Source organism: Lepidochelys kempii, chromosome 2 (assembly GCF_965140285.1).
Source record: "Lepidochelys kempii isolate rLepKem1 chromosome 2, rLepKem1.hap1, whole genome shotgun sequence".
Taxonomy (NCBI): Eukaryota; Metazoa; Chordata; order Testudines; family Cheloniidae; genus Lepidochelys; species Lepidochelys kempii.
In genome coordinates, this window is record NC_136381.1 from 200,371,670 (window position 1) to 200,432,617 (window position 60,948).

General features: G+C 46.4%; 1 protein-coding gene across 1 annotated transcript; it reads right to left on the reverse strand.

The window, feature by feature from the left end:
- Positions 1 to 18,384: 18,384 nt before the first annotated feature.
- Positions 18,385 to 49,675, reverse strand: NR1D2 (nuclear receptor subfamily 1 group D member 2). The gene is made up of 8 exons (XM_073333494.2): positions 49,270 to 49,675; positions 43,828 to 44,088; positions 33,750 to 33,838; positions 32,767 to 32,911; positions 30,595 to 31,223; positions 28,585 to 28,770; positions 23,452 to 23,662; positions 18,385 to 21,365 (listed from the first exon to the last, which is right to left on the reverse strand). Exons 1-8 carry the CDS (start codon positions 49,652 to 49,654, stop codon positions 21,169 to 21,171), a joined length of 2,103 nt encoding a protein of 700 aa, XP_073189595.2. The 5' UTR covers positions 49,655 to 49,675; the 3' UTR covers positions 18,385 to 21,168.
- Between the last annotated feature and the right edge of the window lie 11,273 nt (positions 49,676 to 60,948).

The following is a 60,948-nucleotide window of genomic DNA, read 5'->3' on the forward strand; positions in this document are numbered from 1 at the left end:
CATGTAAGAAAGTCAGGGTTTGGGGCCTTGTGTGCACATGGACCTTTCCACGGGTTGAGTGTGCCACACAAAAGAGCACAAATACTGCTCCTAATTAGGGTACAGACACCCCAGGCAAACATGACTACTATGCAGGCTCTAACAATATGGAACACATACCATGTAGTCCACCAAAGTATGGTCTGTTGTCCTTGGAGGTGGAATGATTGTAGAAGCAGCTATTTAAGGAAGGAGAGGCCTAGTGTATAGTTATGGAAGCCTGTCCAAGGCTGAAGGGGTCGAGGCTGCATTCAAGATGGTAAAGTACTTTGAGTTCCCCAGCTGGAAGACACCTTTGCACCCTTATTATTCCCGACCTTGTGGAGATGGGCTATGTCTACACTAAAGAGAATAGCCTCCTAGTGTAGGCGCAGTGTATGTTGACAGAAGGGCTTTTTCTGCCAGTATAGGACCACCACCTCCCCAGATCAGTCTCTCACTGAAGGTTGTACATCAGTACCAGTAGATTGCGTGCCCATAGTTGGTGCTGCATAGTGGGTAGATATGAATGTATGTGCTTTCCTAATGTAATGTTTCTCCTTTTGTACATACAATGTAGCATCTAGTCTGCCTGGTAGAAGGTTTTAATTTGTGATTGCCAATGCATGCAGTACTAGCCTTTGAAATATTCTAGAAACTAGCTTTTTAATTCAATGACACTTATGCACAGGTCAGTATTAGTGTTAGAGATGACAATGCATAACTTCATATTATGAATAGCAAAAGCTCTGAAAGATGTGGCCTAACAAGAAGTAGTGAAGACAAAGTCCACAAACAAGTCCTTGCCCCTGCACTGAAGAGCATGTTGTAGCTCTTACCAACCATGTCATCAACAATATGACAAACCCATTTGACTCTGATCACATCACATCAATGTATCTATTGGACCATATGTAATATCAGATGTACAAGAGTCTGTGCGGAAAATAGCAGATTGTTGGAGAGATCTGTGAGAGGTGCATTTTATTGTGATGGGACATGTAGGTTCGTCAGCCCAGATAAGAAATCTGGCATCAAAACCTTTGCTGACATCAGCAAGAAACCAAACTTAAGTCTGGCAAGGGAAGGATCATCACAGCAGCTATCAATCTAGAAATTGTTTTCTGCAGAGCCCTGTCCTTAGCAAGATGCAGAGATGATGTTTCAATGTCAACTCTTCTTCGTCACCCAATAGGACCTGTGTCTATGTCCCTCTTCCATGCTGATGGAACAACAAGAAGAACAGACGAAGCTGAATTAGAGCATCAGCTGGAAACTCAATCTAAAAAAAATCCATGCGCTAAGAGCATGCAACAAAGAAACCATAGTGAAGATCAGAGATGCCATGGTTATCACACCAATGATGGCTTAATTTACACGTTGGATGAATTGTCTGCTGTGTATTTGAGGCAGGTCCTAAAGGGATTTGACAAGGCTAATTCTGTCATCAAAGTCTATGACAGGTACAACAACAGTAAACTATGATAACTTCAGAAAGACAGGGCTGGACAGGATCTAAGGTCAGATGCAAGAAATACCAGCTGATCTGTGGATGCCTTGTGCCTCCATGGAAAGTTTCTTAAACATGGCATCCAACCTGCAGTCACTTGTAAAATTCCTCTGTGAATGTATGGTTCAAAATGCACCTGGGAGTGTGCATTTTGTAAATTACACCTATACAAATTTATTACTAGATTTTTCTTTTACCCTTTAGATTGTTGTGATGCTTTGAGGTCACAAACCAATCCAGTTTTATGTCTTGAAATAATGCATAGAGTTGTTAAACTAACAGAAACAAATGCAAATATTTCAGAGTGGCCATTTTAATGTGCAAAAAGAAAAGGAGTACTAGTGGCAACTTAGAGACTAACCAATTTATTTGAGCATAAGCTTTCATGAGCTACAGCTGCAGATGCATCCGATGAAGTGAGCTGTAGCTCACGAAAGCTCATGCTCAAATAAATTGGTTAGTCTCTAAGGTGCCACTAGTCCTCCTGTTCTTTTTGCGAATACAGACTAACACGGCTGCTACTCTGAAACCTGACATTTTAATGTGTTGATTGTCATTGTGTGTCTCTGTTCCTATGGTAACAGCAGCACTTGAGAGCTCCACATCACACTTCATCTTAAAGTAGCCATAATAAGCTTTCAAATAAGGTTTGATGTCCGAGTGTTGAGAGAGAGTACACTGTTGACTAACTCAGTGCTGTCTGCCTGGCTCTTCCCTGAAGCACCTCCCATCAGCCACCCAAAGGCTCTGTGTTCACATGGAAGGGATTCTCAGTGGCATGGTAGGAATGGGTGGGGGGGTTTACATTGTAGACTCACTGCTCTCTACCTGAACTTCTTCCATCCATTTTCCCCTGCTCCTGTCCTCCCTTCCATGCCTCGGGACCAGCCCCCCCCCCCCAGGTATGCGGCATAAGACTGGTTGCCATCCCCTCCCCATACAAAAGCTTACAAGTGCAGCAAGAAATGGATGAGCAGCTGGAACCAATTATTCTGGGAATTTGGTATCTGAGCCGAACTCTAAGTGCATCTGGGTGGTTTGAATTATTTTGTTTGTATTGTTTTCATTGTGAGCAGAGCTCTTCCACTCCTGCTCTGTACCTCTCTCACGCGCTCGCTTTCTGCTATGCATTTTCTCTTCCTCCAGTCTGGGATAATTGCTGCTCTTTGTGATGTGCTTGTGATTTTAATTTTTTCTCATTGCTGCTGCTTTCCCCCTGCTCCCTGCTTTTGATTATTTGGTTATGTCATTCTCATTTGTCCTGACATTTCTATAAATGCATGCTTCATTATCTTTGTCCCCAGAGCTGCACTTTAATCCCTCTTGTCTAATGTCTCTGCCTCAAAGCCTGATAATCTGTTTATTTTTCCTAATAGCTTTCCTTTTGGGCTGCGATACAGACAGCAGAAAATGTCCTTGCCGCCATAAATTGGCCCAGTTGATGGCATTCCTTGTGGTAGAGTGCCCCCTTGTGGAGATAACTGGAAACATCATGCATCTGACAAAGTGGGTATTCACCCACGCAAGCTCATGCTCCAATACGTCTGTTAGTCTATAAGGTGCCACAGGACTCTTTGCCGCTTTTACAGATCCAGACTAACACTGCTACCCCTCTGATACTGGACACATCATGTCCCCTTTTTTTTCCAGCCATAAAGAAAGTTGTTAAAATAGGATGTTGGACGTGTATTAGTTCCCGTGCATAGAGGGTGAGGCTTTACAAGAGGACTGTATTTAAAGGTTAGTGGGGAACCAGTTATCAGAGTCAACATTTTAAGGTTTAGAACTCAAAGGGCTTCAATCTAACCCTTATCTTTGCACAAACAACTTTGCACACACACTTTGTCTGCCCGCACAGTGGCTAGATTCTAACACCGGCTCATGGGCAGTGGGCTGTATCTGTATATGTTCTGTCTGGGGAAAATGGGATCTGTGCCAGTGAATTCTAGTTAGTACTCAAAAAAATGTATGCAGCGCATTTGGCCCCAACTGTGGAAACAAGGTTTATCCTTTGCAATGGTTTATTAAAACCCCTAACATTGACATTTTCTAGGTACTTGGTCCAGACTGTGTTTACAATAGAATGCTAAAGCATAGATAGATTCCTGCACCATCAAACTGCCTGAGAATTTGAGTTATGGTGTGACCTATGACTTCAGTACAGGGACCCACCACGAACTGGTTCTTTATTTTGAGACATTTATCCCATGGAAACTAGAATGTGAGCTATATAGTTCTGAACTAGTCTTCAAGAGAAAGGACAATATAGAAGGACTGTGTTAAGGGTAATATAAATTGCCTGGGATCCTGAAACCATCTTTACATTGTTCCTTCCAATTCCAAGGCACTGTGGATAAGGTTTCAGAGTAACAGCCGTGTTAGTCTGTATTTGCAAAAAGAAAAGGAGTACTTGTGGCGCCTTAGAGACTAACCAATTTATTTGAGCATAAGCTTTCGTGAACTACATCCGATGAAGTGAGCTGTAGCTCACGAAAGCTTATGCTGAAATAAATTGGTTAGTCTCTAAGGTGCCACAAGTACTCCTTTTCTTTTTGTGGATAAGGTGAAGTTAGAAAATTACAGAACGTGTTGTGTTGTGTTTTTTTTAATGTTGTGCTTAATTATGACTTTCTTCATGTAAGAAAATAATATTATGTCTGTAGTACATTTTTATACAGTGTGTCACAGATTCTATTAGCATAATAAATAGATTGAACTGATGGACTCTCAATGCTCATTTCTGGTCCTTAGGAAAAAACATCTAGTAGCTAATCAGTTTGGTTACATTCCTTGTTTGTTCTAGCCCTGGTTTACACTAGGAGTTGCGGTCGAATTTAGCAGCGTTAAATCGATTTAACCCTGCACCCGTCCACATGACGAAGCCCTTTTTTTTTACTTAAAGGGCTCTTAAAATCGATTTCCTTACTTCACCCCCAACAAGGGGATTAGCGCTGAAATCGGCCTTGCCAGGTTGAATTTGGGGTACTGTGGATGCAATTAGATGGTATTGGCCTCCGGGAGCTATCCCAGAGTGCTCCATTGTGACCGCTCTAGACAGCACTCTCAACTCAGATGCACTGGCCAGGTAGACAGGAAAAGGCCCGTGAACTTTTGAATTTCAATTTCCTGTTTGGCCAGCGTGGCAAGCTGCAGGTGAATGCAGAGCGCATCAGCAGGGGTGACCATGATGGAGTCCCAGCATCGCAAAAGAGCTCCAGCCTGGACTGAATGGGAGGTATGGGATTTGATTGCCGTATGGGGAGAGGAATCCATGCTATCAGAACTACATTCCAGTTTTCGAAATGCCAAAACATTTGTCAAAATCTCCCAGGGCATGAAGGACAGAGGCCATAACAGGGACCCACAGCAGTGCCGTGTGAAACTTAAGGAGCTGAGGCAAGCCTAATAGAAAACCAGAGAGGCAAACGGCCACTCCGGGTCAGAGCCCAAAACATGCTGCTTCTATGATGAGCTGCATGCCATTTTAGGGGGTTCAGCCACCACTACCCCAGCCATGTTGTTTGACTCCTTCAATGGAGATGGAGGCAACAAGGAAGCAGGTTATGGGGACAAGGAAGATGATGATAAGGTAGATAGCTCACAGCAAGCAAGTGGAGAAACCGGTTTTCCCGACAGCCAGGAACAGTTTCTCACCCTGGACCTGGAGCCAGTATCCCCCGAACCCACCCAAGGCTGCCTCCTGGACTCGCCAGGCGGAGAAGGGACCTCTGGTGAGTGTACCTTTTAAAATAGTATACATGGTTTAAAAGCAAGTGTGTTTAATGATTAATTTGCCCTGGCATTTGCGGCTCTCCTGGATGTACTCCCAAAGCCTTTGCAAAAGGTTTCTGGGGAGGGCAGCCTTATTGCGTCTACCATGGTAGGACACTTTACCACTCCAGGCCAGTAGCATGAACTCGGGAATCATTGTAGAACAAAGCATTGCAGTGTATTTTTGCTGGCATTCAAACAACGTCCATTCTTTATCTCTCTGTGTTATCCTCAGGAGAGTGATATCATTCATGGTCACCTGGTTGAAATAGGGTGCTTTTCTTAAGGGGACATTCAGAGGTGCCCGTTCCTGCTGGTCTGGACTGTTTGACTGTGGCTGAACAGAAATGTTCCCCACTCTTAGCCACAGAGAGGGGGGAGGGGCTAGCCACGTGGTGTGGGGAGGCGAAATGCGACCTTGTAACGAAAGCACATGTGCTATGTATGTAATGTTAACAGCAAGGTTTACCCTGAAAGAGTGTACCCATTGTTCTATAAAATGTGTCTTTTTAAATACCACTGTCCCTTTTTTTTCTCCACCAGCTGCATGTGTTTCAAGGATCACAGGATCTTCTGAACCTGCTGGAGCGGCGGAGAACCAGCTGAGCAGCGGGGACAGCAGAGCAGCACACAGCAGGAGTTTGCCTGGGACTGGTAAGTATCCGAGTCTGTGTTTGTTTGCTTGCTGAGGAAGTATCCGAGCGTGTGTTTGCTGGGGGGGCAGTGTGAGAGCCTGAGTGAGTGTCTGATTGGCTGCTAGCCTGCAGGGGGCGGGCAGTAGGGTGTCTGTTTGTTTGCGACAGGGAAGCCTGGCTGTTTAAAAATAGCCAGAGCTTCGCGAACCAGCTGAGCAGCGGGGACAGCAGAGCAGCACACAGCAGGAGTTTGCCTGGGAGTTCGCCTGGAGTGAGCCCAGTGAGGCTTACGTCTTGCAAACTGCTCTGAGGAAGCTCATAGTAGGAAGGTGATATGGAAGGGGGGGGTTCAGCTGTTGTGACCTGCACTGGATGTGCCATGTTTGTCTTTCTTCCACAGGACAGAAGCGACTTTGTCTGTACAAAGTGCAAGCTGGTCTCCATATTGGAAGAGAAGATTGAAGGTCTGGAGCAACAGATAACAACCCTGCGTTGCATACGGGAAACTGAGGATTTCCTGGACGAAACTCAGGATAGGCTTCTAGGGGCACAAAGTTCTACAGATATAGAACAGGTTGCACAGAGGAGCCAAGAGGCTAGTGAAGAAGCTTGGCAACATGTGACCTCCAGAAGAGGTAAGCGGAATGTCCGGGTTCCAGTAACACAGACACAGGTAACTAACCGCTTTCATGTTCTCTCCACAGGTATCGTTGCGGAGAGTGGACCAGATGATATGTCTGGGGCGAGAAAGCAGAAGGAGACTCTGCTGGTTGGAAGGCATGAGATGCGCTGTCCTGAGGTTGGGGGTTCCACGACCACCACCCCCAAGAGGAGAAGGCGGGTGGTGGTGGTCGGGGACTCTCTCCTCCGGGGGACTGAGTCATCTATCTGCCGCCCTGACCGGGAAAACCGAGAAGTCTGCTGCTTGCCAGGGGCTAAGATTCGTGATGTGACGGAGAGACTGCCGAGACTCATCAAGCCCTCGGATCGCTACCCCTTCCTGCTTCTCCACGTGGGCACCAATGATACTGCCAAGAATGACCTTGAGCGGATCACTGAGGACTATGTGGCTCTAGGAAGAAGAATAAAGGAGTTGGAGGCGCAAGTGGTGTTCTCGTCCATCCTCCCCGTGGAAGGAAAAGGCCTAGGTAGGGAGCGTCGAATCGTGGAAGTCAACGAATGGCTACGCAGGTGGTGTCGGAGAGAAGGCTTTGGTTTCTTTGACCATGGGATGGTGTTCCATGAAGGAGGAGTGCTGGGTAGAGACGGGCTCCATCTTACGAAGAGAGGGAAGAGCATCTTTGCCAGCAGGCTGGCTAACCTAGTGAGGAGGGCTTTAAACTAGGTTCACCGGGGGAAGGAGACCAAAGCCCTGAGGTAAGTGGGAAAGCGGGATACCGGGAGGAAGCACAGGCAGGAATGTCTGTGAGGGGAGGGCTCCTGCCTCATACTGGCAATGAGGGGCGATCAACAGGTTATCTCAAGTGCTTATATACAAATGCACAAAGCCTTGGAAACAAGCAGGGAGAACTGGAGGTCCTGGTGATGTCAAGGAACTATGACGTGATCGGAATAACAGAGACTTGGTGGGATAACTCATATGACTGGAGTACTGTCATGGATGGTTATAAACTGTTCAGGAAGGACAGGCAGGGCAGAAAAGGTGGGGGAGTAGCACTGTATGTAAGGGAGCAGTATGACTGCTCAGAGCTCCGGTACGAAACTGCAGAAAAACCTGAGTGTCTCTGGATTAAGTTTAGAAGTGTGTGCAACAAGAGTGATGTAGTGGTGGGAGTCTGCTATAGACCACCGGACCAGGGGGATGAGGTGGATGAGGCTTTCTTCCAGCAGCTCACGGAAGCTACTAGATCGCATGCCCTGATTCTCATGGGTGACTTTAATTTTCCTGATATCTGCTGGGAGAGCAATACAGCGGTGCATAGACAATCCAGGAAGTTTTTGGAAAGCGTAGGGGACAATTTCCTGGCGCAAGTGCTAGAGGAGCCAACTAGGGGGGGTGCTTTTCTTGACCTGCTGCTCACAAACCGGGTAGAATTAGTGGGGGAAGCAAAAGTGGATGGGAATCTGGGAGGCAGTGACCATGAGTTGGTTGAGTTCAGGATCCTGACGCAGGGAACAAAGGTAAGCAGCAGGATACGGACCCTGGACTTCAGGAAAGCAGACTTCGACTCCCTCAGGGAACGGATGGCCAGGATCCCCTGGGGGACTAACTTGAAGGGGAAAGGAGTCCAGGAGAGCTGGCTGTATTTCAAGGAATCCCTGTTGAGGTTACAGGGACAAACCATCCCGATGATTCGAAAGAATAGTAAATATGGCAGGCGACCAACTTGGCTTAATGGTGAAATCCTAGCGGATCTTAAACATAAAAAAGAAGCTTACAAGAAGTGGAAGGTTGGACATATGACCAGGGAAGAGTATAAAAATATTGCTCGGGCATGTAGGAATGTTATCAGGAGGGCCAAATCACACCTGGAGCTGCAGCTAGCCAGAGATGTCAAGAGTAACAAGAAGGGTTTCTTCAGGTATGTTGGCAACAAGAAGAAAGCCAAGGAATGTGTGGGCCCCTTACTGAATGAGGGAGGCAACCTAGTGACAGAGGATGTGGAAAAAGCTAATGTACTCAATGCTTTTTTTGCCTCTGTTTTCACTAACAAGGTCAGCTCCCAGACTGCTGCGCTGGGCATCACAAAATGCGGAAGAGATGGCCAGCCCTCTGTGGAGATAGAGGCGGTTAGGGACTATTTAGAAAAGCTGGACGTGCACAAGTCCATGGGGCCGGACGAGTTGCATCCGAGAGTGCTGAAGGAATTGGCGGCTGTGATTGCAGAGCCACTGGCCATTATCTTTGAAAACTCGTGGCGAACCGGGGAAGTCCCGGATGACTGGAAAAAGGCTAATGTAGTGCCAATCTTTAAAAAAGGGAAGAAGGAAGATCCTGGGAACTACAGGCCAGTCAGCCTCACCTCAGTCCCTGGAAAAATCATGGAGCAGGTCCTCAAAGAATCAATCCTGAAGCACTTGCATGAGAGGAAAGTGATCAGGAACAGCCAGCATGGATTCACCAAGGGAAGGTCATGCCTGACTAATCTAATCGCCTTTTATGATGAGATTACTGGTTCTGTGGATGAAGGGAAAGCAGTGGATGTATTGTTTCTTGACTTTAGCAAAGCTTTTGACACGGTCTCCCATAGTATTCTTGTCAGCAAGTTAAGGAAGTATGGGCTGGATGAATGCACCATAAGGTGGGTAGAAAGCTGGCTAAATTGTCGGGCTCAACGGGTAGTGATCAATGGCTCCATGTCTAGTTGGCAGCCGGTATCAAGTGGAGTGCCCCAGGGGTCGGTCCTGGGGCCGGTTTTATTCAATATCTTCATAAATGATCTGGAGGATGGTGTGGATTGCACCCTCAGCAAATTTGCGGATGATACTAAACTGGGAGGAGTGGTAGATACGCTGGAGGGGAGGGATAGGATACAGAAGGACCTAGACCAATTGGAAGATTGGGCCAAAAGGAATCTGATGAGGTTCAATAAGGATAAGTGCAGGGTCCTGCACTTAGGACGGAAGAACCCAATGCATAGCTACAGACTAGGGACCGAATGGCTAGGCAGCGGTTCTGCAGAAAAGGACCTAGGGGTGACAGTGGACGAGAAGCTGGATATGAGTCAGCAGTGTGCCCTTGTTGCCAAGAAGGCCAATGGCATTTTGGGATGTATAAGTAGGGGCATAGCGAGCAGATCGAGGGACGTGATCGTTCCCCTCTATTCGACATTGGTGAGGCCTCATCTGGAGTACTGTGTCCAGTTTTGGGCCCCACACTTCAAGAAGGATGTGGATAAATTGGAGAGAGTCCAGCGAAGGGCAACAAAAATGATTAGGGGACTGGAACACATGAGTTATGAGGAGAGGCTGAGGGAGCTGGGATTGTTTAGCCTGCAGAAGAGAAGAATGAGGGGGGATTTGATAGCTGCTTTCAACTACCTGAAAGGGGGTTCCAAAGAGGATGGCTCTAGACTGTTCTCAATGGTAGCAGATGACAGAACGAGGAGTAATGGTCTCAAGTTGCAGTGGGGGAGGTTTAGATTGGATATTAGGAAAAACTTTTTCACTAAGAGGGTGGTGAAACACTGGAATGCGTTACCTAGGGAGGTGGTAGAATCTCCTTCCTTAGAGGTTTTTAAGGTCAGGCTTGACAAAGCCCTGGCTGGGATGATTTAACTGGGAATTGGTCCTGCTTTGAGCAGGGGGTTGGACTAGATGACCTTCTGGGGTCCCTTCCAACCCTGATATTCTATGATTCTATGATTCTATGATTCTCCTTCCCAGAGGCTAGTGAAGATTAGAAGGCGAAAAAAACGCACTCGCGATGAAATGTTCTCTGAGCTCATTCTGTACTCCCACACTGACAGAACACAGACGAATGCGTGGAGGCAGACAATGTCAGAGTGCAGGAAAGCACAAAATGACCTGGAGGAGAGGTGGCATGCTGAAGAGAATAAGTGGTGGGCTGAAGAGAGTAAGTGGAGGGCTGAAGAGAGGGCTGAAGCTGAAAGGTGGCGACAGTGTGATGAGAGGAGGCAGGATTCAATGCTGAGGCTGCTGGAGGATCAAATATGGTTGAGCTGCAGGAAAGGCGCTGGAGCACAGACCGCCACTACAGCCCCTGAGTAACCAACCTCCCTCCTCCCCAAATTCCATTGCCTCCTCACCCAGACACCCACGAGCGCGGTTCAGGGGCCTCCGGCCACCCAGCCACTCCACCCCAGAGGATTGCCCAAGCAACAGAAGGCTGGCATTCAAAGTTTTAAACTTTTGAAGTGCTGTGTGGCCTTGTCCTTCCCTCCTCCACCACCCCTCCTGGTGCTTCTCTCCTCCACCATCCCTCCCGGGCTATCTTGGCAGTTATCCACCTATTTGTGTGATGAATTAATAAAGAATGCATGAATGTGAAGCAACAATGACTTTATTGCCTCTGCAAGTGCTGATCGAAGGGAGGAGGGGAGGGTGGTTAGCTTACAGGGAAGTAGAGTGAACCAAGGGATGGGGGTTTCAAACAGAACTTTCACACAGTAGCCTGGCCAGTCATGAAACTGGTTTTCAAAGCTTCTCTGATGCACACCGCACCCTCCTGTGCTCTTCTAACTGCCCTGGTGTCTGGCTGCGCGTAACCAGAGGCCAGGCAATTTGCCTCAACCTCCCACCCCACCATAAATGTCTCCCCCTTACTCTCACGGATATTGTGGAGAGCACAGCAAGCAGTAATAACAGTGGGAATATTGGTTTTGCTGAGGTCTAACCAAGTCAGTAAACTGCGCCAGCGTGCTTTTAAATGTCCAAATGCACATTCTACCACCATTCTGCACTTGCTCAGCCTGTAGTTGAACAGCTCCTGACTACTGTCCAGGGTGCCTGTGTATCGCTTCATGAGCCATGGCATTAAGGGGTAGGCTGGGGCCCCAAAGACAACAATAGGCATTTCAACATCCCCAACGGTTATTTTCTGGTCTGGGAATAAAGTCCCTTCCTGCAGCTTTTGAAACAGACCAGAGCTCCTGAATATGCGAGCGTCATGTACCTTTCCTGGCCATCCCACGTTGATGTTGGTGAAACGTCCCTTGTGATCCACCAGAGCTTGCAGCACTATCGAAAAGTACCCCTTGCGGTTTATGTACTTGCCAGCTTGGTGCTCCAGTGCCAAGATAGGGATATGGGTTCCGTCTATGGCCCCACCACAGTTAGGGAATCCCATTGCCGCAAAGCCATCCACTATGACCTGTACATTTCCCAGGGTCACTACCCTTGATATCAGCAGATCTTTGATTGTGTTGGCTACTTGCATCACAGCAGGCCCCACAGTAGATTTGCCCACTCCAAATTGATTCCCAACTGACCGGTAGCTGTCAGGCATTGCAAGTTTCCACAGGACTATTGCCACTCGCTTCTCAACTGTGAGGGCTGCTCTCATCTTGGTATTCATGCACTTCAGGGCAGGGGAAAGCAAGTCACAAAGTTCCATGAAAGTGCCATTACGCATGCAACACTATGTGGTCCCACCAGTCTGTGCTTGTTTCCTGGGCCGAGAATCGGCGTTCCACCAGATGAACCTGCCCCATTAGCACCATGCTGCCCACATTGCCAGGGCCCGTGCTTTGAGAGAAGTCTGTGTCCATGTCCTCATCACTCTCGTCACCGTGCTGATGTCGCCTACTTGCCCAGTTTCATTTTACCAGGTTCTGGTCTTCCATATACTGCTGGATAATGTGTGTGGTGTTTAATGTACTCCTAATTGCCAAAGTGATCTGAACAGGCTCCATGCTTGCCGTGGTATGGTGTCTGCACAGAAAAAAGGCGCAGAATGATTGTCTGCCGTTGCTCTGACGGAGGGAGGGACGACTGACGACATGGCTTACAGGGTTTGCTTACAGGGAATTAAAATCAACAAAGGGGGTGGCTTTACATCAAGGAGAAACAAAAATAACTGTCACACAGAATGGCCCCCTCAAGGATTGAACTCAAAACCCTGGGTTTAGCAGGCCAATGCTCAACCCACTAAGCTATCCCTCCCTCTAGTATTTCAGGCAGGACTGAATCTCCATTAAAGTTTTCAAGGTGCCCCTGACAGACCTCACCAAAACAACTGTCGGCTGTTGATTTCACGGAGGGAGGGAGTGGGGAGCAAATGAATACAAAACAAATCTAGTCTATTTCTTGTTTTGATCCACTCCATCTATCTTTTACATCTTTGGCTGGCAGCAGACGGTGCAGTAGGACTGCAAGCCATCCACATCTCCTGGCTGCTCGGCGGAAGTTGGTGCAATAGGACTGCTTGCAGGACTAAAGAGAATGACCTGGTCGAGTCACTCCTAATTTAGCCCCTGTGCCCATGTCTGCCCAGGCGCTCCTGACCAACCTTACTGAGGAGACCAGGAGCACTTCAGACATAATGATAATGGTTTTCAGGCCTATTGCACCAGCTGCTACCACAAAGCAATGGGTGGTTGTTGCTGCTGCTGTGTAGCAATGCAGTACCATGTCTGCCAGCACCCAGGAGACATACGGTGACAGTGAGCTGAGCAGGCTCCATACTTGCTGTGGTATGGCTACTGCACAGGTAACTCAGGAAAAAAGGCGCAAAACGATTGTCTGCCATTGCTTTCACGGAGGGAGGGAGGGCGGACCTGACAACATGTACCCAGAACCACCCGCGACACTGTTTTTTGCCCCATCAGGCATTGGGATCTCAACCCAGAATTCCAATGGGTGGTGGAGACTGTGGGAACTGTGGGATAGCTACCCACAGTGCAACACTCCGGAAGTCAATGCTAGCCTCGGTACTGTGGAAGCACTCCGCCGAGTTAATGCACTTAGAGCATTTTGTGTGGGGACACACACAATCGACTATATAAAAACAACGTCTAAAAAAATCCGACGTCTATAAATGTGACCTTATTTTGTAGTGGAGACATACTCCTAGACAACTTTTGTAACAATTTGCATCTCTACAACACCTTCTACATGAGAATCTCAAAGCAATTTACAAATGTTTTTCAGTGAAGTCTCATAGCAGATATTATGGTATTTACCTTCCTGTTATACAGACAGCGAAACTGAGGAACAGTAAGGTTAAGTGACTTGACTGAAGGTCTCACAGCAATTCAGTGATAGAGCCAGCTCTTCTATTTCAAGCCTTGTCGTTACAGTTTTATCATGAGAGAACACATCATCAAAGAGTTGTACTGAGGCAGACCCTGGTCAGTTTGTGGTCAGTGTATACAAGGACAAGCCCTGTTCATTGTCATTTCAGTTAGTCAGGGTGACACCCGGAGGTCAGTGAAAGGTATGTCGTAAGTGCAAAGTATCAGCATTTGGGAGTTTGCTGGAAAGAGTACAAGACTGAAATATGCGTGCATCTGCAATGCTATAATTCATGCCCACAGTTAAAGTGTCACTATCATAACGTGCATGGACAATTTCTTTGTGGTTTATGTTAATTGTAGGTTTAAACAGTAAATTATGTTGTCATACTAAGAGGAATTGACCCCTGGCCTAATGCTATTGTCACTGGGTGAACTTGGCTTTGGCTTTTTGAGCGTGAGGCCGTGCAGTCTGCCATAGCAATCGTACAGCCTAGCAAATGATAAACTACAGCAGAAAAGCCATAGACTAGAAAAGGGTAGTGCTGTGAGATGACCATTCTCTCCTGTAACTGCTTGACACGGGCCCAGATTTCAATGGGAGGGTGGTGGGGTGGACTAGATCCCGAGGCCCCACTACTGGAGTTGTGTCCCTGCCTTACCCCGCCCCAGAAAAGAGCAGAGGAGAAATCCTCCAGGCAGCCTAGAGTGGCTGCAGAGGAAGCAGTCAATCAGAGGGGGCTGCTGGAGCAACTAATCAGGTGCCATGTGCAGGTGCAGCCTGCCTGGATCTGGAAAAGGAGGAACTGGGATGCCTGGCTGGGTGGAAGAGCAGCAGGACTACAAACAGCTCAGTGTGGGCAGGGCTGCTGAAGACTGGGGGAGCTAAGATGGCGCTCCTGGCTGGCTGAAGGTGTTGAGCACAGACCGAGCCCAGCATCTAGCCAGTCCAAGTAAGGGTACCGTGATGGGCTCCTGCTGTTCATTAAAATGCAGGGACCTCAGCAAATGACTGTTTCATGGCAACATCAGGTTGTGGGGCTCGCTCTTCTTTGGGAAACTGAAGCCTTTCATGCAGAAACATGAGCATAGGTTGTTAGCGGGCTGGTTCAGACAATCTGCAGCTGCAGGGCTCGCAAGTGGTTTCAGGAAACTCAGATGGGCAGGTACATGAGTAGCAGCCAGGGATAAGTGGGTTTATTTATTAAAAGATGGGGGGGGCGGGAAGTCTCAATCACTGAGTTATACAAAAGCTACCAGGAATGGTGCTGCCATGGCATGGGCGGTACAGGAACAGTGGCACAGATCTGCCCTGATACAGCTGGTCTCCTGCTGACGCCAAGGCTTCTCAAGAGTGTAGTTCCCAGACTGTGGTTTGTTCAGCAAGGAGCAAGCCCCATGGTCCCTCTGCAACTAGTACCAGAGTTGTATCACAGCTGGCACTTGGGTGCATGCCGGGCTCCCTGGAAGAGCAGCACTGAGCTAGACCACCCAGGAAATTAACGACTGCCAAATGCTAATTAATGCTTTAGGTAGTGGTAGCGCTCACTGTGAATTACGTGCTGCCAAATACAGAGGCAGAGCCAGTCCCTGCCCTGAAGCGCATATAGAATAAACCATAGCAAAAAGAAAAGGAGGACTTGTGGCACCTTAGAGACTAACAAGCTCACGCTCAAATAAATGGGTTAGTCTCTATGGTGCCACAAGTACTCCTTTTCTTTTTGCGAACACAGACTAACACGGCTGCTGCTCTGAAACCCACCATAGCAGGGCAGCCCCAATTTGCTCTTTTAGGTCCATGCATCAAACTAGCCACTAGAGGGGGCTCAGACATGCCACTGAATAGCTCAGCCGTGCAATGAGAAAGGGCTACAAAGGTACCGGGGATAGTGGCAAGGCGCCAGTATGGATTACGCCGGTGACTTTGTATAAGGGACAGTACAGAAAAGGGCTGATAGGAAGACAGAACTAAAGGAACCACAGAAGAAAGTCCTGAGCTAAGGGGAAGAGATGAACGAGGGAGCCGAGCTGACCAATGGGGGGGGGGGGGGTGGAGAAGGTGAAGAGCATACATCTGTTTGGAAACAGCCCCTGCTCCAAGTCCCAGCCACAAGTGAGGGTTTGTCTCAGAAGAACCTGCTCGGGCACTGGAAAGTGCAGCCCTTTAAATGAGGTGCATCTGAACTGTGGGCCCGGGGTACAGGACAGCATGCTAGGTAAGCAGCGCCTTAGCCAGACACTCGCTTAGGCGTCTTCCCTGCCCGGACACCTGCACCGCACAGGCTTTACAAGCTAGCCAGAGCACTATGCCCTTTGGACGTGATGCCGCTCCTGCACTTGGAGCAGGATTGGGGGGAAGGAGGCCCCTTTAAGCCACCTTTGTGCTCCCGCTGTTCTGGAGCCATACAAAGGCCAACCCCAGCCCCTAAAATAAGATAAGAGTGGCCCCTGCAAGTAGCCATATTGTGCTTGGCCAACGCCTCTACCCCATCCAGCACGCCAGAGGCTGGGAGCAGGGCCACTGCAGAGCTTTTCTACACCAGTTTGCGGTGGGGCCATATCTGCTGAATTCGAAGTGCATTTAAACTTCCAGAATGGCATAAAGGGGCATTCATGTAATTGAGAATTATGGTGCTTGTCTCATTAAAAAAAATGTTTCCTGTATGTAAAGTGTGCTACATTTAAAACTGTAACAGTAAGAAGGTGTCAATTATCCTATGCAGCAAACGGCTCTAGTACTCCCTGTCCTTGGCTTACAGAACATGGCCTGTAAATGGTGGCCAGTCAAGGAAAATGGCTCTGACACTTTACAGCATTTTAAAAATAGCTTTCTGACACCTTGCCTATTAGTATCACCTGACAGACGTAGGTAACAGAAACTGAACTTGAGGGCAGCTTGTAGAGTTTTCCTGATGCAAGATGATGATGTTAGGAACCCACCCACTGAAGAATTCCTGTCATACCACAAGGAAGTCTAAAGCGTGAGGCCTAACTTCAAACTTGTGCGAGGTCTCACTGCTGTGTGTTTAGCTACACATGAGCCCTGAAGCTGGCCCTAAACTGCTACTGGTAAATGGAAGGTGATGTCAACTTGGAAATCTTAACCAATTTTTTGGTAACCCTAACAAGGTCCACAGTCAAGTGGTGGGCATTTTGCTAAATGTGATCTTTTTAAACAAAGCCAGGTTTGAGGCCTGAGAGGGTGCCTTTTACCCCTTCCCTCCCTCCCCAATTTAAAATGTAATATACTTTTTTCCTATGTTAAAAATAACTAAAAAATGCTTTTATGATTTTCCCATATATAAATACACACAAATTGGCTTTGAGCTGAGCATAAGCATGACCTATTACAACACAAAAGGTAAACTGGGGAATAACTCAAGTGTTTGAAAACAGGGGCTCAGAAAGGAGTACCTATCTCAACCTTAACTACAGTGTGACCCACCCTGATGCAGGACTTCTGTACATGTTAGCTGCAACTTCTATGAATCAGAGAGGCTTTTAACACATTTCATTTGCCTCTCCCCCTGTTTACCAGCATACAAGAGGACCCTAGTGATGTTACTTGAGAATAATTTATTAAGACAGGAGACTCTCAGGAGAGTCACCATCTGTGTTCACTTCAACCTAAACAGGAATTCAAAGATTAAGGGCTTGGAAAGCTCTTCAGGGGAAGGATGTAATGATTACTTCCACTTACTTTTAGAAAGTGTTTAACAATTAAACCACAAAACAGTTGGTTAGAAATGATCTTTATTCTCCGTACCTCCCATACAGTTTTCAGATGATGATTCAGAAACAGGATGAGATGCAGTCTATGCCCATGTCCATTTATACTTTAATAATAAATTGTACCCAGATATTGACTACAATATTAGATGTGTTTTCCTTGTAAAAGGTACCATTTATTTCTGTTAGTGCATGAACAACAGGAAATCAGAATTTGGGACTAAGTCAAGGCAAGATCCTCATTTGAAGGGGCACTGTAAACTTGAAATCTAGTTAGTTTCTCCAAATGAGTTAAAAGTTGTTTCTCACCTGGCTCTCTGCCTATTTTGGAGGACTCCCTAGGATGCTGTGTGAGAGATTCCCACAAAGTGGGAAACTTCCCAAGGCCAATGCTTAAGTGCTCTGCCTAAAGCTGGGATTCTGCAATGAGCTCCCTGCTGGAGTCACAAAGGTTCTGCGTGGGCACGGGTTTCAGACCATGAGGCGCTCATGGCAGGACTAAAGCCGTGCCAATACACAAAGCAAAATGGCAAGAGGTTTCTCTATTTTCTTTCAACAATGGGGGCTCTGGTGTGGGTGATTTTGTTTAGCAGCAGCAGCTACACAATTTTCAGGGAAGTTTGACAGTGCCCCTTTAAATTGTGTTCCCAGCTCTCCAGAACCGACAGCTTGAAACGACAAACCCTTCACTGACAATCCGCAAATTTTAAATTGGAAAAATCAAAGCTCATCAGTTGCTTTTGGGCGCACTGGTCTCCCTGAGACAAGCTTTACGGAAAACAAACCATGTACCCTACTCAGTTACAATGCAGTGAAGAGGTTTTAAATTAGTATTAAAAGGATAGAAATCTACTCCTACCCTGCTGGTAATCATAAATCATCTTCAACTAACCAAGCATTCATCCACCTTGGAGGAAAAAGCAGTATCTTATACCACTGCAAATCAGCGCAGCTCCACTGACCTTACACCAACTGGCATTCTGATTCCTTGTGCCTCGGCATATGTACTGTCCCTCCCCCATGTAGACTTTATATGTATAGAGATACACAACAGCATGGAAACAGCTTTGTTTGCTAACATAATGCCCATATTTAATCTTTTCAAACCTGTACAATCAGTAACATTTCAATAAATTCATACAGTACGTTATATTAATCGTTCCGCAAAGTCCCATCTACAGTACTCATAAATGTCTTGCATGAAGACTATTATCTCAGCATTTAACAAGTGTATAACCAGTGACACAGTAAAAGAGTGAGCTCACAATACATGGCTAAAGTAACTTCTTTCTGAAGTTCAGTTATGGAGTTCATGAAATATGAGCCATTTTGAATAGCTTTTTCTTTTTCATTAAACCTTTTGGCATGAATCTGGGGGTTTTTCAGCTGATGTAAGTTCGATTTGCATTACATGTAGGAAGATTTCATTCAAATGAAATTGCACACATCAGAATATTTATCTATTGCATATATATTGAATCTAACTAAAATTTTAATAAGCAATCCTTACACAGTCCTGGTTATACATTCCTAAAGGCTTAATAATAAAAGTTTTAAAAGAAAGAAAGAGAGAGAGAGAGATGGTGATGAGGCCTCTATAAGAAGCCAAAAATCAGGGGTCAGTTTGACCGTCACTTTTGAAACAGGGTATATAAAAGAGCCACCTTGACTCCTTGTAGAAACAAATGATGCAATTGTGTCCTTTCATAAATGTGCATTTTAGAATACACATCAGTGAAGCTTTAAAACTAATAACATTGGTTGAATGCAGTGTTTACAGAAATGAGGGGGAAACGCCCTAGAAATGTAATCTCCTGAAAACATTTTAAAAAGGGGGGCTGTTTTCCAGTGGTTGAAGTAGTTTGAAGCAGGAGGAGAGCTCTCACCCCACCAGCTGAGGAGGAGGGGGAGCTATTGGGAAAGCCTGTGCCCTCTGCTTTTTGGCAAAGCAAGGATATAGCTGCACTCTTTCCAGATCCCCTTCAGTTTGACTCCCTTGCCATTCACTTTTGGGCAGAACTCATCCCTTTCAACTGAGATTTCTGCTTAAAAACTGATGGCCCATGTTCATGCTACAGCGCAGCCCAAACCTCCTCTCATCCCCACCACTACCGTTAGCGGCAAAAGTGCCATTGACTTGCATGGTGCAGGATCGGATCTCCAGGGCTTGATCCAAATCCTACTGAAGTCATTGGGAAGATTCATACTGACTTCAACTGGCTTTGTAGAAGTCCATAGCGTTTTGAACCTGCAAGGTTAATGGGAGTTCTGCCATCAGAAAGTTTGAGGGACTGTGCCCTTACACATCACATTAACCCTTTAGCAACAACCCTCTATCAGTTGACAACAGTTAGTGTTACACAATTTTAAGACCTTAGAGGGTCAAACTTTAACACCAGCAAACTAAACATGAAGGTAAAAAGAGCATTTTCAGCTCACACAGTATATGACAGTAACATGACTATTTATAACATTACTGCTTTGGCTTTTTAAATCACGAGTCTGTGGTGTCACTTCCTGCTATAACAGAAGAAATTCAACTCCATGAGGAACATTCCCCCTCCTCCCTTTCAGGGTGGAAAGCAGCAGAATACAAAACAGACCCTCAAGTCTGGGAATTTTTCTGTCTGGAATAAACAGAGCCCCAAACCCCCAAAACTCTGTTTTGTTAAGCGAGTCATGATATCCAACAATCGAGTGCACTTGTTTTCCGTACACAAAAAATGTTCTTTAAAAAGCATACAGCTCCAATATTTATATACATATTAAGGTTGGCGGTAAAACAACAGGAAAAGACCAAGGTGTCTCTCTCAGCTCTGTATTCAAATCTTATTGAGCAGTCAACTAGCAAATTGGTGTAGTGTAAGAAAGAAATGGACACAGAAATATACATGCAAAAAAAACAAAAAAAAAACCCCAAAAGAAAAAACAAACAAACCTGCAATCTGGATATTAGATGGATACACTTTTCCTGAAAATTTTCCTTGATTCTTTAGGAGGAATTGATGGATTCTGTTGCTCATCAGCTATGCTAGTGTCCAACAGCTTTTTAACCACTATCAGCACAAGGTAAGAACCTTAGCTGCAACAAATAATCAATCTAACTAGTACCCTGAACAATTCTCTTTCAGTTAATAGTTCTCATTATAAAGTTGGACCTGACTGCAATTTTGGTGTCACAGTATTTCTTTTATTAACAAATATAGCATATCAATGCAAATTTGCTGTTTTCTAAAAATTATAAATGGTCAGATAATTAGTTCAGCAATACACAAAGTGCATCTATTTTGGTTCTTTCCATAGAGAACCTGCTTTTGCAAGTTTAACTCCTTCACAGTTTAAAATATTGTGAAGAAATTATGTCTATATTTTTATGTAGAACAATTTATATACATACACAAATATATATATATATATATACACACACACACACACACAATTCTGTACTTTATATAGGTCATTAGTTAATTAGTAAGAGCTTTCCAGACAAGCAAGACTACATGCGTTAGATATGGGAAAGCCCAACTGTCATTTCTCTCATTTCCCACACAGCTACTATGCTTTTGATTTTCACCAGAGGAAGCTGACAGGTCTTTCTGTTGAGTGAAAAACTTTACAGTCAACATACTGATGATTCTGGATATTTTGATGAACTCTGAATGTCACGTTGCTAACCACTGGACGTACTCACTCTGAAATGTTATTGCAAGGTTACGGCGTATCAACCAATCACTAAGAGTCAATGAGGTTTTCTCCTCCAACAAGCGGTACAAACATATAAATAAGTATTTTAGCACAAAATATACAGCTTAACATGAGGCAAGTTCATGTATAAATAAGAGCTAAAGGCCTATGGGTGAACTTTAAAGGCCAAGAGTTCCTCAGAGTGCATGTTGTTTAAAGAACGCAAGTCAGGTAATTTCAAAAGAAGTTTTGTAAAAATAGAGGCTTCGTTTGGATGGTTTTTCATAATTAAGGTCCTTAGTGCACGAATTAGTGTCTCCTGCAGCGCCTCCACAGAGTTAACATTTTCTATTCCAGATCGATCTAAAGGGAAAGGGAGGAGAAAAAAAAAACGAGTGGGAGAAAAGGCAGGCAAACATAGCTTGCAGATAAAAAGCAGTTATGAGTCAGTTGTCCACATCAACCAATATAGGAAAAAATGTGAGCCAAGACTTTCAAACCTGGGTGGCTCAAGCGAGTCTCCACATCCTTATTTAGGCCCAGATTCAGCAAAGCTCAGACATAGGCAGGCAGTCCCATCTCTATTCAGCAAAGCAAAGCACATATGTACTTTACTGAAGAGAGATGGATTTAAGCACATGCTTGAAGGAAAGTATGGGCTAAAGTGCTTTGCTGAATCAGGGCCTTAGCTGCATAATGAAAGTAGCCTAACAGTTTGGAGGTGCTGCACAGCCAGCACCTTCCACTGACTTCAACAGGAACCGCAAGTGCTCAGCACTGCAGAAAATCAGGTCTAAGAAAGAATTTAAGAGCCTAGCTCTAAAGTCCTGTTTTTGACCACCATCTTGGGGAAGCTGTTTGGCTCAGCAGCCACTGATGAATGGAAGCAGAGCCAGTTCAACACTTTACAGGACTGGGCCCTATCTCAAGTTACAGTTAGTTAGCCAGCACTGAGAACAGAACACATCCCGGGAGACTGCTGCACTAGAACATGTTTACTATCTAAAGCTCTCAACATCCTTCCCTTTTTCAAGAAAAAATATTCCACTCAGATTCTGCCTGTCTCAAGCACAGAACGTGGGTGCACAGTTTGTGAGAGCGTCTAAGGAGCCTTTTCCCCACACTCACATGGCTCAGGCAGAAATGCAGCCCTTGTACACTTGGGAGCACAGGGACTGATCCCCTCCCTACGCTCCTGGGGCACGTGGAATCCCAAAGGCGGATGGGAACGGAGACATGGCCACTGCTCCAGCTTTTCTTACGTATTGGCTAGCAAAATGGGGGACAAGGAGAGAAGAAGCTGCATTCCCAAACAACTGTAGAAGCTGGCCAGCAGCCTCCACCTGCTGGTGCTGTTTCGGTTTTTTAAACACTTAATGTATCACAGCAGCAACATTGGAGAGAATGGGATTACTCACCAGTGGGACTATTCAAGTGAATAACTGCTCACCCATGTGACCCTTAGAAAATTAATTGCTAGGTCCAATGGTGTACTCAAAAATCAATAACCTGGGAACTGTTTAAGGGCCAGTCCTGCATTCCTTACACCCTGGAAACTCCCAGTGATACTAGGAACCACATTGGGAGTTTGGGATGTGGCAGGAATGCAACTTGGGGCCCAAATCTCAACTCCGATATTTTAGCATTTTATGGCAGCAGAAAACACAATTTGATGGTCTTTAAAGTATTTTATCAAGTTCCAGATAGACTAAAAGTGACAATTTTAGGAAAACTGGGTCAGTTCCAGCAAAGAATTGAGTGTCATGAATTCCCCCTGATTTCAATAGTTAAGGTTGGTCATCATTTTAAAGACTTGATGGGCTCTTCAACTGCATAAGGTATGGTTCATGATGCAGACAACCCTATTGCTAATAGAGGTTCCGATCCAATTGCAGGATAGAGACTTTACCAAAAAAATTGAAACTACTAAGCTATGTACCAGGCTTTGAAGATATCTCTGAGGTAAAAAGGACCTGGTTCTCCAATTACCCACACTGGTGTAAGTCAGGATTAACTTCCCAGAAGTCAAGTTACACCTGTGTAAAACTGGCATAAGCGAGGGGAAAATCGGGCCCACAGTTCCCACTCTCGACCTATTACTTGTCTGGCTGCTGACACTTTTTGGAAAGGATATTTTACTACAGCAGTGAGACAGCAGTAGAGAAAGCCAGATATTTTTCTTTTCTTTTAAACAGACGTTTGGGTTCCATAGTAATAGCAGAAAAGTCCTAAATATCTGCAAATCAGAACTGTTTTTCACATATGCAATTTCCCCCTGTCCAGAGCTACAGAAGTTTAAACTACAGGCCGCCAGGAATTTAGAAGAGGCCCATTAAATCCTTCAAGCCAACTTAATTAGGCTTAATATATATATTTTACAGAGGCCTTCACTCTAATGACAACTGTATTCAAAGTTTGGCAAAGGTATAGATTAACTTTCTTTCCTTACCAGCAGAGACCAGGACAACTGCTGTAAACAAACTCATTTCCTCATCATTAAGTTGCAGGCCACTTAGTTTCTCGCTAAATTCAAACATGGAGTTGAGTAGATCGCCAGCTCCCATTGAATGCAGATCATCCATACTGTACTTCTTTCCACTAAGGAAGGTGACAGTACGTTCCTTTGCATCAAATAAAGATGCAAACCGTACCATTAAAACCTGGCAAAAGAGAGAAAAGAAAATATAGGCAGATTTGTATAGATCTATGAGAAAATAAACTAAACTATGTAATAGTTCATTCCTATCACTTATCTTGATTAGAAATAGACAATACCCCACTTAGCTCTAAAGAATGATGCAAGCTACGTCCCTGAAATCTGGGAGAATAAGGAAAATTAGCTGCTGTTTGGAGGTAGAGGGGGAGAAGGGATAGCAGAACTAAAACTTAAGCCTCAGACATCCTGAGCCATAAAGAAAACACTGTTCACAAATGCATCAGTATGAGGACTTGTTTATAGTTACGGAGCAAACAAAAAATTCATGTTATTAGAAGAAATGTTTTCTTCGCCCTGTGTGTGTGGGTAGCAAGTAACAGTACCAAGCTAAAAGAAAAGGAGGACTTGTGGCACCTCAGAGACTAAGAAATTTATTTGAGCATAAGCTTTTGTGAGCTACAGCTCACTTCATCGGATGGATCCTCTTCTCGGGTAAACTGGAATAGCTCCATTGATTTCAATGGTGCTATGGTGACTTATAACAGCTGAGGATCTAGCCCATGGTGTGTTGTCTGTAGAAGTACCATGCCACTGCTGGGTTTTTACAGGCAATGTTAGTGAGCCCCGGTGGAAAAGAACAGAATGTGTGTCCTTGGAAAGGCTAACACAACAGAGCTTGAAATTACACCTTGTCTGTAGCTACCAATTGGGGATATATTTTTTGATATAGGTACCTCTTTCTGAGCATTTACAACTGTCAAACTTTGCCTCCTTGTTCTCAGCTGCACTGTGAATTTTTTCCATGTGGAATGGCTAGTAAGGTTCCATTTGCTCAATGTTTAACCACCCCCGACATGTTCCATTGTTTAAATACAATGTGCAGAACTGCTACTTTCTGACTTGGATAAACTAAAACAAACTTCATTTTAAAATGTCTAACTTCTTGCTTTCTGTTATGGCCTTGATTTTTTTTCCCCTCTGAAAATCAAAATAGGCTGCTGGTGTGCAGAGACTGCCTGTCACCCTGACCAGTACTGTCTTACTGTTTACTTGCACTCCCCCATCTGTCTGTATCTACCTGTCCTCTCTTGTCTGACTGTCAGAGTGTAAGTTCTTTGGGCAGGGACTGTTGGTAGCACCAGGGCACCTGTATAATGCAAGGTTAGGTGCTTAGGAAAGGGATCCTTGAAGGCCAGTAAGTTGTGGGGGGAGCCACCTGGTGTGAAATGCTGAATGGGAGGGAGATTAGGACCAGATCCACAAAGGCATTTGAGTGCCTAACTCCTACTGATCTGGGCCTTAGGCAACTGACTGACAGGCTAGAACTAGGCATGTCCTTCGGCTCATGATTCTCAGCTGGACCCTCTCCTGGAGTTAAGCACCTAAGCCAGGTCAGCCCATACCCCAGCAGCCCAAACCCAAGACCTTTCTCATAAAAAACGAGACACACACGCACACAGCTGATCGCCCAGTTGTTAGAGCTCTTATCTGTGCTACGGGAGGCCTGATTTCAAGCCTCTGCTGTCTGATTTGGAGCAGGGCATGAACCAACATGACCCACATCCCAGGTGCTTGCCCTAACCACCAGGCTCCTGGCTTTTCTGGGGGCTTGGTCACTCTCTCCTCTTGAAGTTATTTCATTTATCAGCTATTCATTGGAGCAGGGATCTGAACCTGGGTCTCCCACTTCCCAGGGGTGTGCCCTACTCACACAACTTAATCCCATCCCGGTTGTCTCTTATGATAAGCAACGGATCTTAAGCATGCTCTGAGAATGCGTCTAGGAGCGGGCCTCGCTGGGGACATGGGGAAGGAGGAGCAGTCTAGAGGCTTCTGTTTAAGCAAGGGTTTGGTGCAGCTTCTTAGCTGTGGGACAGCATCAGGACCTAGATGGCTCTGTGCGTGCCTGCAGGTGGAAACTCTATGTGATTAGGCAACAGCTGAGCACTGACTTTGACAAGTTATAACTGGCACCTAAATGGTGGACTCAGGTGCCTACAGAGGCAGTAAGGCATCTAAATACTCTTATGGATCTGGCCCATGAGCACTATAATATTATGGGTTCACTTTCAACAGAGAAATATATGCTGTGGTGAATTTTAGCACCATGCAGAAGCCTATGCACCAATGAAGCCTGCAAACTACAGTTTAAATAGGACATAAACAGTGGACAGGTCTGGGGCTGGCCTTCTGCAGGGGGGAATTTCACCGCAAGGTGCTGAACACCCCTGCCGCCACCATTTTCTCTGGAAACTGAAAATGCTCAGAACTTCACAGGATCGAGCTCCAGAAGCGTGGAGTCACTGGCCTAAAATAATGACTCTTCTAGGTGAGCAGGATATTAATTCTGGTCTTCAAACCATATGGCCCACTCCTCAGCTGCTGTAAACTGAAGCGCTTGAGGCTATGCTTGTTGACACCAGAGAAGGAGCTAGAGCTAAAATCCAGAGTGTAAAATAAAATCTAGACTCCAGATAGGAATTTTAGATAGTATGTCAAACTGGTGTTTTCAAAAGGGCCTCAACCATTTGTGCTTGTGCGTGACTGTGTCTTGGAAGGCATCTCATTTGTACTCATGTACAAGTACTCACGCACAAAACTACACACAAGTGACTGTACATGTACAAAGAGAGGCTGTACTTAGAAAATTTGGCTCCCCAGTGTTTCAATCTATATTAACCACAGCTCCAGTGCCAGAGGGAAGGTTTAAATTTGCTAATGTGGTGGTTCTGTTTTAAGTTATCCCCCTACTTGATGAAGGTCTCCGCTCTGTGGAACCTGAGCAGAGCCTAAAACGTGTAGAATTTTTCAGACAGGAATCCGTCTTTTTGTGTAATTCGAGCAAGAGTTTTAATGGTTACTGCAGGCAAAGATGTGCTGGGGAGAGGTGATAGTGTAGGCTAAGTACAAATATGGTAATGAAAACATAAGGCAGGGCACTGGAAGGGGGAGCAGTCAGAAGCAAAGAGAAAGTAGCATAGAGGAGGCCAGGACCTGGGTCTGAGTTTCACAGTGTAACAGGTACCTCTCACTCCAACAACTGACCATTCTAGAGCTGTTTAATTTAATGCATTATCAGTGAAGAAAGCAAGGGACCCAACAACTTTCCGGAGAAAATAATTTCTTCAGTGCAAGTAAACACACAGTCCTATATCCCTGCTTAAAAATACGTGTTACAGAAACTAGACCTGTCTGAACGAGACCTTGAATTCTGTGGGGTCAGGTTTCCTCCAGTCATGCAAGCTTTAACTCCACTAATAATAGTGTGCATCACACACACACAGGAGGACAGGCCCCTAAATAAAGGTCATCAAGTGAGGGACACTGACTAGCTGTAACACCACATCAGGAGCCCTTGCATTATTAACCAGTTGATACCAATTTACGTACAGTACGTAATGACCATACGTAAGCATGTCTTGTCATAAAGAGCTGGCGGTGCTCAGGCCCACTACTAATGACCCAACTATCAGCCACACTGCAGACACTATGTAGTATCTACAGCAGGGGTGGGCAAACCTTTTGGCCCGAGGGCCACATCTAGGTATGGAAATTGTATGGCGGGCCATGAACGCTCACGAAATTGGTGGCTGGGGTGCGGAATGGGGCGAGGGCTCTGGCTGGGGATGTGGGCTCTAGGGTGGGGCCAGAAATGAGGCATTCAGGATGCTCCAGACTGCAGCAGGGGGTTGGGATGCAGCGGGGGAGGTGAGAGCTCTGGCTGGAGGTGTGGGCTCTGGGGTGGGAGTGCAGGAGGATGCTCCAGGCTGGAACTGAGGGGCTCAGTGGGTGGGAGGGGGATCAGGGCTGGGGCAGGAGGGGGTCAGGGGTGCAGACTCCGGGTGGTGCTTATCTCAAGCAGCTCCCAGAAGCAGCAGAATGTCCCCTCTCTGGCTCTGTGAGCTGCCCTGTCTGCAGTCACCGCCCCGTCCACAGGCACCGCCCAGTCCACAAACACTGCCCCGCAGCTCCCATTGGCCGCGATTCCTGGCCAATGGGAGCTGCGGAGGCAACACTTGGAGCAGCGGGCAGTGTGCGGAGCCCCCTGGCTGCCGCTATTTGTAGGAGCTGGGGCGGGGGGGGGGGGGGGCATGCTGCTGCTTCTGGGAGCCGCGTGGAGTGGGACAAGCCCCTGATCCTGCTCCCCGGCTGGAGCAGGGCAAGCCCTGGACCCTGCTCCCCAGCAGGAGCTCGAGGGCCGAGATAAAATGTCTGGAGGACCGGATGCAGCCCCCGGGCCGTAGTTTGCCCACCTCTGATCTACAGTGTGGGTACTGTATTGCTGAGTAAAGTTCCAGCTACTGACACCAGAGGATACCGGAGGCTCCAGTGACTGCAGTACCCCCAGTTACCACTGGAGGGACTCCTGCACAGATGGAATCACTCCAACCCCATCAGGTCTTTCTGCAGGAGAGACTTCAGGCAGCAGAGGGAATAGGTGCAGAACAGGGAACTGAGCCTCTGTGGGGCGAATAATTCAGATTAGACCCACAGAAGCAAGGTTGCTGCCTGCAGGTAGCTATTTAAAAGAAATAAATGATGAGTTCTGGGGTGAGGGAGGAGGTGGAGTAGGGTTCTCAGCTGTCTAAGTCTGGGAAAAGGGTTTCTGGTTGAAAAGTTTTGCTGAGCTGACACAAAACCATGAACCCTGCTGGGGCTTAAATTAAGTTAACAGGCTCCAGATGCAAACAAGATCCTCAGCTGGTGTTACCTGTTATAGCTTTATTGACCTTAATGGTTATATGCCATTATACCCATTGAGGATCTGGTTCCATCTCTCTAACGGAGCAATTGCATATCCTGGGGGAAGTTTGATTCTAGATCGAGACACATGCATCTCTATTAATAAGGCGTAAGATTGCTGCACAGTCAGCCCAACATCTAAAGCATGAAGGATGTTGGCAAGGCATTTACTGTGATTCTCACCTCAAATGTCCCAGCCTTTAGAAGATTGACCTGGTCATGCTGGGAAAGATTTCGGAACCCTGGAATGCGTTTTGCGAACTCCACCACTTCTTTCACTGCAGGGGTGAAGCTCATCGAAAATTCTTCCCAGACTTCATGGCCAGACTTACTTGGGTCCACAAAGGGAGTCTTGCTCATTGGACAAACCTAGAATTTCCACACACACAAAAAAAAAACCCTCTTCAAATTATATTCCACATTTTAACCAGTCTTTGAAAGAAGCAGACTTGTTGAGGAAATCATCATGCTAATGATACAACAGATAAAATAGGAATATTCATTAGTTAAGTAACAAGGATATTTCATGCAGCTCCATTAAATATTAGTTTAAAATTTTCCTAACTTTGACTGCTCCAACAACGTAATTAGGGAAAGCTGCTACCATGCAGGGAATCGAAACTGAACACCCCATTTCTGATCTCACTCTCTTTGTCTTCTATAGTTATCCCTGAATTTGCCCTCACTTACTCCACTGTAAACGAGGATCCAAGAATCTAAACTGCTCTTTTACTGCTGGAATGGGCGGGGAAGAGAATGCTGGTGGGAAAGCATGTTCAGACCCTGGCTGTCATCCCGTTGTCATCTCAGGGACAGCTGTGACAAAGACAAACCCCAGTGTCAAGCAAGCTCTGCTCAGAGTTTAGGAGAGTAATCATGATACACCAGGCTTGTCTGAAATCTAGGCAGACTAACAAGACTGAGAATGATAAGTAACGCTGTAGGGCCTACAGCTACAACTGGAGGTCTGAGCCCCACTGGACTAGGCACTGGCCACATACAATAAAGAAGTAGCTTACAAATAAGGGGATTCTCAGGAAGCTGAGAAAAGCTTGAAGGATTGTCAAAAACTAGGAGGTGGAAAAATGTAGCCAATTTGCACTTGAGGGTTTGCAATTATGGAGCATCACAGAACAAGAACTGAAGTATTTCCTATGTTCCCCCTCCCAGTCTGTTCCATCTAGAAAGGGAGAGAGAGTCTACTTTAAGGAAAAGAGGCAGCTACTGCAAGGTAAAGAGGGGTGGGGGGGATTTAAAAATGGGGCAAAGGGAGGGAAATATGCAGCATTGTTGCTTGACTTAAATCAGTTAGGGTGATCAAAGAGGCTGCGATAAGGAAATGCTTTCTGGTATGATGCTGCTACTGGACACTCCTAGATGAATGGGGATAAAGAAAGGGAGGACCCATACTTGTAAATCCTTTCACTGGCTCAGAGTTTAACTTGTTGTAGGGGTAGAAGGATAGGTTTGTTGTGGACAGCCTAGAACCCTCCAAATCCAAATGTTTTAAGTAGTTTCCATAAAAACACCTGCTCTCAAATAAATAAATCAATAAATCTAGCCCTAATAACTATAAAATTAAATTAAAAAATGACCTGCCTGACAAGGTGAGCAAGTACTAAAAGACCCTGGTAAAAACAGACTTAAATCAACTAGATTGTCTCTAAAGATGAAATCCTGACCCCAATGAAGTCCTCACTGACTTCCAGGAGGCCAAAGTTGCACCTCAGAACTTGTGCTTGGATACTTCTTAAAAATATATTTCAAGTTAGTGCATCTAACTTTGTAAATTATTTTAAAGGTTTTATCCCCAAGAGGAAAAGGGTGGAAAAGGACTTAATGATTCATAGGACTCACTTTTCCAAGAAACCTACTGTAACCCGATTTTCAACTATATCTTTTATGTACTTTAGTTGAAAATAGACTATCTGGCAGCTAAAAGTCTTGTTAGAAGAACCTTATCAATTGCTTGATTTCAAATCCCATACACAGTGTAAGCCGTTGATCTCTGTCTAGTAGTTCTTTGCCCCTAAACTCTGTTTGGTGCTATCTGGGTCTCCACTATGGACCAAATTCATCTGTGTGCAACTTCACTGATTCTGGAGCTACATTTGGCCCCAGCTGTATTGACAGATCATTAAAAAACATGGCAAAAAAGTCTCCCTGAACCAGCAACAACAGACTTTACTGTACCAGGTGCATTCTCCCTCCAGTGTTGCATGAGTATATATGTATGTTCTCATTTGCCGAAAACCCATCTTCTGGGATCTTTTCACACATTCTTTGAGTATAACCATTGGTAAAGTTCATACTGTGGCCATTTGTGAAACAAATGGTGCGCCCATTTGGATAATGCATTACATGTCTCCCTTTGTATTGTCCAGCAAGAAGTTGCTCACTTTCGGTATAATGGGTGTCACTAAGCCCACTGCTACAATAGTCGCTATTCAAACTATATTGCTCAGGGTTCTTTGGAATTCTTTCCCCGCTCTGGGGCTGCCTGGCCTCAGCTGGGTTTTCTGATTGCTCCTGGTTGTACATGAAGGTGTCCTTGTGGGCTCTGGTCACCAAACCAATCACTTCTTCCTTCGCAATGTCAGAGGGAGGAGGAGGAGATGGACTTCTGATGTCTTCCAGCTCTTGTTGGGGTTTGGATGTAAGCTCTTCTTGAGACGATGGCAGCGCTTGCTCCTGAAGTTCTGTTAATGTTTCATTTGGCAAGTGACCATTGAACTGGCTGTTCATCATGGTCTTCATGGCACTTTGCATTTCAATCAGCATCCTCTGTTTTTCACGTTTAGGAATGCGGCCAAATCGAACAGCTAAGGAAGGGGGAAAAAAAGGGTTTAGTTACCTATGTGCACACCAAATTCAGTCATGAAAACCACGACACACAGAACGGATAATCTTGCCTTTTTACGCTCAGACACTAATCCTGATCTCATTGGCATGGCTGTATATCAGCAGTAACTCCACTGATGTCAGTAAAGTTAACCCAGTGTAAAGCGGGTGTCACATTAGAATCGGGTCCAAGATCATCTTGTTACGCACCACTGTTTATATGTAAAATGAAGGCAGCAAAAAATATAACAAAAGTATCTGTATGTCCCTTTTCTTGGTTATTCTAAACCAGGCCTGGTCTATACACACAGTTGCACCCAAATGTGTGCTTTAAAACTGATGTAGTTAAATCAGTGCAACTTTGTCTGTGGACACTCTGAAATTGCTTTAAACCTGGTTTATATCGCGTTAGCTTACATTTGTAGGGCTAGTTCACCCGACATAGCCAGTTTTAAACCGACATACGTGTGCTTGCCCAGGAGTTTGGCATTTAATTAAACTGGTTTACTTAAATCAATCGGGTACCAGCCTGTGTATAGACAGCCCCATATGGGTTGTAGTCAATGATTCTCAGAATGACAGCACAATTCTTTTAAATAAAGTTCTAAGTTAATTTCCCCTGCCCAATGAGTGTTAAATTTGTTCCTGTTCAGTATGAATCTGAGGGAAATAAAAAGTGAAATGGGGGCGGGGGGGAGAGTTCTCAGCTCAATCAAATTTTGTGCTTTGGAAGCCAAACAATCTACATTTTCAGCACCTCACTAAAAACCATGGCAAAAGGCAGACTTTCAGTGAGGCATACGGTGATTTAGCAGTGCAGTTTCAGTTACCATTAAAGTACTGCAGCTCTGTGCTTTCTCCTTGCACCGAAAACTTACTCCTGAAACTCTACTCTCCGTAATAGCCTTACGTTAAGTGACAATAAAAAGATAGTGTGCTACGGGCCTGACCTAGCTCCTATTAAAGTCTTTCCATTGACTTCAGTGAGAGCTAGATTGGGCAACATTTCCTTTTGTTTAAAAATTAAAACCTAGGAAATGTATGCAATACACTGGCCAGGATGGTTCAGATTCTTAGCTCAGTTACACCAGTGTAACTCCACAATAACCCCACTGCCACCAAGAATGTTATTTTGGATTTACACCAGTGTAACTGAGATCAAAACCTAGCTTAATACCCACAGAGGAGCTTAAAATATTGTTTAACTCAGTAAAATAAACTAAGACTGTTACATCAAGTCCGTCCATCTAGCAGCTGTAGTGCATCCTATTGTATTCATCCCAACTCCAGATGCTCAGAGAAGGGAGGGCTTTCTTAGCTACTTTATATACGGCGCTCAGTATAGCCACACAGTGAGAAGACTAGCTAATCCACATGTAAGAGACAACAGTAGTGTCAGAGTACAACAGGATTCAGCTGTCCGTTTCTGCCTCCTTACGATCTTTGTCACATTCTCTTTTGAGATGGGTGGCGTATGCAGCACAATTCACTTTTACAATGTCGTTATTCAATTTAGGAACATACCATCTCTTGACATTCCAACAGACAAACATTTTTTGAAGCGGCACTGCTGGCATCTATTCCTATTCATTCTCATTATAGAGCAGTTGTTATTCTTCAAGCACTTCTTATACTGAATGTTTTGCTGAATGCTTCTTCTGAAAAAACCCTGCAGATAAAAACCACAGCCTATTACCATACATGTCAAATCTTCTATGAAGATCCGGCCATTTGCAAGTAAGCTTCACTTCCTCATATATACTTTCGGAGCCATAAGAAGTAGGTGCCACTCATAGCAGCTTACAACTTCTCATGACTGGTTTTCTCTCAGACAGTTTTGCTAGCATAGTGAAGCATAACGTGTAAGGAAGAACACGGTAGGATTAATAAACTGGTTGTTTCCAACTATATATAACTGGTTGTTTCTAACTAATAAATTCTAAAAGTTTCCCCAGCAGTCAAAACTTACGATCCAACTTACGATCTTATTATCCTCGTTATACTGACAGGGAACCAGCAGAGCTGAGAGGTTAAGTGACTTACCCAAGATCACACAGGATACCTGTGGCAGGGATAGAAATAGAATCCAGCTCTCCTGACTCCCAGCCGCGTATTTTAGCCACAAGACCACCTCTTGCACAATGTCTAGCTTCCTCCGTTCAAGAAAATAGCTTTCATATAACATTATTATTGCCAAAAGCTCCTTCACAGAATGGACCATTCATGGTGTTCCAGTGTCTGAGAACAGACCTTTGATCAATCAGTGGACACGCAGGCAACTAGTTTAGTTGTTCCCATGGGAAGGAATGGTGTATTCCCAAGCAGCTTGTCTTTTTAAAGCAACCTGTGTATATTTTGAACTCTCTCAGATTAATGTTTTAATAGATTAATATAAATTTAACTTTTCAACATCATCACCTGCTTACCCCATGATTCCAATTGTTAACTACCCAGCGATCTGAAAACTAGCCAGCATCCACAACAAAAAGGAGACCATTATACTTTACCTTACAACCCTCACAAGCATGCACACCGTAGTGAAATCCTGAAGCAACATCCCCACAGACTTTACACAGGAGGATCATGCCATTAAATTCTAGAAATAGAACAGAAGAAAGTGAGCATGAAACTCCAATGGTAACATTCTCCCTCATAGGCCTTGTCTATACTGGTGGCGGTACATATGGTACATGTAGCTACACACCCCAATGAAAGAGAGCGTGGTCCTGCTGGAGCCTTTCCCTGCAGTGAGGACAGGCTCTGGCAGTGGGACACTACATTGCAACATAAATAGGGAGCACTGCTTGGGCACATAGAGAGCCGCAGAGGGTATATACCCTAGGGTTCAGCCGGGTCTCTAGTCTTCTTGCCTAAGCAGTACCTCATTGCCTCCACTGCTATTTATACCTGTGCTAGCTGGGTGTGCAATGTATGTATTCTACATGCCACTGCAAGTGCAGACCTAGCCCTAGAACACACTTCTGCCCCTTAAAATGTGCTTTGCAAATGAGATACTGCAAATCAGTTCAATGTACAAGAAAGAGAGGAGACAAAAACAAGAACACAGGAAAACCCTGCACGACTCAGCAGGGATGAATTTAGGAACAATCGCTGGATAGAATGGGGAGAACACACATACACTGGGCTAACACTAAATTTTTAATAAAAGTAGCATTGCACTCAATGGTAGAAAAAAAAAGTCTGCTTACATTTATGAATTTTAAAAGGATCATTTAGGAAACTAGGTCACCAAAGTTTGGGCTCAATCTGTCTTCCCATCAGGACAAGGAAGCCCATATAAATGTTGCAGTTTCCCCAACTGAGAATAAAGATCTTTTCTTAAAAACAGAAATATTAAAAGACACCGTTAACTTCAAAATCACATGTAGCAAACAAATAAGTTATTTTACCCTTTTTACTAATAAAAACTTTGGCCACATCCTACAATTGACTCCATGCAGACAGTCCTCCATAGCCACACAGAGCCTCCCCATTGAGATGCACTTGCAGAAACAGGACCTTACATTCTTAAAGGTGAAAGGATTTTCCAAGTCCAATTTGCTTGCCACTTCTTATGCTCTTTCTTTATATTTTGCATGTTTTGTTCCAGCTTGGATAATAAAGAATGGGACGTTTCAAAGTGTTCAGCATTGCCAACTCTGCCAGTGACTTCAGGGGAGCAGAGTTGGACTAATGCTGAGCGCTAGAGCTGGTTGGAAAAATTTCAGTGGAACCATTTTCCACCTGAGACTGCAGTTTCATTAAAGTTCATATTGTAGCCTAAACGATTAACCTGCTTGCTTGCATATATATATCTTTTGTACAAAGGATCTACTGTTAGCAACCCTTCTCTTTTTTGTTTTGGAAAGCTCTAGGATTACTCTCACTAAGTCCCTATCCAATTTCTGTGTGTCTTTTAAATCCAGTATGTCAGCCTGTACAAATTTAGTTGTAGCTTTAGGGCATCTGGGACTAGGGCAGTATCAGAACATTCCTGATCTTTTTCTTTCCAGAATTCCCCTGATCAGGCTCCTTCTCGGGCTAATTTATCAGCCTTCCCATTTTCTGTAGCATAGGGGTCTAATTTCCAGTGAGCTATTTTTTTTTTTTTTTTTTTACACTTTAATCATCCACCTTGTAACAGTGATTGTTACAGCAGATGTATTTCATCAGCGATGCACACTTAATAGGCGTGCCATCTGAAGATGTGAACCCATTTATCTCCCAACATGGTAGAAACTCTGTGAGAGAACTGCATACTCATGCGGAGTCTGAAAACGGATACTTCGGTATGTGGTGGTGATGGAGAACTGCACACAGTACTCCAACACATAAGCCACTGCTGCTAATTCAGCATATTGAGCCAAATGTGGAATACATGAATATGCCTTCTCCCAATGCTCTCCTTTCTCCTCGGGAGGAACTGCATAGATTCCAAATCCGGTACAAGGTTTGCCTCGATGGTAATAACTAGAACTGTCAACAAAGAAATGATACCTAATAATGGAATCTGTCTCCTGTATCAATGGTTGGAAAAGCTTTTGTTTTTCCTCCCCCCTTACATCCAATCAATCAAGATCGGGACACGTGTGGCTCTCCTTCATATAGTAGGGCAGCTGGTAACAAAAATGGTGTCCTAATAGGTTTTACTGTAATATCTTTCCCTTGCAGCAGTAATGCCCAGTGGGCTAGGTGAGCATTTGAGACTTGCCCATCTTTTACCCCATTGGACAGTAAGAACTGAAGGGAAGTGTGTGATAAGTGTAATACGATCGGGCTGAGGCCAATTAGAAAAGAAAAGTGTTGTATGGCCCAACTGGTTGCCAATAGGTACTTTTCACAATTGTTATACTTAAGTTCAACTGATGACACTTAAACATGAAGCACAGGCCCCAGGTCCGATTTTCCCACGCTCACCGCTACCTCCAGATGATAGGGTATTTCAGGATTAGGAGTGATCAACACCGGAGCCTTGAAATGGCTTGTTTTAGCTGGGATACTGCTTCCGTGTGTTGCTCAGACCATTTCCATCAAACACTTTTCTTTAATAGTTGGTACAAGGGACCTGCAATGGAAGCAAAATTGGGAATGAAATCCCTGTAATACCCAGTTAAACCCAAAAAGGATCTTAAAGCCGTTGGGTCCTGTGGTAACGGCAATGTTTGGATTGCATCTACTTTCTGTTGTGCCGGGGTTCTACCCCATTTTGTCAGGGTGAGACCCAAGAAAGAGACACAGTTAGCCATTAGCTGTGCCTTGGCCAGATTGCACTTTAACCCTGCTTCCTTTAGGATCTGTAGGAGCTCATCAAGCCTTTCTAGATGCTCCTTTTTAGTCCGTGTTGCTAAACACAGGTCATCTACATATTGAAACAGAACAGTTGGTTTAGAAAATTGAGACAGTGCCTGCCTTATTTGCGCATGGAATAAAGCTGGAGAACTTTTATACCCCTGAGGTAAACGTGTCCAGGAATATTGGACTCCCTGGAAACGAAATGCAAAAGGGTACTGTGAAATGTGGGCCAATGGCAATGTCCAAAAGCTGTTACTGATGTCAAGGAAAGTAAACCACACAGCCTCTGGATCAAAGGACTTGACTAAATCTGGCATCTTGGCCACTGTAGGGGCACAAGTGGGTGTGACTTGATTCAGGCGTCTATAATTAATTTTGAGACGCCAAGAACCATTTGGTTTCTTCATCGGCCAAATAGGAGAATTGGCAGTGGAAGTACATCTACGTAGTAGTCCCTGTGTCAGTAAAGACTTGATAGTCTTTTCTATGTATGGGTTTGCCTGTTCTGGGTAAGGATATTGTCTTTGGGCTGACATATCTTCTCCTTCTACAACAATAGTGACTGCCATATATTCACAATTATGTTTGTGTTTAGCAAAGGCATCTGCATGTAACTGTAACTCATCAACAGGCATCTGACTCCTGTAACTCAGGTTGGTCCGCATGATTAGCCGCTATTTTGTTTAAATCATAACCCTCAGGCTCAGAGTCCACCACTGGAGATACCATGCCACAGTCAGGTATGATCACTGGTGAGTTATTCTTTGCCTGTTCTACAGTAAGGCACAACAATTGGTTACCCAAATTAAGAACACGTCTGTTTGTATAGGAAATTAGTTCCCAACAGGCAATTCCTTGGGTCTGCTAATTTCATCAACGCAAAGGTATGAACCTCTCTTAGGTGACCTATCTGTACTTCAATGGGTATAGAAAGCGTGGTAACAACCTGATTACTTGCAAAAGTTGCAAGTGTTTTTGTACGCCCTGATGACAGAGAAGAGGATCTAGGATCCTTAAAATGGATAATACTGATTGCTGCCTCAGTATCTATAATAAAATCCGTGTGGTGGCCACCTACCACTGCAGATACTGTGGGTCTCCCGCTTGCATCTCTGTCTAAAGGAGCTATGACTTCGCTTGGGGTTGATTGGCATCATGCCGAATAATTTGTAGAGTATGCAGACAAATAATCTACAGGCTCTCCTTCTATCTCTTCGGAGGCAGCCAACTCTGGAGGAGAGGCTGTCCACCGGAGAGAAGGAAATGGGTCAACGGAGGCCACTGGACAGTTTTAGGGTGCTGGGCCTTGGCCTTCCATCATCAGCTCATTCACGCATGCTTGGAGTTCTCGAATATCCAGTCGTTGAGCCTCAAGCGTCTGCTGCACTGTTTTAAACATCACAACTGAGTCCTCATCTTTGTGGGGAGGCGGTGACATGGGTCTCCGCAGGCGTAAAGTATTCTGTGTGGCATCTGAAAAGAAAGGAACATGGTCCCGGGCCCCTAGATAGGATCCAAATGCATAACCCTGTTGAGGGGCATGCCCACTCGAAGGTCCAGGATCATTATGTGGATTAGGGTCATTTTACCAACACTGGTACCTAGCGAATTTAGGAACCCCTCGACCTAACCCTGATTGAGGTCCCTCAATCCTCACAGTGGGATTTGTTTGTGGTTTGTGAAGTATTGCAACAGGAGCTCCCCGCCAACCTATTTTAGGGCCTCCCTGAAAATATGCCTTGGCCAGTAAGGCTAATGCCTCTTTAAAGAAATATCATCAGTTATATGCATGTTCACCATTTCTCGTAAATAGGGAAGAGAGTTATTAACCAACAAACTAACGTATGGTGGCTCATCTGTTTCCTCTTTCGTGTGACTGTGCCATGCTGCACTTAACTGCAGGTGAAACTGATGTGGGGACTCATTAGATCTCTGCCTTAGGTTCGACAGGATGGCCACACCAGCTTTCCCTGGATGTAGATTGTGTTCCAATAAGGCTACTGTGTCTTTAAAAGATCTCTCTCCTACCCTAAACTCAGGTGGCAAAGTACTCCATAATGCTCGATTTACTGTGAGTTGTAAGATTTTAACTCAATCTTTCCTTGGTAAGCCAAACACGTTTGCTGTTTCTTGTACACGTTGTGCATGCATTGCAACTGAAGAATCCTCCATCATTCCTACTTGCTTAGCTACCAGATCTAGGGTCTTAATGTCTGTAACAACTGCTTCAGGACAATCCGAATTACAATCTGAGGATCTTCTCTCCAGATCAGGATCTGGACTTCTACCTGAGCTTGAATCTATAACGTCTCTGTTTTGACTTCTTCTACCCAAATTCACGTTTTCCTCATCTGAGCTATCAGCACTTTCCAATGGAGATAATCCTGGATGAGCAGGATAATTTTCCGTAAAACCTCTATGTCCTATACTCAAGGCATCTCCACACTGACGCAGGACATCTCTTAGTGTGTTAAGGTCTGGTGTAGTAGGGTGTTCTACCCGTACACCAGGTGATACTAGCATATACCAAGGGAGTGTAGAGGGGCCACGAAATTGTCAGGACCTAGACAATGTTGATGATTGCTCAAATTCCAATAAATGTCCACCCAAAGGGGCTGGATCTCCTGATCTATATGGTGCTAGTGTAACACTGGGCGGAGGAGCAGGAATTACATTCCTTAGTTGTTGTATATCTCTCTGTTGTAACTTAGAGATTACTACATCACATGCATTAGCTACTCGTGTCACTTGTGACACTGCATCTTCTAGTCCCTGAACAATCACAGACTCTAAAGGCACTCCCTCTTCACTATCAGGGGAGGACACTAACAGAGGAGAGGATATTTCCTCCCCCTTTGCTCTGCTCATCTCATCCTTTACATCACTAGTCGCCTCCTCTATGATGCCACTCAACTCCACCTCCTGTGGTGCCACCCTGGGACTTCCTTTTTCTATCTGCAGACTGCTGTTAGCTTCTGCATTGCTACCTTCCTCTTCTGACTCTCCCAGTGGCTCCTCAGACTCAATCTCCAACTCTGCTCCTAAAGGTACTGTATCAGCCTAAGCTAATTCTCTTGGCCTACTTCTAGAAATTGGCCCTGCAGGTTTTTCTATCTCCGTTGGTTCTACCACGCCAATAGGGATGGGAATCGATTCTTTATCCTCCTCTAACACATCTTCTCTTTTTTCCAACTCTCTGATTCTTTCCAACAGCTGTCCATGGTCTGATTTATAGCCCTCCAGCGATTTTAAGCTGGCATCCAAAGTTTGCTGGGCTTTCCTGAGTAACTCTAATTTTTTATTCAATTTCTTTCCCAGCGAACTACAAGCCACGAGCAGACATTCAACAGCTATTCCCTTTACCAGTTTAGCCTTTCTTTTTTTCTGCTCTCTTTCTACATCAAATACCTCACTCACAAAACCCCATGGGTTACAATGCTCAGAGATCATCTCGCTATTTCTCAACTGTTCTAAACCTCCTCCATGTTGCTGAATGTATTTTTTCTGGCAAAGTTTTCTAAAGCCATACTACGGGCAACTCCAACAGACTCTACTCTTGCCCTTGCTCCACTCACCTTAATACGTAACACAGAACTCATTTTAATTCTAAAACTTCACTAGCTTATGTAATAAACTATAACGAATACTCTGCTGTTTTTAATCTGAAACTGAAGGCGTCCCTTCACAGAAACAACAGGAAACAATACCCCAAACCGGTTTTTACACTTAGTTCAGTAAGTCCCAAATAAATGATAGAGAGGTGGGGTACGTGCCCTTTCTTCCCTCGATGGCTCGTAGCTGATCAAGAGGTCTTTTCCCTCTGTCGGGACCTGCCAAACAGCTGGGGACTACTGAGGCAGATGGATCAGAGGTGCAGCCCAGGAGAGTTGAGGGGACTGAAATAAGGTAGCTCGAACCGTTCAAGTTCTGAATTATTGCAGCCTCTTGGTGGCAATTAATACCTAGGTTTATCAACTCCCCCGCCACCACTAGTGTGGGTCATTGGATCCAATGCTACTGCTAATATCTTATCAGTACCATTCATTATAACTTCAACCTTTAACAAAGCCCCTTAAAAGCGCATATCACTTTAAATAATAACACTATTTACTGTTTATAATATTACTCTATCTTGCAAGATTAAATTTAAACCCTCTAAAGTAAAACTCTAAATCAAACCACAATACAGAACCGGAAATACTGGGACTGCTGCCAAGCCGCAGTCACAGGAAATCAGGCTCCTGTTCTCTTAAGAGTGAGTGACTGAGACACACAATGTTGCTCTCTAACTTTCTGTAACTTTAACCATTTACTTATGCCTCAGGTGAGATTTTTAGGAGTCTAAGGATGCCTGGAATCCCTGAAAATTCCTGTCACATACTTCTCGAGTCTCCTGGCTGGCTCGCCAGTCTGTAGCCTGATCTAGGGTGTGTTAATATTATTAATTTGGATAGTATGGGTTTTTGGCTCACCAATCTATTTGATCAGAAGTTAAAAGTTCTTGTCCCAGATCAGGCTCCACAGAATTTACAAAGGACCCTCGGGGGTGTGACAGGAAGCTCGCACTGAGACACATATAGCCGTAAAGACTTTTTATTAAAATCAATGAAATAGTAAGTAAATGGTAAAATAATTAGAGTTACAAAGTTACAATTGTATTACTGTTATTCGAAAGATACATATGGTAATACAGTATTATATGCTACAAAGCTTTGGTTAATATACTCACAACCTTCCTTGATGACCTGGTGGTGAGAGACACAGGACCAGCCTCACCTCTAACCATTCAGATTTCTCAACTCTTGAGTGAGTGGTGCAGAGCTTCAAAGAAACTAATGCTAAGAGCTATCAAAGCGAACTTAGAGTTTACTTAACTAACAAACTTAAAACCTAACAAACAAAACTAAGAACAAACGTTTAGGGAAACCAAGCTTAGCCTAGTCCCCTTGGAACTTAAAAGTTTGAAAAGAAAATGAGTACAACCTACTAATAGTTAGTAGTCGTAGAGGACAGATAGCATAAGCTAGTGAGGTGGGTCACCTCTTTTATAGGGCTCAAGTGCAGGGAATCCTTCCTCCTATGCCCAAATATGCCTCAAAAATGTTAGGATACCCTTACTCCATAGGCTAATACGTTCATGCAAATTGATGACATGTACATACGCACATATACTATTTCTGTTCTTTTAGTCATTTCAATTCTTTCCTTGTGGTGTACCTGTTAAGTCTGTGGCTACAAGAAAAAACCCCTACCATTCTTCCATTGTCTATCTGTCTAGATAAAGGTCTTAGACATGCATGGGTGGCTTACTATTTAGATAAAAGATCTCAAGATGTAGGCCAACTTTGCTATCTGGGTGAAAGGTCCCAGATATAGATATACTAACTTTGCCTTAACTTAACATGCAGGATATAGCATTACAGCCAAACTTATTTCAATATATATCTATAAACCTATTACAACAGACGAAATACTTAAACTATTAGAAAAGATATATATATATATACATGCATGCAAGCAAGCAGGTTAATCCTGCTACAATATTTAGTCCCTAAACAGAACACGAACAAATGTCAATCTTGAAATCCTTTGTGAAAGGGAATTTCTGTCCTCTGCATAGCTCTGCTAAGCGCTTTTAAAAATCCCACCCTAAAAATCAGTTAAATCAATCTCAATTTTGTTTACAGCCAATTTCACTTTCAGGTTCTTATGCCCTGATTTTGCAAACAGCAGCTTTCTGTACATGAGCAGTCCCGTCGAGTGCTTCCATGTTTGCCAAACAATGTACAAAGCAGAAGAGGAGGGGAAAGGTCTTACTAAGATCTTGGATTTATTTATTTTAGGTGGGGGTTGGGTGGGAGAGAAATATTTTTTAAAATAATCTGAAGGTTTTTTGAAGTACAATGATCAGACTTTAGGCTTGGCCTCATAATGCCCTCAAAACACAAAACATGAGCATAAGTGCTGGAACTAGGAGTGCTGGGGGTGCTGCTGCATCCCCTGGCTTGAAGTGTATACAGAGTTTACAATTTGGTTCAATGTCTCTCAGCACCCCCACTATAAAAATTGTTCCAGCACCCCTTAATAGGAGGGTTGTCCAGAAAGTTTGACTTGCAAAAAATATTTTGTCTCGGGTAAAAGAAAAACATCTAAATTCAAATTAAAAGCTTACTGAAATATCTTCTGACCCATATATCGCTGCAGTCACTATTCAATGTCAACATTCTTGTAAAAAAAAAAACAAAAAACAACTGGGGATCACTTTTAGCTTGCAAAGATTGCTTAAAAAAATTCCTTTATTGCTGAACTTCTGATTATCAAAGAATATATAATGCAGAAACACAGTAACTAAAGCAAGTTGAAGCCTACAGTATAGTTGCAACGATCAGCACCCCTGTAGTTCTGACCATACCAACTTTTAAATTTTATTTTATTTGTGGTTTAAAAAAAATAAAATCACTTGTAGCTGGAACTTAGTGCACACGTTCTGAACACATTTTTACTGGTGTAAGTCTGGCGTAGTTCCTGGAGAAGGAACTTGTGTGCACGCATAGTGGCTAGCGCAATGAGGTCCTGGGCCCTGACTGGGACTCCTAACTGCTACCACAATATAAACTTATAAAATGATTCCACTGATCTCTGTAGTAATTAAACATAAACATTGATGTAAATAAGAATTTGTTCCTAGGTTTGAGACTGTGGACTAAACTGTCTTTTAAAATGGTATTTGGCCAGGTTTCAGTGAAAGGAGGACAAAGAGACTTGCAGTAAACTTTGTTTTAGCACTTAACATAATTTCAAAACTGTTGGGGCTTTTTATAAAAAAAATAAAAAATTAGTGAGAGTTCTTGATTTAAACTTACTTGTGGGCCAAAGGACAATATGGCCTGTTGGCACCACTTTGCACTGTGAGCAAGCAGTTCCAGGTCTGGGAGCGGCATCAGTGCATTTCATATCCTGGATCAGTAAAACTCAGGCACATAGCAGAGGTGATGAGCTTGAGCTCAAGGAGTAGGGTTGAAAAAAGATTGGAAAGATGGCTGATTCAGGCTGAAGTTGTGGCTTCTGTCTAGCAAGAGGCTGTTTGCTCAACATCTTGGCCAGAGAATGAGCACCATAGCTACCGCTGTCTAGAAGGAAGGAAGTTAGAGATTAAGAGTGGAGAGAAAATTGTGGTCTCCAGAATGAAGGCTGGGGGTGTCCTCAGGCCAGGTAAGACCAGCCATCAGTTTGAGACAGTGGAGCACGACAGTGCATGTTTAGCTGCCTGATGATACTTCAAAACATACATACTTGTAAGTCCACCATGGCCCTTGGTCAATCCAGCAGCACTCGACCGACTTGTTTTAACGGCACCATCTAGCTGATCGTTCTTTGGTGCGCCGTCAGAACCCTCGCTGCTCCTACTGTTACAGCTGCTCTCAGAGGTGGAACTGTTTGGTGAAGATGGTACAGGCGAAGAGGATGACTGGAAACTACTCTCTGAGCTCTCACTGTGACAAGAGGCTGGGCTAGACGCTGAGCTTGAAGAGCTGATGTAAGCAATCACACCCCCTGGTGGAAGGAAAAGAAAAGACTGTAATGACAAAATACCAAATGTCCTTACACAGCTTGCAAATGATCCACTCCCTGAGCTGGCACTACCTGACACAGCATGCCAAGTTGTCCTTACATGTGCCTCTTTCAAACCCCTCCCCCAAGCTCATTTCTTTCCATTAGCTTTCCAACGACTGACCTCCCCTTCCACCCCATCTTCTCTTGCCCTCACACCTGACCTCCTAGAATGGAAAATGAGATTAGATAAAAGAGGAAGCAGGGGATGGGATCAACAGCAAGTGTAAAAAGCTTGCATCTGAGGTGGTGGATGGTGGGGAGTCACTGGAGGGACTCAAAGCTGGGAGGATATAACCTGATCAAAACCTGATCTCAGAAGCAATGTTCTGAAGGGAGTTCAGGGTAGGAGGTACAAACTGGATGGGGAGAAAAGACTAGATCTTAGAGGTGTTATGGAGACAGAAGCAGAGATCATTTAGATTAGGATAAGACAAAGGGCAAAGTGAAAGATGACATCCAGGATACAGGCCTGAGATAGGGAGGAGGTTGGTGGTATTCACAGCAATGGATCAAGCGGATGGAGCATGAAGATAATATAAAAACAAACCAGAACTGAACTCCTTAAGCACCACTTGTCACATTACAAGTCTTTGTAGCTCATTTAAATATAGTTTCAGTTGCCAGGCTCTTTGCAAGGCACTGCACTCCCACTTGCAGGACAGGGAAGCTGTTTAGTCTTAAACTCTTGAGATACTTTTGGAGAAAACAGCTACCTGCTCTCTTTCAGGCATGGAAATAGATTTGTTTTTCATAGGGCCCCTTCCCCAGGTTATATGCCAAAAGAATGATCTTGCAAAGGATACAAACAATTCTTTACTCTTCTTTTGAGAACCAAGTCAGTTGTCATCTCCAAGACCTGATATTTTAAAAGCCACTACAAAGCATTTGTTATTTCACACTAAAATTAGTAAGTGTAAAAAGCTCATTGGCAAAAGCCAAGCAATTTAAAAACTGTGTTTAATTCCTTCTCTGCTCCCTTTGTACTGATGTGGCAAATCCCTTTACATATGACTTATTACATACCAGAATAAGATGATGCATATGCCTTAAACCAGTAAAAGCTACAAATGACAAGGAATGCTTGCTCAACAGATTAAGTCAGTACAGCAGGTCCTGGGTCATAGTGTCTTATGTTAATTATAGCACACTTGAAGATAAATGCTGCCACTCTGTCCTACACTACTCTTTTATACCCTTGTGATACATAAATAATTTCTAGAACACTGAGTGATCCTATACAACATAAAAATTGCAATACTTGGCACAAGAATCAAAGACAGATAGTAACTTGGAATTTCATTGCTTTTGTAAATTTAATTAAACCCCTGCTTCCCACAGGGACATGCTGGCCACCACTTCCTGCAGCTTCCATTGGCTGGGAACGGGGAACCGCAGCCACTGGGAGCTGCAGGCGGCCATGTCTGCAGATAGTCATTGTAAACAAACTGTCTCACAGCCCACCACCAGATTACCCTGACGGGCCGCAGGTTGCCCACTACTGCCCTATAGGATAGAGGGTACTGAGCTGCTCCTTCTCCCCTGAACAGGTGGAAGACAGGACCTAACTGAGGAGTACTGTACAGCAAATTCATTTTAACTTTTCCCCTCCTAATGAGGTTTTCAAAACCAAAAGACACAGGGCTAGATTCACAAGGGGGGGGCCTAGGCCTTGCCATGCTGAGCCTAACTTATGCACCCTATTGCCTAGTAGAATTCACAGGCTCGAGTTAGGCGCTCAGGTTCTGTACACGCATGGTGAGAGGCACTTAAAAAGAGATTCACAGACACCAGCACACTGAACAAAAGCCATGATCTGGAGCAGGGACTTGAAGCCAGGTGAGTGCCCTAACCACTAGGCCGGTCATCCTCATGCTTTCTCTGGCCCAATGGCTATTTAATTATTTATACAAGGTGGAACTGCTTCACTAGGACAGACTGAAAGACAGCCACCCCAGAATACTCAGTAGCCCAGTTGTTCAGGAACTCACCTGGGCAGGGGGAGGCCTGGTCCCTGCTCCACAGCAGGCAGAGTGGGGATTTGAACCAGGCGAATATAAGGACACCTCCTCTATGGTCTTCTGTGTGGGGCAGGTGTACTCAGAACACAGCTACCAGATTGGGCTCAGCAGCGGAGAAAGGCAAGGGAATTCCTCGTTCGTGAATGCTGCTGGAGCTTTGGCCTGAGTTAGGTGTTGAGCTGCTTGGCAATGCCAGGCCTTAGGCAGATTTGTGCATCCCCACCCACAGACTTGGGGACTTTACTAGTGGGACTTGAATGCCTTGGGACTTTGGCAGCTACAGGATCGGGTGGAGCTGAGCCCTAGTTCTGTGAAAGCCAGTTGTGCATAAATGTTGGACTTGGGCAGTTAGGCGCCTGAGTCCCCCTTGTGAATCTAAGACCCACTAGGTATACTAACTATTTCTGTATACTAGGGACTTTTTGGTTACTTGTCATATTATTGAGAAATATATTAAAATTGAGACTATCTTGGAAGATTCTGTGGCTCCTCAGAAATCCTCTGCTCAGATTTTAATATTCTTTCCTATTTAACTGTAAGTACTAGGTTATACACCTGCATTTCAGAAAAACCCACGTATGCGGTACAGAAAAAAACATTTCCCAGAAGCAGCAGGTCCTGATATTGTATCGGCGAGTCAGCGCTGCAGACATAAACTTCTTGACTCTTAAAATAGAATTTGCTAACATAGAAGACAAAGGAATTTTATTTTATCCTAAACTGAATTGTTGTGATGTGAAACTAGTTCTGGATGCTTATTTAGACATATCCACAAAGGATTCTCAAATAAATTTAGAATTCCAAATGATATACTACCACCAGATCATATGTGAACATGTATTTTGAGCAGGAAGTTATATAACTTATTAATTATGACAACCCTGTTATTTATATTTCAGCAGATTATTAAATCTTTGCAAAAAATAGAGTTCAGCCTACCTAGATGCTATTTTAGTATCAGCCTCTATTGTTGTTGCAATAGTGTAGATTGTTTTCCTTTCACCTTTGACATAAAAGTTTAACAATGAAAATAGTTGAAATGACATAGGGTAAAAAGAGAAGACTTTAGGCAAGAGAAGGAAAGCTAACTGGTCTTTCTGCTATAAAGAATTTTCTACTGTACAAGATTATCACATTTAGGTTTAATAAAAGGGAATCATCCCATTCTAGGACAAAGGAACAATCTTTAAAATAGCAAAACCGGCACATTAAATTATCAGCTCTTGCTGAAATAATTTCTAAACAGTCACACCAATGGCTATTTAGCTGCTGGCACAGCAAATGCGTCCTTCCAAAGTCAATTCTGTTTCATAAAGCACTGCCTGATGTTTTTCACTAGAGCCACAGGAACTGTTACATAATCAGCCACTATTATATACAGAATAATAAAACCCAGCCTTTTCACTCAATTTATTTTAAGGGAGGATGCAGGAACCATTGCGTCCTTACTTAGCAATTACTTTTCTGCTATTTTTGTAAAGCTGTAATTCCCCCACCTTCCCATAAAGCCCAGACAGACATTCTAATTCCCATACGGTCAGGCGGGACCTGAGATCCTTTTGTGTAACACGCTGTAATCTGGACGTGTCCAGCCATCTGACTTGCTGGGCTCATTACATGAGCGCAACCATCAGTGAAGGCGGGTCTGCCCCCCTCTTTCACCTGTTACAGTCCTGCTGTTGCAAGAGCCTGTCCACGTGAGAAGAATTTTAAATGTGTCTTCATTCCAATCACATGGGCAGGCACACAAATACAACACGCTATACTGCAACGAGCCAGTAAGACTGCCGCCCGGGGGCCAGCCCTATGCCAAGGGAGGGTGACCAGAAGTCCCGATTTTATAGGGACAGTCCTGATATTTGGGGCTTTGTCTTACATAAGCACCTATTACCCCCTCCTGATTTTTTACGCTTCTTATCTGGTCACCGTACTTCAGGGACCCTAAGTACCTATGGCTTTTACCTACCAGAGCTCTGGGCAACCTCCAGGCACTGCGGGTGGGCAGGGGAGCAAGGGCAGCACTTCTCCTCTGCCCAGCCACCATCACCTGCACACCCGACCCCTGGAGTATAAACCAGGTGAATGGGAAGGGGCAGCAATCCCCCCCCCCAACCCCACTCTGCAAGCGTTCTAACCACGTCCCAGCCGAAAGGAGCCGCCCTCCGTGTTCCAAGGTTCTAGCCACGCCCCCTTCCGAAGGGAAAAAGAACACCTGCCCCCGCCCGCAATGCAACGCCTAGAGGGGGCGCCTCCCACTCCAAAAGGCGAGCGGTCAGAACCTTGGAACACCTGTGGGGGCGGGGTCAGAACGGTGCAAACCCCGCCCGGCGCTCCGGTGGGCGTGGTCAGAAGCGCCGCAGGGATCGGGCCTCCTCCGCCCCACGTGTCCCCTGCGCACGCCCGGCTCCCGTCACACTCGATGAATGTAGGTCACCAAAACAGCGGCCTCTGGCGGGCCTCACGTGTCCGCGCCGGCAGCCACCCAGCTGGCCCGCCCCGGCCCTATTATGCAATCGTTACGTCACAGCCCCGCACGGCCAATAAGCGGGCACGCAGCGCGGAACGTAAACAGAAGACACACATGGCTCGGCAAGGGGGTCCATGTGAGGAAGGGCAGGCGCCGGCCACGGGATCCGCAAGGAAGGGGGGCGGGGAACGGGCATCAGGCCGTGGGGGGCAGCCGCAGCAACCCAGGCTCCCCAACATCCGCCACACCAACTGGACAAGAGCATCCGAGGAGTGGGGGGAGGGGTGACCTAGCACCCCTCCCACAAGCGGGGATCAACCCCCCCCCCAACCCAGGGGGATCCCGGCCCCCACAACATGGGGGCAGCTGCCCAGCCCACCCGCGAGACGCTCTGCTGACGCGAGACGCTCCCCTGACAGCGGCAGCCGCCCTGCAATGCCCCCATTCCCCGGTCAGGAACTCACCCACCCGGCGCTAACATGGGGCTCGCTGATCACCCACCCCCAAATCCACAGATCGCCCCACAGTGACCAACACAGCGCCCTCCCGCTTAACCCCAAAGCACCCGCCCTGCGGCTCCCCCCCCCCACACACACACCTCAGCACCCCGAACTAGCAGCTTAGCAAGTCTCTTACCTGCATTGACCTCCATAGTTTCCTCCTCCGGCGAGACGGCACCAAGGACCGCGAAACGCCGGACTGGCGGGCGCGCCACTCTGCGCCCAAGCAGGACTAACACCCCCGACTCTCCTGCTCGCTGCCGCTGCCCCTCCACATGTGCCCCCAGGCTGCCCGCCAGTCGGCACGGTGCCGCGGCTGTCTCTGCGGCGCGGGCGCTCCTGCCCCAGCCCTGGCTGCGCGCCTCTCTGCAAAGCAGCAGCAGCAGAGCCTGGCTGGGGAGGTTTCCGGCTGGGCTGGCCCCTGGCAGGGCGGCTGCTGCTGCTGCTTTGCTCCTCGGCTGCCTCCCCTTTACAACAAAAGCGACTGAGACAGGGGAGAGCCAGAGTGCGGCACTGACCATGTGACTCACCTCCACCGCCTCCCTTCCCTCCCTGCGCGGGCCCCCCTCTCTCCTCGCGCTCTGGGCAGTGCCGGCCCCGCTCCTCCCCCGGCCGCTGCCTCCCCACTCCTTCCCTGGCCCGGCCGCTTCGCCCGGGGACACGCTGCCCTGCAGTCCCGAGTTGGGGGCTAGAGGGGGGCGCGGGCCGCACCCACGTGCTTCTGGGGGTGCATAGGGGCCAGCAATGGGGGGGTGTGGGGGGGGGGAGGGAGCCCCACAGCCCCTCAGCGCGGCTGCAGGACTTTGTGCACTCGTGCTCGCCCCATCCCCAACTTGTTACATGCGGTCGGGGCGGGGGGGGGGCATCAGGCCGGCATCAGGCCAGGGAGCCCCCACCAGCACTCAGAGTCCTGGCAGCCGCTGGGAGGGGAGAGCAGAACTACTGGTGGCCTCACTCCCGCTGCTTGCACCCAACACACACACACAGAGCATCTGCTGTGCTTTCCCTGCGTGGCCTGACGCCAAACTGAAAGGTAATGTTCGTTTTGCCCCTTCCCTGGGACATAGTAAGAAGTCCCATCCCTTGTTGATATTTGGAACAGCAGCCCAAGGGTTAACACAAGAGGCTGGGGTAAATAAATGGTGTTGGAGCCTTTCCGTCCTTTGGCTGTATCAGGTCGTCAAATTAGGCCCCCACACGACAGCACCTAGACTCTCAGTAAGCGTGGCTACATCAGAGCATATTGTTGTTGCAACCGGCAGTGCCAGCCTCCATCGCAAAGCATGTGTCCGCACACAACAGTACTTGCAAGAGTGCAGCAAAGCTAAGCGCTGTGTCATCTGCCACCATGTCACTGGTCTGCTGCAGTGCAGCAGAGTGAATGGAAATGTGAATCCTGGGACTGCAAGAGTGCACTTAGTCCTCCCTGTGCAATCCTTCCCACTGGTTCTCGCCCCTGTTAAGCCACTCCCCTGCCAGTCACATGTAGATGGAAGAATCAGAAAAGGCTCAGATAGGTTACATGACCCTCCTACCCTGAAATAAACCCACTTACTTTCTTTCCCTATGCTGCCTCCACCACCCACTCATCACCCCTGTTCCCTTTAAGGAGTGAAGTATCCTTTGTGGCTGCATTGTATTAGGTGGGAAAGTGGACATCTGGGGGCTTATCGGGGGAGACTGAGTCCAAGGCCAGCACTACCACCTAGGGGCAATACTCTGGACAATGTCGCCTAGTGGCAAGAGTCAGTGGCCAGGAGGCAGGGGAACTCAGGCCCTCCCTGCTCCACCAGGGTCCAATCCAGGACCGAAAGAAATAATCATTCAAAACCTTTGGCCTTGGACAGTGGTTTTCAAACTTTTTTTCTGGGGACCCAGTTGAAGAAAATTGTTGATGCCCATGTCCCAAGGGAGCTGGGGATGAGGGGTTTTGTGTGTGGGAGGGGCTCAGGGCTGGGGCAGAGGGTTGTGGTGCGGGGGTGAGGGCTGCAGGGTGGAGCCAGGAATGAGGGGTTCAGAGTGTGGGAGGGGGCTCTGGGCTGGGGCAGGGGGTTGGGGTGCAGGAGGGGGTCAGGGCTCTGGGCTGGGGGTGCAGACTCTGGGGTGGGGCCAGGGATGAGGGGTTTGGAATGCAGGAGGGGGCTCTGGATTTGGGGGGGCTCAGGACTGGGGGTTGGGATACGGGAGAGGGTCTGGGCTGGGGGTACAGGCTCTGGGGTGGAACCAGGGATGAGGGGTTTGAGGTGTAGGAATGGGTTCCAGCTTTGGGGGGGCTCAGGGCTGGGGCAAGGGATTGGGGTTGAGGTGCAGACTTACCTCCAATGGCTCCCCTGCCTAGAAGCCAGACCCGCTGCTGGCCGCTTCCAGGGCACAGTGCAGTGTCGAAACAGGTAGGCACTAGGCTGTCTTAGCTGGACAGCACTGCCAACGTGACTTTTAACAACCAGAGGACCCAGTGCCTGACATGCCCAGTTGGGTCGTGACCTGAACTTTGAAAACTGCTGGCCTAGGAGACAGGTACCCCTATGTCTGCTCCGTGGGCCACTTCCATCCCCAGCTTCGGATCCTCTGTTGGTGCCACTAGTCTGTCTTGGAGTCCCCCAGGGAGTTCTCACAGGCCACTCTCTGGAGGATCTCCCTCTATCTATGGTGGTTTGTCATACCCTGCATCTGAAGGGTCTGTTGTGGCTTGAATGTAGGGTCTGGTCCTGGCTTAGGAGTGCCTCGACAGCTTCTCTGGAGGAAGCTACAACATGCAAGAGCTCTCCTGCTCTGTCTTGGAGACTGAGCTGAGCTGCTCCCTGTTGAACTCTGTCTCCACTGTGATCATGCCCATAAGGGGTGGGGCATGGCCGCCTGTGTCCAGAGCAACCTCACTTCAATGGTGTGGAGTTCATACACCCCATCGCACTCCCTCCCGCTCTGGCTAGAACTGGGCAGTGAGCATTCCTTCTGCTCTCTTCCTCCCTCCCACAAGAAGAAATCAGTGTTGGCGTGCGCCTTTCCTGGGCAGTGGAGCACTTGAAAGTCATAAGGTTGCAGGGAAAGGTACCACCTCTGAATCCAGGTGTTGGTGTCTTTCATCAAGTTTAGCTAGTGTAGAGGGGTGTGGCCCGTGAGGAGTAAAAGGGATTTTCCTAACAGGTAGTAACGTAGGGCCTCTATGGCCCACTTCACTGCCAGTTCCTCCTCCTCAATCGTTGAGTAGTTTGTTTCTCTGGGGAACAGCTTCCTACTCAAAAACAACACCAGTGTTCTTCACAATCTACCTCTTGGGATAATATGGTCCCAAGACCCACGTCTGAGGTGTCCATCTAAAGCAGTGGTTCCCAAACTGGGGTTTATCAACCCCTGGGGGTTCGCAAAATGTTACAGGGGGTTCTCGGGGAAAAAATCCCTAATGGCAGACAGAGCTGTCCCTAGGGACCCCGGGCAGCACAGGGCCAGCTGCCTGGAGCCCCTGGACTTCCAAGAGCTAAGCAGGTCAAAGCAAGCATATCTATCACACTCAGGAAATTTAAACTTCAAGACTCTTTATAAGAAATGGAAAGGGAGGTGGATATTTTTTACTGTTTTTAAAACTAAATAGGCAGCTAGTATTGTTTTTAAAATTATTATGAAGAACAAGTTTAAGCTTTGTGGTAACATGCATTGTTTGCTTGGACTGCTCAAGACCTGAATGCTTGCGTAGGATGAACTCTTTGAGCTGGCTTCTTAAATACCTTCATGCTGTTTCATATCTGATGTGATATTTCATCTTAGGAGTGCCTTGACAGCTTCTCTGCAGGAAGCTACAACACCCAAGAGCTCTCCTGCTCTGTCTGGGAGACTGAGCTGAGCTGCTCCCTGTTGAACTCTGTCTCCACTGTGAGCATGCCCAGAAGGGGTGGGGCATGGCCTCCTGTGTGCAACTTGATGAAACACAGGAGCCTTGTCTCATAACAGGCTTATTCAAAGTGATACAAGCTACGAAAGTGAGATCTTGGAAAAGTGTTGCCGTTTTCATAGTGTAATAAAAATAATGATAAATAATAATTAATAATAAATAGTGTGTAATAAGCATGTCATAAAAACAAATTTTATATTTACAAGATCACTGTTTTTATAATTTATACTCAGGTAAAGGAGAAAATCCCTGGAAATATTCATTTTTAGGAGGGGTTCGTGAGACTTGACATTTTAATGAAAGGGGTTCACAGGTTGTTAAAGTTTGGGAACCACTGATCTAAAGGATAAATGGTTTTGCAAAATCAGGGTGAAAGAGAACAGGTCCCCGAGTTTGCCAGACCTTCAAAGCCTGGAAAGCTCTGTCACACCTCACATGCCTTGGTCCATTGCACCTTCATGGGTCGGGTACTTTTCACATGGTTAGAAAGGGGATCGGCTGTTGTAGCAAAGCCAGGAACAAAGCACCTATACTAGCCTGCCAGCCCGAGGAACCACCTCACCTGTCTCTTGGTTGAGGGGGCTGGGCAGTTGGTTTTCACCTGGAATTCATCCCCCAGGGTGTACCCTGCCCCACGGTGTACCCACAGAATGTTACTGCCTTCTGGCCCAGGCAGCATTTGGCCAGGTTTTCAGTCTTCTCGAGGGCTCGGGTAACCGCTGAGAAGTGACATAGTCATCTCTAGTGCCAACTGGGAGGATGACCTATGTCATTAATGTATGCAGCAGCATACTCTTTGTGGGGTCACAGTAGTTGATCCATCAGTCACTGGGATTGGTGAGTATCCGAGTGCGTGTTTGCTGAGTAAGTATCCGAGTGTGTGTTTGCTGGGAGGGCAGTGTGAAAGCCTGAGCGAGTGCCTGATTGGCTGGTAGCCTGCAGAGGGCGGGCATTGGGGCTGTCTGTTTGTTTGTTTCAGGGAAGCCTGGCTGTTTAAAAATAGCCAGAGCTCCATGAACCAGCTGAGCAGCGGCGAACCAGCTGAGCAGCGGGGAACAGCAGAGCAGCACACAGCAGAAGTTTGCCTGGGAGTTCGCCTGGAGTGAGCCCAGTGAGGCTTACATCTTGCCAACTTCTCTGATGAAGCTCATAGTAGGAAGGTGATATGGAAGGGGGGGGGTTCAGCTGTTGTGACCTGCACTGGATGTGCCATGTTTGTCTTTCTTCCACAGGACAGAAGCGACTTTGTCTGTACAAAGTGCAAGCTGGTCTCCATATTGGAAGAGAAGATTGAAGGTCTGGAGCAACAGATAACGACCCTGCGTTGCATACGAGAATCTGAGGATTTTCTGGACAAAAGTCAGGATATGCTTCTATGGGCACAAAGCTCTAAAGATTTAGAGCAGGTTGCACAGCGGAGCCAAGAGGCCAGTGAAAAAGCTTGGCAACATGTGACCTCCAGAAGAAGAAGGGGGAATGTCCGGGTTCTAGCAACGCAGACACAGGTAACTAACCGCTTTCATGTTCTCTCCACAGGTACCATTGCGGAGAGTGGACCAGATGATACATCTGTGGGGAGAAAGCAGAAGGAGACTCCGCTGGTTGGAAGGCATGAGATGCACTGTCCTGAGATGGGGGGTTCCACGACCACCACTCCCAAGAGAAGGAGGCGGGTGGTGGTGGTCGGGGACTCTTTCCTCCGGGGGACTGAGTCACCTATCTGCCACCCTGACCGGGAAAACCGAGAAGTCTGCTGCTTGCCAGGGGCTAAGATTCGCGATGTGACGGAGAGACTGCCGAGACTCATCAAGCCCTCGGATCACTACCCCTTCCTGCTTCTCCACGTGGGCACCAATGATGCTGCCAAGAATGACCTTGAGTGTATCACTGCAGACTACATGGCTCTGGGAAGAAAGATAAAGGAGTTTGAGGCGCAAGTGGTGTTCTCGTCCATCCTCCCCTTGGAAGGAAAAGGCCTGGGTAGGAACCGTCGAATCGTGGAAGTCAACGAATGGCTACGCAGGGGGTGTCGGAGAGAAGGCTTTGGATTCTTTGACCATGGGATGGTGTTCCATGAAGGAGGAGTGCTGGGCAGAGACGGGCTCCACCTTACGAAGAGAGGGAAGAGCATCTTTGCGAGCAGGCTGGCTAACCTAGTGAGGAGGGCTTTAAACTAGGTTCACCGGGGGAAGGAGACCAAAGCCCTGAGGTAAGTGGGAAAGCGGGATACCGGGAGGAAGCACAGACAGGAACGTCTGTGAGGGGAGGGCTCCTGCCTCATACTGAGAATGAGAGGCGATCAGCAGGTTATCTTAAGTGCTTATATACAAATGCACAAAGCCTTGGAAACAAACAGGGAGAACTGGAGGTCCTGGTGATGTCAAGGAATTATGACGTGATTGGAATAACAGAGACTTGGTGGGATAACTCATATGACTGGAGTACTGTCATGGATGGTTACAAACTGTTCAGGAAGGACAGGCAGGGCAGAAAAGGTGGGGGAGTAGCACTGTATGTAAGGGAGCAGTATGACTGCTCAGAGCTCCGGTACGAAACTGCAGAAAAACCTGAGTGTCTCTGGATTAAGTTTAGAAGTGTGAGCAACAAGAGTGATGTAGTGGTGGGAGTCTGCTATAGACCACCGGACCAGGGGGATGAGGTGGATGAGGCTTTCTTCTGGCAACTCGCAGAAGCTACTAGATCGCACACCCTGGTTCTCATGGGTGACTTTAATTTTCCTGATATCTGCTGGGAGAGCAATACAGCGGTACATAGACAATCCAGGAAGTTTTTGGAAAACGTAGGGGACAATTTCCTGGTGCAAGTGCTAGAGGAGTCAACTGGGGGGGAGCTTTTCTTGACCTGCTGCTCACAAACCGGGAAGAATTAGTGGGGGAAGCAAAAGTGGATGGGAATTTGGGAGGCAGTGACCATGAGTTGGTTGCGTTCAGGACCCTGACACAGGGAAGAAAGGTAAGCAGCAGGAAACGGACCCTGGACTTCAGGAAAGCAGACTTCGACTCCCTCAGGGAACGGATGGGTAGGATCCCCTGGGGGACTAACTTGAAGGGGAAAGGAGTCCAGGAGAGCTGGCTGTATTTCAAGGAATCCCTGTTGAGGTTACAGGGACAAAGCATCCAAATGTGTTGAAAGAATAGTAAATATGGCAAGCGACCAGCTTGGCTTAACGGTGAAATCCTAGCGGATCTTAAACATAAAAAAGAAGCTTACAAGAAGTGGAAGGTTGGACATCTGGCCAGGGAAGAGTATAAAAATATTGCTTGGGCATGTAGGAATGAAATCAGGAGGGCCAAATCGCACCTGGAGCTGCAGCTAGCAAGAGATGTCAAGAGTAACAAGAAGGGTTTCTTCAGGTATGTTGGCAACAAGAAGAAAGCCAAGGAAAGTGTGGGCCCCTTACTGAATGAGGGAGGCAACCTAGTGATAGAGGATGTGGAAAAAGCTAATGTACTCAATGCTTTTTTGCCTCTGTCTTCACTAACAAGGTCAGCTCCCAGACTGCTGCGCTGGGCATCACAGCATGGGGAGTAGATGGCCAGCCCGCTGTGGAGAAAGCGGTGGTTAGGGACTATTTAGAAAAGCTGGACGTGCACAAGTCCATGGGGCCGGACGAGTTGCATCCGAGAGTGCTAAAGGAATTGGCGGCTGTGATTGCAGAGCCATTGGCCATTATCTTTGAAAACTCGTGGCGAACGGGGGAAGTCCCGGATGACTGGAAAAAGGTTAATGTACTGCCAATCTTTAAAAAAGGGAAGAAGGAGGATCCTGGGAACTACAGGCCAGTTAGCCTCACCTTAGTCCCCGGAAAAATCATGGAGCAGGTCCTCAAAGAATCAATCCTGAAGCACTTACATGAGAGGAAAGTGATCAGGAAGAGTCAGCATGGATTCACCAAGGGAAGGTCATGCCTGACTAATCTAATCGCCTTCTATGATGAAATTACTGGCTCTGTGGATGAAGGGAAAGCAGTGGATGTATTGTTTCTTGACTTTAGCAAAGCTTTTGACACGGTCTCCCACAGTATTCTTGTCAGCAAGTTAAAGAAGTATGGGCTGGATGAATGCACTATAAGGTGGGTAGAAAGTTGGCTAGATTGTCGGGCTCAATGGGTAGTGATCATGGCTCCATGTCTAGTTGGCAGCCGGTGTCAAGTGGAGTGCCCCAGGGGTCGGTCCTCAGGCCGGTTTTGTTCAATATCTTCATAAATGATCTGGAGGATGGTGTGGATTGCACTCTCAGCAAATTTGCGGATGATACTAAACTAGGAGGAGTGGTAGATACGCTGGAGGGCAGGGATAAGATACAGAGGCACCTAGACAAATTGGAGGATTGGGCCAAAAGAAATCTGATGCGGTTCAATAAGGATAAATGCAGGTTCCTGCACTTAGGACGGAAGAACCCAATGCACCGCTACAGACTAGGGACCGAATGGCTAGGCAGCAGTTCTGCGGAAAAGGACTTAGGGGTGACAGTGGACGAGAAGCTGGATATGAGTTAGCAGTGTGCCCTTGTTGCCAAGAAGGCCAATGGCATTTTGGGATGTATAAGTAGGGGCACAGCGAGCAGATCGAGGGACGTGATCGTTCCCCTCTATTCGATATTGGTGAGGCTTCATCTGGAGTACTGTGTCCAGTTTTGGGCCCCACACTACAAGAAGGATGTGGATAAATTGGAGAGAGTCCAGTGAAGGGCAACAAAAATGATTAGGGGTCTGGAACACATGACTTATGAGGAGGGGCTGAGGGAACTGGGATTGTTTAGTCTGCAGAAGAGAAGAATGAGGGGGGATTTGATAGCTGCTTTCAACTACCTGAGAGGTGGTTCCAGAGAGAATGGCTCTAGACTATTCTCAGTGGTAGAAGAGGACAGGACAAGGAGTAATGGTCTCAAGTTGCAGTGGGGGAGGTTTAGGTTGGATATTAGGAAAAACTTTTTCACTAGGAGGGTGGTGAAACACTGGAATGCGTTACCTAGGGAGGTGGTAGAATCTCCTTCCTTAGAAGTTTTTAAGGTCAGGCTTGACAAAGCCCTGGCTGGGATGATTTAATTGGGGATTGGTCCTGCTTTGAGCAGGGGGTTGGACTAGATGACCTCCTGCGGTCCCTTCCAACCCTGATATTCTATGATTCTATGGAAGGTGGTGGTCTCTCCATGCAGGCCGAATGGCATGGTTACACATTGGTAGAGGCCACAGGTAGTAGGGAAAGACGTCTTCTCCAGGGATGCTCTCGTTAGAGGGATTTGCTAGTATCCTTTGGTAAGGTCCAACATGGATATGTATTTGGCAATTCCCAGTCTCTCCAATAACTTATCCATCCAGGGCATAAGGTAGGTGTCAAATCACAATGTCACATTGACCTTTCTAAAATCAATGCTGAACTTAGTTGATCCATCAGGCTTTGGCACCAGTATGATAAGGCTCCTTCATTCACTGAGAGATTCTTCGATAACCTCCCCCCAGAGCCAGCATAGCCTGAAGTTCTTCATGGATGACCTCCCACATTTTCCTTGGCAGCGGTCAATGGTTCTCTTGAACCTTCTGTCCAAGTGTCATGGCAATGTGGTGGTGGGCTAAGTGTGTCCACCCTGTGAGAGACGAGAACACTTCAGGGATGGCCTGAGTCATTTGTATTATTTGGGCTTGTTGTTTCAGGCTGAGCTCTGGCCCCATCAGTTGTGGGGTTGGATCTGGGAGGGACCAATGCCTGAGGCCTAAGCAGGGCTGGCTCTAGGTTTTTTGCCGCCCCAAGCTCCGAGAGCGCGACTGCCCAAGCACGTGCCTGGAATTGTGCCACTCCAAGCATGTGCTTGCTTTGCTGGTGCCTAGAGCCGGTCCTGGGCCTCAGTTTTTGGTTCTAGGGGTTACGGGGCTATCAGCAAGGTCTCCTGTGCCTTCCAGGCCTCCCGGAAGTTGATGTGATAGATTTGAGTCTCTTTCTGTCTCCTAGGCTGTTGGATCTCATAGTCAAGAGGCCCTAGCTACCCTCCTGACCACCTCACACAGAGCTTTCCATTGGGTCAAGAGCTTTTATTTGGAGGATGGGAGCAGCAGTAACACCCTGTCACCCAGTTTGAATATTCGCAATCGGGCTCCCTGGTTATATGTGCTCTCCTATGTCTGCTGGGCTCTCAACAGGTTTTCTTTAGCAAATCCCCTAGCATTTTGAGTCACTCCCATAATTGAAGCATGTACAACATTGTGCCCACGACTCAGGACTCTTGTTCTTCCCAGGTCTCTCAGAGGATGTCCAAGATCCCCCTGAATTGCCTCCTTAAAAGGGAAAGCCCGGTGAAGGCTTGGGGAACCTCACATGTGGCGAACAACAATGATGACAACAACCAGTCCTAGTCCAATGGATCAGTGTCAATGAGTTTCTTCAACATGGACTTCAAGGTCCTATTGAACTGCACCAGCAGCTCAATGGTCTGTGGGTGGTAGACAGATATTTTGAGAGTGTTGACCTTCAGCAACTCGCACAGTTCTCTCATCATTTTGGATGAGAAGTTGGATCCCCTGTTTGTCCATATTTCCTTCAGTATCCCAACCCTGGCAAAGACCTTCACGAGTTCACCCGCTAGGGTGGGTGCGTTTGTTATATGTAGTAGGATGGCTTTGAGGTACCATGTAGCATAGTCCACTATCACCAGTATATATCAGAACCCAAATGTGCTGTTCTCTAGGGGTCCCATCAGATCCATCCCTATTCATTCGAAGGGTACTCCAACCACTGGGAGTGGGATCGGGGGGCCCTGGGTGTCCTTTTGGGCCCTATTAGCTGGCATTCAGGACACAAGGCACAGAAATCGTGCACCTCACGAATGCCCAGCCAGAAGAATCTGAAGACCATCCGTTGCAGTATCTTCTCCCTCCCCAAGCATCTGGCACATGGTACTGAGAGAGCTAGATGTAGTAGTCTCCATTGGAACTTTTTGGGTACCAGCAGTTGTCACAATGTCTTCTGAGTTTGGGGATCTTTCATCACTCGGTACAGCCACTCACTCCAGAGCTCAAAATGGGGACCCTGCTTGATCTGTTGGGTGCCACCCTCTTGCCCTATCTGCTCCCAAGCACAGCTCAGGGTTTGGTCCTCCCGTTGTTCCTGCATGAGGTCCCCATTTTCCAATAGCCTCGTGGGATGTTGAGTCAGGGTTCTTGCCTGACCTGAGGGGTCTTTACCCGGGTCTTCCATCCCCTCTCAGTTAGTTTCTATGGGGTGGTTTCTGCTGCAGGAGCTCCGCCAACCACTTGCAGCCTCGCCCCAATATCAGAGGGTAGGCCAGGGTGGTTGCTAAGGCAACTCGGCAAATTTCCGTGTGGCCCTCTACTTTCAGTCATACTTTGGTCACTGGGTAGGGCCACGCATCACCATGGATGCACTGGAGGTAGATAGGAGTACCCACTGTGTCAGGGGACTTTACCAGACTTGTCGGGACAATTGTCTGGCTACATCTGGAATCCACTAGGCCCATCACTTGGGTGCCGTTAACCCATATTGGCAGCAGCAGCTTGGATGGGCCTTGTTTACAGACTCAGGAGCCTACCGCCCATGCCTATTCATAACTACAGTCCATGAAGAGGCCTTCTTGCCTGAAGTATCTCTCTTGCCCACACTCAAAGCACGGGCTCTTTGACATCACAGTTGGCTGGCTCACTTCTTAGGGAGTGAGTCTTCTGGGTGGAGTATGTTCCCCTCTTCAGGGACCCTAGTCCCCCTTCCATTCCACTTTGGCAATCAGGTTTTGCCCTCCGGCTAGGGGCACTTCTTGTGGTGTCAGCTTGTTTAGCGGTTCTCGATTTTCCCTCCTTGCTGAGCCTCTGCTAAGAGTTGGAGTCTTGCTTCCAGGGGCACTTGATTTCAGCATTATTGAGGCCAGATCCTTGGCAGACACATAGTTCACCATGAGGGA

What these genes read in the sequence shown, in the direction of transcription:
- NR1D2 (XM_073333494.2), bottom strand. Translation starts at nt 49,654, where the DNA reads ATGGTCAGTGCCGCACTCTGGCTCTCCCCTGTCTCAGTCGCTTTTGTT. An exon ending in GGGCCATGGTGGACTTACAA is followed by an intron (nt 33,839 to 43,827) that starts GTATGTATGTTT and finishes TTCTATTTCTAG; the next exon opens with AATTTAATGGCATGATCCTC. An exon ending in TGTTGGAATGTCAAGAGATG is followed by an intron (nt 31,224 to 32,766) that starts GTATGTTCCTAA and finishes CCCCTTCCTTAG; the next exon opens with CTGTTCGATTTGGCCGCATT.